This window comes from Rhamphochromis longiceps, linkage group LG12 (genome assembly GCF_057381845.1).
Source record: "Rhamphochromis longiceps isolate RC_006_pf linkage group LG12, R_longiceps_female_GT1.1, whole genome shotgun sequence".
In the NCBI taxonomy this organism is placed as follows: domain Eukaryota; kingdom Metazoa; phylum Chordata; class Actinopteri; order Cichliformes; family Cichlidae; genus Rhamphochromis; species Rhamphochromis longiceps.
Window position 1 is genome coordinate 13168943 of NC_140568.1, and position 66757 is coordinate 13235699.

Consider the following 66757-nt stretch of genomic DNA (forward strand, 5'->3'; position numbering starts at 1 on the left):
CATCAGGACAATAAATGAGGCTTTCAGCAGGCCGTAATAAGAGTTTGATAAATCATCGGGGCCAGAATTAACTAGACGTCAAAACAATGTGAGGGCTCTGACGGATGGCAGAGGAGGGGCCGATGGCACAGATTAGTCTAGCTAGGAGTGAAGGAGCACTGAAGGGATGAAGGGAGGGAGGGCGTGAAGAGAATGGGGGAGGCAAGGAAGGGGAGATAGGAGGAGAGGTGAGGTGAGGAGCACAAGGACAGAGGCAGGGAGACTGTTAAACAGAGGATTGAGATGGTGTCTGCTCTGTCACTTTGATGTCCATGAGAACGTTTGCATCATGCTATTGTGGATGTGTGATGTCAGCATTTTTCCTCCACCTGTGTGTGTTTATCTCTCCTCACCTCTAACCTCTGACCTAAGGAAAAAGCTATGCAATGTGTTGCTTTTTTATTCATCTGTGTGCATGTGCACGTTCTTTAGTATGTGTGTCATGCTTTCACCACCCCACAGCTAATCTTGTTGGTTATCATGATGAGTGGTTGGTACAGTGTTGCTACTGTCCTTGTTTCTCCCCCCTCCCCGCTGCCAAACCCCTATTCACACCCCCCAGTGGGTAGCTTTAATTGCCAGGCTCTGACCTTTGCCGAGCGGCGGTGACAAGGCCTGTCTGTTGCGGTGGGAGGTGGTAGCGGCTCGATTAGCTCTGACAGCAGAGCCGGGCAATCGGAGGGAGGGTAGGAGGAAAAGGGGGGCGCGAGGAGAGCCAGCGCCGACTAATTGGAGCCCCTCAACCTCGGAGCAGTGAGCTAGAGAGCAGTTGCACTTGTCCGGGGCATGGTGACGAATCGTGTGCATGTGTGTGTGCGTGCCTGCGTGTGTGTTGGGAGGGTAGTGGACTATGGGGAGAGTCACCTCTACTCTACTAAGCATGAGCCCAATGAGTGTACATGCGCACACATGGTTTGTGTGTGTTGTGTCCAGTCTGTAGCGTGTCTGTTTAACCAGTCCTTCTGTGATGTGTGTGTGTGTGTGTGTGTGTGTGTGTGTGTGTGTGTGTGTGTGTGTGTGTGTGTGTGTGTGCATGACTCGACTGCGCTGTCTACCACACTGTAGTCACTGAGCCTTTTGCTTTTGGGGGGGCTAGAGAGAGACTAAGTGGAATGGACAGTTAGATTGAACAGAACGAGGCACAATTACCAGGTGACGCTGAGAAGATAATGTTGTCCCAATCTAACTCGCCCCTCAGCCTCCTCTCCCTCGCTTACTCACACACACACACACGCACACACACACACACTGACATGCATATACTTTTTTCTCTCCCTCTCTCTGTTGCTGTGTCCTACAGGCTCGAATCGAACGATCTCTAAAGAATCACAGGCTGAGCAGCCCTGCAGGCAGAGACCACCCAGCCTTTATCAGCTGTCTTCCTCCTGCTGCATGCTGGGAGGAGTGAGCTTTCGGGCCTGCTTGTTGCACAGACCTACCGGGAAAGTGAGTCATATAGTTTGATCTTGGTGACTCTGCCTGTCAACAGCTTATTTTATGTTTTATCTGCTCTGTCCAAGAGACTTTCATAAGGTCAAATTCAGACTGACAATTTCCTAGGATATCAGTGTCTAACATGAATGCTGCATTTCTTTTATTTATCTAACAATTTCATGAGTTTAATAAAGTATGAAATCACATAAGTGAAAAATGAAGTCATTGTGAAGGCACTAAAAAAACCGCAGTTCCTTCAGTGGCCACTTGAGACTGGCTCCAAAAGTGAGTAAGTCTCATTCTATTTCCCCCTTCACAACAACTGTACAGGAGGTACCAGTTTAATGGTCAGGGTATAAAAGCTTTGAGAGCACAATGCAGTCCATGAACTTCTGCTTTTATAGAGGTGCTCATATTTACTGATGATAATATTTATTGACGAGTGTGGCATTGCTGACTGCTGAGTGTTTTATTGGTTGCTTCCTTGGCACTTACTAGCAGGTATCTGTCATGGCTAGTGCTGTGTGGACTCAGAAACAGGGAGTAACTTAGAGCGCAGCTTTATTGCTGGAAAACTCTTAAAACAATAACCGTTACAACAAATAAAGCTGGGAGTGAATGTGAGCGCGAATAGTTGTCTATGTCTATGTGTTAGCCCTGTGACGGACTGGCAACCTGTCCATGGTGTACTCTCCCTAAGACAGGGACTGGGAACAGGAAACTAGAAGCTAAGAAAAGTCATGCTAGGAAAACCAACAGGGACACAACGAGAGGACACAGCAAAATGAGGGTACAACGCGACAACAAGCAGGATATGACAGAGGACTAAAATACATGGCGGAATAATCAGGAAACGGGAGACAGAAGGGGAACACAGCTGGGACTTATTAGGAATTAATTACGAGACAAAGAAAGCAAAACCGAATACACTCACATAACACCCAGACTTTCAAAGTAAAACAGGAAACACACCGAGTAAACTTACACACTCAGACTCAAAGACACGGCTTCACATGACTGACTTGAAACCAGAGAGAACAAAGAGACAAAACATAAGGACTAGAAATCACATGAACCATGAACAAAAAGACTATTAATGATAAACCGTGATGAAATCCCGTCTGTGTAATAATAATACAAAAATCAAAACACTGGGTCACCGACGCAGGACCGCGGCATTATCTGTGTCTGTGGTATGCACTCGTACAGTTAGGTACAGCTTTCTAACCAGTCATAGTAGCATTAGGTGATCACTTAACATTCAGTTTTATTTTTTAGGGTTGATTCATATCAGTCACAACTAGTTGTCTCAACACATTCAATCTTTGGTTTGATTATGTTCCTTTTTGTCACCAAAATAGCCAAGCCCCCCAGAGAGCACCAACCATTTAGTTACTGTATCCAACTATATATAGTCTATGCATAAAACTTGGAAAAAACGTGTGCAGTGTTTGGGCACTTAATATACCTGTCAAATTTAATGCAATACAACACAAACCTTGGGGGAACCTTCACGGCAATGAAGAGACACAGTGCTGAACTAGATGCTAGCAGATCAGATCATATTTAATGTGTTAGCATGCTAAAATGTTCTGATGGGTGCAACCATAATGTATAGCTTTGAATGGTAGGAATCCCCCCAGTTTAGCAAATAGCTTCTAAGACCAAACTCCTCATAGATCAAAAAGGGGACTGATGGTTTTTAATCCTACTGCGTGCATGGGTAAACTAACAGCAGTTTTGGTATTTATTTATAATTTTATCACTGAGTCCCAATGAATAAACATTGATGCAGCTACTCTATTGGGCCACAGTCAGCATTTTTTAAATAGTTTTGTCTAGCCTACTTATTTAGTAATTCACTACAAAATCTGAAATTCAATTGCAGAAAGAAATCTAATCTGTGAGTCAAATATTTCACTGCTGATGAAATTACTCAGCAACTTGGGTTCAGTTTGGGAATCATCGCCCTGGAATCGCAGCTTATTGAAATGCACCAAAGATCCGGTGTATGACAAGACGGTGTGGGAAACCCCACGCCTGGTCGTGCCTCAGTCCCACAGTCAAAATCCTTTTCAGACTCAGCTCATTTACTCCAATTCTTCCTTAAATCATAAACATCATATATTAATGAGTGACACTAATATAGACGACAGACTGGGTCCAATCCCTGTGGATCCTGGACACCACTAACTAACTAATCTAATTTTACTGGAACAAAATATCTCAGTGCAATTTATGCACTGTACATGCGTGGCCACCCTCAACTGCTTCTAATATTGAACTTAGTACAAGCACATACTGAATCTCCCACTAAATGTATATTGCTTGACACAGACGTTGGGTTTGAAACATTGCCAATGTAAAGCTGCCTGGTTTAGAGTCCAGCTCTATTTAGGATGGGCATATGCCTCTTTTCTGTCTAACCCTGTTAAATGTGATACTGCTGTCAGTTCTTTTATTAGTGCATGTGATGATAGACGAGGAGTGAAAGGTCTAAATTGGTTTAAGTTGACCCAGGTGAGGCTCATGGGTTCACAGTAGGGACAGAGCCAGCCCTGCTGGGTGTGAAAGTTCAGTGTCTCGAGGCAACAACAGTTTTTTAGTTATTATACATGGGAACAAAGGACGTTCAGAGGTGAGGGGTGAATAGTGCTGCCCTAAGTATTGGGTACAAAAGTCAGACATGAGGAATCACGGTGGCCTGAGCTAGTAGAACATCATGCAAACTTCACATCTGATCTAATCTAACTTTGCTGCAGGGGTATTTAGGTCCCAAAACTAATTCCCACATGTACCAACTCCCCCAGCTCTGTTAGTAATATTAACTAGCCCTTGACGGTGTGGTGTCAAGTCTTTGACTGACAAACAGCAGTGTAATGACAACCATCTGGCGTAGTAATGAAGCCAGCAGTGGGAATGAGATGTTTTAATTAATGAAAGCCACTCCATTAACTCTGATGAGTGGCTTATCAGCTCCGGCTCATTATGCAAATGGAATTAAGATAGCTGAGCAGCCTGCATCGTTAATAACAGAGTTGTTAAGGCATTTTGTTCAAAGTGACTTCCTTTGACCAAGGCTTGCCAAGAAGTCAGCTGTTTCGACACATTATATGTCCTTATGTATATGTACAGTGTCGGTCAGGACTTTTCTTAGTGTGTCAGTCTTTTTTTTTCCCCAACCACAGTATTATATACCCTTAAGATTTTAAATATGTCGTCTAAGTTGCAGAGACAAGTGGGAGCAATTTGTCAGTCGCAAGTACCATGTGGAGGTAAAGCATTCGAGCAGATACCCACTGTTGCCAAAACATGAGTAGAAAACCTGGAGGGTTTTTGACCTGAAACATCAAAGCTGTGAGCAGGTGCAGCTTTGTCATGTTTATACGTTTTGGTCTATGAATAAGCTAAATGATCCATCCATCCATATCTCCATGCTCGTTAACAGGTTCTGCCAGAAGGTCTCCTCCTACTTGGGTATGCCTGAAACACCTTGTGGCTAGCTGAACTACAGCTAACTTTTGTTAGCCTGTGGACGTCAGTGCTAGAGTTTGACCATTTCCAAAGTCCCTGCAGCAGAATAATCTTAAGAGGAGTTTAGGCTAAATTTCTCTAATGACGTTTAAAAATTGTCATTAAATTTGAAAGTAAATGGGTAAAAAAATCTACAGACTGAATCCTTTTCATATTATAGCCTGTAATGCACACCATTCTATATTTGAACAGGAAAGATCATAGATCCTTTCGAGGTGCTCTTTTGAACACTATTGTGTGAAGTAAATTAGAAAAAATCCTTATAATAAATCTTCAAAAATAATGGGTCTTTTTATTAGCTGTTAAACAAACATATATGTTTGATCTATTGAATCAAAGACAACTGGTCAAATTCCAAATGTGCTATGATTAATATGTTGAATCCTATCCCCGTTTTACCTCAGATCTGCAGAGCATTTTAGCTCCTTTTAGCCATTTATGTTGATCTTCTGGCTCACTGTAATGACTGAATTATGCTTCAGCAGAAAATTTACATTATAACCTATGACGTAACCAGCCACTCCTCTTAACCTTATGCCATAACCTTCTATGAAACCTAGCGTGCACCTTTCAAGAAATGTGACTACACACTGGGTTGATCCTGCTGATGCACAATTCAGCCATAACTCCTGGCTGCTGGTAACTTTGAGTAACAAAAAAAGTTACTGAACTTTTGATGTTTGTCAAATCACCGCTAAATGCAGACAAAAAGCAGTCGCTGTTGTCCATAGTACTGTACAGCATTTACCAGATGTAAAGTCATGTACCAGAACCTGAAAAAAAGGAAAAAGAATGGCATTGGATTCAACATGTGGTCAGAAAAACAACATAAGAATGTGTCATGTTGGCTGCTGACAGATTCATTGTAACATAGATGAATGTGTTGTGTTATATGTGATATATTAAATTATTAAAGTATAACAAAAAGTCAAGAAGTAAATACTGTTTTATTTGAACTTTTTATCTTTCTTTACCTCTTTTTGCGCACTCTTGTGTCTAAAAATGTTCATGTACATCTGTGTGTTTGTGTGATCATATTTCTCTGTTCCTCTTGTGTGTGCGTGCATTCGCATGGAGGGAGATTGTGTGACTCTCTTTGACCCTGTGGTCATTAATCTCACTCGCTGTCAGGGTAATAGACACTGATGGACAGGATTGTGTTTGCTCACTCACAATCTCTCACACACAAGACACACACACACACTCACTCACCAGTGCTGACAGCCTCAAACAGACCCCTCCACACACACCCACACAATTCAGTCACTCATTGAAAGCAGCTGACATCCATTCACTGAATAGTCCAAAAACAGCCTGCCGCTGGTGCATGTGGGTGTGTGGGTGTTCTCAAGTCATCTGTAACTACCTCTGCTGGTCACTCGGAGCGCTCTGCTTTTATTTAAATTGGTCAAACCTATCATTGGCCTGGACCGATTCGCTGGCCCACAAGGTTGCAACAGTTCTCCGAAACATCTGCATGTTACATTTCCAGCAGCACCCTGCCACCGCCGCCACCATCGATGCTTTGTCCAGCCTGCTTGCTCACTTCCTCCACATTTCAAAGCAATTACTCCATGTTGATTTAGCTGTCATTTGGGGCATGTGTTAGAGCATGTGATTTATAGAGCACCCGCCCGGTGCCAGTTGACTCGCGATAAATTGCACAATATTCCAAAAGGCTCATTTGCTTAGCGCTACATTAGCAGGCCGATGATTGCTACACAAAGCCATGTAAATGAGTTCTGAGAGGGGCCCCATCACTCAACATGTCATGTAGCCAATCCCATTATTATTTATGACTGGAGCTGGGCCGCATTTCCTCAGAGGCCAGGCAAGACTCATATGTGTGCCGTGACAGCTCTGCTCTGCCTCTGTGTGCGCGCGCTTGTGTGTAGGAGAGAGACAGAGAGAGAGTTTGATATAGGTCATATCTGCATGCTGAGCAGGAAGGAGCCAGGCTGTCTGTGTTATCTGCTGGAGAGTGAAGATTAAAAGATGGTGATGATTGTACACAGGCAGATGGGAAGATGATGGAACAATGACCAACTAACTTATTAACCAGCTTCTTCTTTTTCCTTTTTTCTGCTTTGTCTGGTTTCTCCTCCTTCTGTAAACATAGATATACACAATCTGAACAAACCAATAAATCCAGAGATGTCTCCAAACAAAAGCCTCTTCAGTGCACCGACAATGGAGGAGACCACTGCGGCTCACTGTGTTTATTCACTCTTATCTTCTTCATGTCAGGGCCAGTGTGAAGAGCAGCCCGGTTCTGGGCCCTACAGTATTTGGCCTTTTTCATGGTCGCTCAGACATGTCATAACACTGCTACTTACATTCACTGCTGTCAAACATGTCAGCTCTCCAAACCATAACAAAGATAACAGAGGCTCTGCTCTCAGATCCATCGCTCAGCGAGTGGATATGTGCGTGTGCGCATGTTGACATTACAGCTGAGCTGTTATTTGATCAGAACCATGATCTAAGTGTCTGTGGTGATTAGGTGTAATCTTCTTTCCAGGGCTATGATCTATGGTCTGCAGCTGTATGGGGAGGGTGTGTGTTGCAAGCCTGGTTATTGGGGGCAGAAGCGACAGCTTTAGACAGCACAGGGATCTTCAAAAAGCATACATTTCATTACTGAACGTGTATGAATATACTGTAAATAACTCTAAACCTGCATGAGTCAGTCTAATGATGTCAGGGATGCATTTACCATAATGGTAAATAACTTTTAGCCTGTGGCTAAATGAATCACTGATGGTGTTCTATACAGTCTTTGTTGCTGTTCTCTCATTCAGTCATACCCAACAGTAAGCAATAAACTAAAGAAGCTACTGTCATCACTGATGGCATGCTGCTACTTTTGAGAGGATCATTAGTAAGGTTGCCCTTTATATTATGGCCCATGACCAAGGGCATAATTTCCCTGTGATTAAATCAAATGTTATAGGACTTTTATTGTGAAATTACAATGTAAATATGTGTATGTATAAATACTTAAAATTAGCCACATTAGAATGACGAGGTCATTTTTTAATTTCAAGCACTACGCAATTTCTGACAGTATTTCCTCATCTTACGTCGTAAACACACAGTATTTTTCAGGGCCATATTATGAAGTGAACTGAGTGAAAAGCACACTGTTCTAGCAATGTAAGATATATAGAAATATTGTTACACAAAATTACTTCTGCACTACTTATATTTATTGACAATGTAGTTAGTTATTTGCATACCTTCAGTTATTTTCATAACTGAAGGTATGCAAAGATCAGAATTATTCATGCTCTATCTAAAGTTACTTACACATAATACTTCAAATTAGTTGCAGTCTTCTTAAGTGTACGTATAGTGTAATTATTTTTTGTTTCCTGTAAAAACCTGATCTGGAACCCGCTTATTCTAGTGTACTCAATTTAAAGTATATGTAGATACATTTAATTCATTGTCATTTCAATAAAGATACATTAAAATTCCATTTAATTGTAGACTCGCAGGCCGTAATATAAAGTGCTACCATTGGAAAATTAGCACGCTCACTGGTGAATAGATATAATTTGTTAAAAGTGTAAAAGGAGTGATTGAAGATGTAGACAGTGTCTGTTTAGCAGTGGTTCCTGTGTGGTACAGAACATTCAAGTGGTAAGTGCTTTAGCTTTGGTGAGTGAAATACTGGCATGTTGTTATTGTGTTAGTAATAGCATTGATGCAGCTTGCTAATAAGCTAGCTTAAGACACCACCATCTTGTCTGAATATTGTAAATGAGCCCAAAACACTGACAATGAGCCCAGAAACCAACAGGTGATGGTATTTAACTTAACCATGATATTCCAAAGATTTTGTGCCACCGCTCGCAGTGCATCTGTTGCACACATTGCAAGCTAAAACATTCTGCTGTCAAACAGGGCACAACATTAAGTGTTCGGCCTTTTTTTTCTACATGCAGCTCCAAGATTTGCGATCGCATCCTTTCTCACCAAACTAGGGGGCAACAAATCTCTGCCTTTTTTCTGCCTGCAAATAAAAAAAGGGAGCAACACAAAGCTGCTGAGAAAAGACCGTGACATTCTGCTGTTGCGCTGCTGAGAGCAGTAAGTGAGCCTTGAATTAAGAAGCAAAGATCATGAAAGAGGTACTGTTTTCACTACAGTGAAATGAATTTACTGCCTTCAATCAGAGCGGGATTTCTAACAGTCAAAACATTTCTGGGTGCAGTTTCTAAGCGTGAGACAGAGTGTGTCATTCTGTCAACCAAAACACAGCGAAGTCTGCTATCAACCAGAAGGAGACAGATTGCCTAACAGATTTTGAAATGCATCCAAGATGCCCATCTTCATTCATGCACAACACGGTGCATACTCAGATTATGATACAACATATCAGGTGGCCTGGTGCTTCATATCTACAAATCCCCTGCCCTCCATCATTCAGACTTTGAGTCACTTCGAACACTGCCCATGGAGATAATATTTACAGCAGTGATCCAGATTGTTACATCAGCGCAGATAAGCCCAGACCTGCAAGAGTCATCACTTGCAGCTGTTTAACTGTTTCCATCAACAGTGGAATTACTGGATGTTAATAATAATCTCAGAGGAAACTTGAGACAAAATTCAACCTCCTCCAAATCAAAGAGAGGATGAACATTGTGCCCGTGCTGACGCCTGACGGCAGTAGCTTCAATGCCGTGCCTGCTGGAAGTTTGTGGCGTTGATTGACAGAACGTTCAGACACTTCTGACACTTTTTTGGTTTTTACAAGAGTCCGATGTCAGGGCGGAGAGGCCAAGCTTCCTTTAAAACCTCACATCAAACATTTGATACTCTGATACAAAATAAAATACATTTTGAGTGGCACGCAGGAATAACTAGTGAATAATTCCAGATGGAGCATTTTTAGCTCATCTCACTCCATTCATCTCCTCTGCTGTCTTTGTTTCTACTCCTTTTTTGCCTTTTTTTCACTTGCTTGCCTCTCTTGTGCCCTTCATTGCCTCTCCCTATCTCCTCCTCCTCCTCCTCTCCGCTGGAGCTTTTTGTTTTTTAACGGATGAGTTATTGACTTAAGCAGGGCCAATTAATCAGGGTGTAATGGGGCAGCAGGGAGGCCCAGGGAAGCCATGCATCATGGGCCAGAGATGAGCTCTGTCAGCCTGCTCATACAGCCCTCCTCAATCACTCCTACATTAACGCCAGGCAGAGATGATGAGGAGGAGGAAGAATTGGGAAAGAAAAACTGGCAGCCAAAAAGAGGCAAACAGATGAGAAAGGCAGCGGAGAGCAGTACACGTACGTGGTCACGCTGAGAGTCTGAGAGCTGGAGAAACCACACACACACAAAAAAAGCCCATGCCACCCAAGACCATCGGTTGTATTTGGCAGCTGTGTATCTGTATGTGCGTGTGTGTGGTGAGGGTTGTGTTGTGTTGCGTCTGGGTCTGATGAGATAAAACACTTGACTGCACTTTACACCCAAACACAGCATGCCAGAGATCAAACCTACTTCATAACATACAAACAGCCTGACATATCAGTGGTGTCTGCTTTGACAGAACGTACACATTTATACCCTCACGTACACACACGTGCAGCTATAAAAGGAAAGGGGCATTGTGGTGGACTTGACGAAAACTCGCAGTTTTATTTGTATAGCACCAAATCACAATCGCAGCTTATTTTAAAAAGAGGCACTTTTTTAAAACGAGTCTCTGCTGTGACAACAAATCTCAATGTGACTCCAGCGGCCTGTGTTCACAGTACAATATAAATAACCAATACGCAGTCCAGAAACGTAACATTCAAAAATAGGTTTGTTATGTGATCAGTAAAACAGTTACCAATCATCTTCAACAGGGGCGAGAGGGGTGATCAGTCAGCCCCCAGCTGGGCCTCCCATTCCTCCTCAACAACTTTCCTGCCTCTGGGCAAATGCAGCACTGCGGCATCGACTTCATGTAAAATTCATAACCGACAATGTCAGACACATGTTGTTTCACTCAGCCTGATTGACTTATCTGACACCCATTGGTAGAGCTTTTTACAAATATCACTGACGTGTGTCAATCAGTGGCTTTAGGCCTACCAAGCAGCTCTGTGTCACATCATAATCCTCGCTGTCACGACACACTTACACTGGAGTAAAATATCCACTTAACATGCCGTCCATCACTTTTATCTCCTTCGGCTAGTCCTCTTCTTCTTTTCTGTCTGTCTGTGTCTGTGATGATGGAACTTTAAATATACATTTTTCAAGTATCTCTTTTTTTTCTTTTCTTTTTTGGGGGGAGAAATCAACGCAGGCAAGATCTGAGAAAGAAACATCATTACCCATTTTTACCTCCATGAACCATTAATGCATGCGTCTTTAATACGACTGACCTAAGTGACAGCCGACTGCAGTCAATGTTAGTGGCACGTTCTGCCTATTGATATGCACTGAACCGCTTTACTCTGCAGGCTACACAAAAATACAACCCAGTTTACACGTTACCAAGGCTAACACATTTTACTCAGGCCCCTTATGAGATCTGGCAGCCTTGGAAAGAATACTAATTTTTATAATGACTGCTGCAAAGCAAGAACACAAGTTAGCTAGTTATAAGGAATATGCAGAGCGATGGCATCCTTCCCTTGGAGTTGTGGAAATCTGGCGCTTGGTGGTACACACTGTCTTTTTGCCTGGGGGGCTAAAATGTGTTGCCAAGCTAAACCTGAGACAGAAATGCAAAGACAAAGTGAAGGAGTTTGAGGCACCAGCAGCTGGCATAAATTGATTCTCAAACAATGTCCTCTGACAGTGTGTATCTGCAGTAAGCTACGATAATATCTTTTTCATTACTATGTGTAAAAACCCTGAACTATAATTGAACCTGCTACAATTCAGTGACAGCAAAGCCGTCTGATTATGACTCTACAGAAATCCAAAATACAATAAAAGTACAAAGTGCCAGTACAAACTTCATTATACAAAAAATGCTCAAATAAAGGTACAGGCTTGGTGTTCAGTGATTTCATATACTCTACTGATGTTATTATAAAACTTGACATTATATATAACATGACAAATGGTTAAAGGAGGACACAACACAAGATGTGTTGCATTAAATTCAAATTAGAGGAATGGGAGACCAATCATACAAAGTATACTGTATAAGCATCATCACCAGCTGGGTTTTTGGTTGTTTTTTTTGGACTACTTTACTACTTAAGCCCTCACTGCCTTTCTTTTTTAGTTTCTTGTTGCTTTTTGTTTGATTGTAAGCTAAAGCTAGCATTGGCTTGCTAGCTTGGTTAGCTAGCAAAATGTGTCCTTAAACCTGCATCCTATCTGAAGGCCACCAGATGGCAACAACTGCTGTTTCAAGCAGCTGACTTCAGTTCATGTAGAAGCCTATGGAGGACTCCTCCTTTGATCTCTGTTAACTTCTTGATGAGTTCATGGTCTCGGTCATTCGATTTGATTCTCATTAAGTAAAAAATAATATTTTACCATATTATGTGTCAAAAAGAAGGATAACCTAATATGTGTTAATTTGCTAACTACTTGTGATTGGCAAGACTGACAAGCAAGTGGTTTCACATCTTTTTTTTTCTTCTTCTTTTTTTCTTTAAGACCAAGATGTTGATGGCAGAAATGCAAATCTCAAAGCCTCAAAATGGCTCTGCACAAACTCAAACTATTGGCTGACATCACACTAGCTATGAAGGTCTTTCATACTTGCCAATCTTGAGACCTCAGAATTAGGGAGACAGGCTGTTGAGGGGGGGGTATACACATACCGTTATTATTGTCCTGCCGGAAACAGCGGGGGTGTCCAAATTCAGACGCTGCATCCTCCTGAGGACCCGACCTTCACAGTCTATGTGGGCCGTGTCACTACCCGATCGGTACCACGCATGTGCGAAAGGCCACTACTTCCGCTCAAAGCATTTTACGATAGTTACGGGTCAGAGTATCTGTTAAGATGTTAACAATAATAAGTGTCTCTTAAAATGTTTGCAGTAATGAAACATTTCAATATAATGTGGACAAAAACGGGAAAAAAAGATAGTTACGGATCAGGACTCCCCGATCCATGTGCAGATGTTTTCTTCTTCTTCTGTTTGTTTGTTTAATGGCAGTTTACTCCCCAGTGTACGAGGATACTGCCACTTGCTGACCAAGCGAATGAGCCCTATTGTAAACTGAACTAGGGTCATTACAAATCGTGTTTGTGTATGCGTTAAATTTAGTGATAGCTGAGTGTGTTTATGCTTGTCTGTGAGGAGAGGATTGATTGGAATAGTGATGATGATGTGCGCTATCACTGTCAATTGTCAGTAAACACTTAATTTGGCTGATGAATCTTCACGTGACATATTGCTAAGTCTGTATTATTAAGTCTGTAATTAGGTGTCATTCTTCTTATTTTACAGCGCTGTTGTTCAATCGGGGGATGCTCTCTGTTGAGGAGAAAAGCATGAATTTGTTTGTGTACGGATTGTCCATTGTTTAAATGTCCCAGGAAGTTGAAAAGGATGCAGAGCTGTTGAGAAATGCTAGGAGCTAACTGGGCGCTAACCGTGTCATTCAAATAAATTAACTGTCGCAAATGTTGGCAAAAAGGCATGCGGGGTACGGATCGGGTTTCCGGTACGGATCGGGTAGCGACAGGCCGGGTCCTCCGAAAGCCGGGTAGGCCGGAAGTGAGCAATTGTGAAATTGGACGGTCTAGCCTTTTACGTCACAATTACGTCACAAGCTCTCTCGGTGGAGTGAAACTCTGCCATCTGCTCCTTGCTATCTAAAATATAATCGGACGCTGGCGTAAATCCTCGACCATCTCAACCTTCTGTTTAATCAGTTTTCTGTTTGACGTTTATTCAGCTGTGTGAAAACCTCCCGAGGGATTAATGAAGTTCAAGTTCAAGGTTCTTTATTTGTCACATGCATAGTTATACAAGTATAACACACAGTGAAATGTAGCCTGACACGCTCCTCGACATGTGCAAAAAAATTGGGGGGGGGGGGTGTAGAGGAAGAACATTATATATATATGTAGTATATACATTGGGTGAATGTGCAGTAGTAGCAGCAAGCAGGTGAATTCTGTACATTAATATGAATAGACATCTGACTATTTTACAGGATAGACAATATAAACATATTTAAAATTAAAGGAATTGAAATGTACATTGTGCCTTGGTTTAGTGTCTGGAAGAGTCCTGTCTCAGTCAATTATAGATGATGTGAGAGGGCGGGTGTGTGTGTTTAGGGCCCGGATGGCTTGGGGATAGAAGCTCCTCTTGAGTCTTTCTGTCCTTGCCCGGATGATGCAGAACCTTCTACCAGATTGCAGAAGTTGGAACAGTTTGTTGCCAGGATGGGACGGGTCCTTCAGTATCTGCGCTGCTCTAGTCCGGCATCTCCTGGTGTAGGTGTCCTGAAGCGGGGGGAGAGCAATCCTGCAGCAGCGTTCTGCTGTACGGATCACTCTCTGGAGAGCTTTTTGGTCCTTCACACAGCTGTTCCCAAACCACGATGTCATGTTCTGTGTGAGGATGCTCTCCACAGCGCCTGTATAGAAAATCCTGAGGATCTTTGGAGAGACCCTGAACTTCCTCAGTTGTCGTAGGTGATACAGGCGCTGCCTAGCCTTGTGGACACCAAGATACTTGAAGGACTGCACCCTCTCCACTGGAGCTCCATTGATGATAATGGGCTTGTAGTCTCTGTGCTGACCCCTTCTGAAGTCCACCACCAGCTCCTTGGTCTTGCTGACGTTCAGCTGGAGGTGGTTGTCCTGGCACCACGATGCCAGATTCTTCACTTCATCCATGTAGGCCGTCTCATCGTTGTTGGAGATGGCACCCAACACCACTGTGTCGTCAGCAAACTTCACAATGGTGTTGGAGCCATGGGTGGCCACACAGTCTGAAGTGTAGAGGGAGTAGAGCAGTGGCGAGAGGACACATCCCTGAGGTGCTCCTGTGTTGATGGTGATGCTGTTGGAGAAGCACCTGCCCACCTGAAGTTTTATTTAATATAATATAATATAATAACTTTAATCTCAGCCAAACCAATTTACTCACGAACAAATAGAACACTGAAAAAAGCCAAACAATAACATTTTTAAGTTATCTATGACTTATATATCATGTCTGGAATTCGCTGGGCTGTGCTATGAATTCTGGGATATGGTTTTTCAATTATGTTGTCCGGGTGGAAAATTGGGAGAAATTTGGGAGAATGGTGGATTTTCGGGAGGAGCACTGAAATTCGGGTTGGCATGTATTCCGTCTATTATGCTGTCTATGTATGGTAAGACATAAAAGCAGAGTGCCATTGCCAGCACAACAAAAATATTTAGCTATTCGTTGAAGCTAGCATTTAGCATAGAGCCTACTGCATCCTTTGTGAAAAGGCCTTTATTTTCCTAGCAATATATACCAGGTATGTGTGCCCAAGTACTGCAAACATACAGATTATGAATAATCAGGCTTGCATATGGGGCGCCGTTTGTAAAGTGAAACATGCTGAAATTAACGGTAACATTTTTCCACATTTAGCTCAAAACCTTACAAAAACATGTTTTTTCGACTCATTTTTTACAACATTTAGTAAAATATTTGTGAGGGTGTGCTGGGAACGTCTAGCAGAGGCCCCAGTCCGCGAGATCTTCAACGCACACCTCCGGCAGAGCTTCGACAGCATTCCGAGGGAGACTGGGGACATTGAGTCCGAATGGACCATGTTCAGAGTCTCCATTGCCGAAGCTGCTGCATTGAGCTGCGGCCGCAAGGTGGTGGGTGCCTGCCGTGGTGGTAATCCCCGAACCAAATGGTGGACACCAGAGGTGAAGGGAGCCACCAGGCTGAAGAAGGAGTCCTATCGGGCTTGGTTAGCCTGTGGGACTCCGGAGGCAGCCGACAGGTATCGACAGGCCAAGCGGAATGCGGCTCGGGCAGTGGCTGAAGCAAAAACTCGGGTGTGGGAGGAGTTCGGAGAGGCCATGGAAAAAGACTTTCGGACTGCCTCGAAGAGATTCTGGCAAACCGTCAGACGTCTCAGGAGGGGAAAGCGGTGCTCTACCTGCACTGTGTATAGTGCTGGCGGAGCGCTGCTGACGTCGACTGAGAAAATTGTCAGGCGGTGGAAGGAATACTTCGAGGACCTCCTTAATCCCACTGACACGTCTTCCGAGGAGGAAGCAGAGTCTGGGGATGAGGGGAATGACCCGCCAATTTCCGGGGGCGAGGTCACTGAGGCAGTTAAACAACTCCTTGGTGGCAGAGCCCCTGGTGTTGATGAGGTCCGCCCCGAGTTCCTGAAGGCTCTGGACGTTGTAGGGCTGTCCTGGTTGACACGCCTCTGCAATGTTGCGTGGAGATCAGGGGCAGTACCTGTGGACTGGCAGACCGGGGTGGTGGTCCCCATCTTTAAGAAAGGGGACCGGAGGGTGTGTTCCAACTACAGGGGGATCACACTCCTCAGCCTCCCTGGGAAAGTCTATGCCAGGGTGCTGGAGGGGAGAGTTCGTCCGTTAGTCGAACCTCGGATACAGGAGGAACAATGCGGTTTTCGTCCTGGTCGCGGAACACTGGACCAGCTCTTTATCCTCTCCAGGATACTTGAGGGTGCATGGGAGTTTGCCCAACCAGTCTACATGTGTTTTGTGGACTTGGAGAAGGCATTCGACCGTGTCCCTCGGGGTGTCCTGTGGGAGGTGTTGCGGGAATATGGGGTGTCTGGCCCATTGCTACGGGCCATTCGATCCCTATACAACCGTTGCAAGAGCTTGGTTCGCATTGCCGGCAATAAGTCGGACTCGTTCCCGGTGGGTGATGGGCTTCGCCAGGGCTGCCCTTTGTCTCCGGTTCTGTTCATAATTTTTATGGACAGGATTTCTAGGCGCAGCCAAGTGGCGGAGGGCTTTCGCTTTGGTGGCCTCAGAATCTCATCTCTGATTTTTGCAGATGATGTGGTTCTGTTGGCTTCATCGGGTGAAGGCCTCCAGCTCGCACTGGAACGGTTCGCAGCCGAGTGTGAAGCAGCGGGAATGAGGATCAGCACCTCCAAATCTCAGGCCATGGTTCTCAGCCGGAAAAGGGTGGAGTGCCCACTCCGGGTCGGGGATGAGTTCCTGCCACAAGTGGAGGAGTTCAAGTATCTCGGGGTCTTGTTCGCGAGTGATGGGAGAAGGGAGCTGGAGATCGACAGACGGATTGGGGCTGCAGCTGCAGTAATGCGGACGCTGCACCGGTCCGTCGTGGTGAAGAGGGAGCTGAGTATAAAAGCGAAGCTCTCAATTTACCGGTCGATCTACGTCCCTACCCTCACCTATGGCCACGAGCTGTGGGTAGTGACCGAAAGAACGAGATCGCGGATACAAGCGGCAGAAATGAGCTTCCTCCGAAGGGTGGCTGGCCTCTCCCTTAGAGATAGGGTGAGAAGTTCGGCCATCCGGGAGGGGCTCAGAGTAGAGCAGCTGCTGCTCCACATCGAAAGGAGCCAGCTGAGGTGGTTCGGGCATCTGACAAGGATGCCCCCTGGGCGCCTCCTGGGTGAGGTGTTCCAGGCATGTCCCACCGGGAGGAGGCCCCAGGGCAGACCCAGGACACGCTGGAGAGATTATATCTCTCGGCTGGCCTGGGAACGCCTTGGTATTCCCCCGGACAAGCTGGAGGAGGTGGCTGGGGAGAGGGAGGTCTGGGCCTCTTTGCTTAGGCTGCTGCCCCCGCGACCCGGCCCCGGACAAAGCGGATGAAGATGGATGGATGGATGGATGGATGGATGGATAGTAAAATATTTGTAACTTTTCATATTTAAAACATGTTAAATTTAAATATAACTGTTAAATGTTAAATCTAAATAATATATTTAAATCTAAATGTTAAATCTAAATATTATATTTAAATCTAAATATTACATTTAAATGTTAAATCTAAATGTTAAATTTAGATTTAACATTTAGATCTAACATGTAACATTTAGATTTAACATTTAGATTTAATAGTTAACATTTAGATTTAATATTTAGCATTTAGATTTAACATTTGAAATTGTGTTTCTAATATGAAAAGTTACAAATATTTTACTAAATGTTGTGAAAAATGAGTCAAAAAAACATGTTTTTGTAAGGTTTTGAGCTAATTGTGGAAAAATGTTGCCGTTAATTTCAGCATGTTTCACTTTACAAATGGCGCCCCATATGCAAGCCTTAACCAACACCGCTACCCTGTCGTACAAATATGGTCATTAAAAAAAAAAAAACTAACATGAAATTGACCAAAACACTAATCTTGAAGCTTCACATTGTGAAGACATAAAACTACTGGTTGACATCACCATAGATACATTGTACAAATAAAGTAACCAGGACCTGAACATCAACCTAAATCTTTTATAAACAGTGCAGTTCATGGCAGGGACTTTAGGAGCTAACTTCAAAAACTACATTTAGTGAGTTTACTTGGGTTCATCACATGTATTTATATAATATAAATGCAAAAGCTTGCTAGATTTATGTATGAAGTATAAATGTCAGAAAACTCCTCTTATTTATGTGAAAAATTGGTCATACAAGCCATTATACCGACTCATAAAACCTGTTGCTGTATGTCTCCAAACAGAAGGAAGATTATCTTAACTGATTTACAGTTTTTAAAATTTACTGTCCTCCTGTTGACTGACACACACAAGTACAGCACATAATGCTATAACATTTCATGCTAGGGGCACTACGTGTAACTGATATCACCTTTTGTTGCTTGTGTGTTTGTGTGTGTGTGCGTGCTGTCAGTGTGCTCATTGGCAGGAAATGGAGCTGAGAGTGTTGATTGTGCCTTTGGATAGGGACTGAGTGACATGAGAAGAATGGTGGCGGCTGGATTTTCGAGGGATGGGGGCTGTTGTTATGGAGCCCTGGGGCAGACTGAAAGACGTGTTTTGACATGTGGCTCTTAACTCCTGTAATCCAGCTTGATCTGACCGCTTTACACAGCCAAACACCTACTGTATTTTTCAATTTATCATAACAAGCATAAACAGAGCAAGAAAGGAACCTTTCTAAGCCACAGTCTAGTTAGTCAGATTTACCAGTCTTAATACTTGGTATGCACCTGGTGTACTTGGCAGGCTACACCAGGTGCATGTTTATATGCTTGAAGCACAAATGTTGTTTTAGCATCATTTAGTGTTAAGGTGCCAGATGAAATTAGACCCTAAAACACATGCTCCAGAGCTGTAAAACATTTTTTTACATACAAATTATTGCTGTATTCATGTTAAAGAAATATTATAACTACCATGTGTAACCCAGGACCATGGCTGGACTTTAACATACAAAATTTTAATTAATTAATGAAAAAGAAACACATTGTTAAAAGAGACATTAAAGCTCCAAAAACAATCAAGAACAGCTTTTTATTTCAGCTTTTTATTTTATTTTTATTTCTATCTGGGCTAAAATTTCAGAGGTTCATGTAGTTTCAGAGTCTGTGTTTGCCCAACCTTGTTTGAAATACTTTTCATACAAAGTCAAAAAAAGAAAACCATGTTGAGGTGATGGGTCAAAAGAAATGATTGTGACATGCTCTTCCATCTTGTATGTCCGTGGGAGGGTCAGGATGTTCATGGTTTGGATCACTGCTGTTTGGTTCAGAAGGACAGTGTTCTCCTCTAATTGTGGCAATGTTGTGAAGAATCACACATGCCACAATAATGTCACATGCCCTTTCTGGGGTGACCCTGAGTCTTTGCAGGCACTGGAACCGGGCCTTAAGCATTCCGATAGTCATTTCAACTCTGGCTCTTGTCCTGCAATTAGCCAGATTATATCGCTGCTGTGGGCCCGGTTCAGGGTCAGAGTAAGGGGTAAGCAAATAGGGTAAACATGGATACCCCCTATCACCAAGCAAGTAGCCAGTGAACTCTCCTAAGACAGAAGGATACACTTCAGTTCAAATGTCCCTGAAGCAATTGGTCTTTATATATTTTAAAGTATTTTCAACTCACCATGTCCAAATTTTGTGCTCAGTGTACATTCACGGAATATTTGTGAGTCATGGACAGAGCCTGGCCACTTGGCTTCCACATTTGTGATAATGTTGGCAGCATCACATATGATCTTCACAGTGCAGAGAACACAAATTAGCATCCATTACTATGATGAAATAATTTGTTAGTTTGAAATGCTACAGGGAACTATGTATCTGTACATTAATGCTGTGGAAAGACTTCCTGTTCACATAGTCTCCTTCATTTACTGAAGGAGCAATGATTGGAATGTGAGTGCCATCTATACAGCCAATCACGCCTGGGAACCCTGAAAATAAATGTAAAATTTAAGTAGTAGTTCAAGTATCACCACATCATAAATTAAGTTTTGGTCATCCTGATACCTGCAATTTTGTGGCATCCCTCTTTGATGAATCTTGTGGGTCTGTGACCGGGGAACACCACAAACGAGTACAGGAGACGTTTCAGTGCAACTGTAACATTCCTGACTGCCCGACAGACGGTAGCCTTGGAAACGTGCTCAGCTTCACCAATATTATACAGAAAGCTCCCGTTTGCAAAAAACCGAAGTGCAATACAAATAATATGTACAGAACTGAGAGCATGTCCGCGATGTGTCACATGCGTAATATATGGCCTGAGGATGTTATCCAAATAAATTATAGATTGTGCTGAGAAACGGTAACGTTCGCACAGACAATCATCAGGATATGATAAAATGTCCAAACGCGCTCTGATCACTCTCTCCCGGCGGGGAGCTCTGCGGAGAATTTGGGCTTCACGATCTACTGGCTCTTCAAGGAAGGGACACGCCATGTCTGACACTTCCTACTGTCAGGTTTCCGACAAAGGGGCGGAGACAGTCAGGGTTAGTTGTAGTAAACCTGCTAGGGGGCAGGTTAGCTTCACGGCGTGTGTCGTCATAGTGACTCACTCAGGCTTCAGCTGAACTCGCTTTGTGAAACCGAAAACCCAGAGTTTTCGTTAACTCAGGGTATACTTACTCAGTTTTTCCACTAAACCGGCTTCCTGAAACAGGGCCCAGGAGTAAGAGCTGACGTTTTTCCCTTTATGTACACAGACCTGTGACTTTGACTCAGAGAACAGCAGTAAGAGCTGAGTACAGAACTGAGGTTCAAGTTACTTGAAAATAGTAATTAGTTACTAATTATTCCTCTAAGAATGCAACTGTTACTTTACTGATTACTTATTTTTCAAAAGTAATTAGTTACTTTTTAAAAACATGATATGCAACTGAATACATAATAAAGGAACAGACCTTCAGCTCAATTTTATTTTTGAGCTGACTACACCCACACATAAGTTACAAGTGCTACAAAACACTTGTTTTACTTTATTTGTTGTTTTCTATGTTATTTTCTATACTCAGAGTTAAGTATACTCGTATGGAGGCATGTGACACACGACACAGGAGCTCTAGTTTTACACTACAACTTTATTCACCTCCAAACATGAACTGAGCATATTGCGCCCAAACACAACAGAACCCTTCCTCCCAGCTTGGGTGTGAGTGGAGCCCTCTAGTGGGTCGCCACACACAACCCGACCGGTGAAACCGCTCGCACATCCTGTTAGCCTGCGGGTGGTATGCCGTGGTGCGGTGGACCGTGACCCCCAGGCCGTCAGCCATGGCGGACCAAAGTTCCAACACAAACTGAGGGCCTCTGTAAGAGGTATTGTCAGCAGGGGGACCAAAACGCGAAACCCACATGGACACAAACGCCCTGGCCACCACCTCAGCTGTCGTGGAAGCCAGGAGAACCACTTCCGGCCACCTGGTGGTGCGATCCACCACAGTAAAAAGGTGTGTGAAACCCTGCGACTGTGGGAGCGGTCCGACCAAATCGACGTGCACATGGTCGAAACGCCTACCAGGTACGCGGAAAGGTTCGAGGGGCGCCTGAGTGTACCTGTGGACCTTCGAGCATTGGCACGGAACACATGCAGCAGCCCAACCCGTAGACATTGCCATTTTACCTTTTAAAGCAGCATAGAGCGGTTGTAACAGGTGAGCAGCCCAGGGAAGGAAAGAATTATAAAAACTGACCATCCCCAGGTACTCCTGTAACGCTTTAACCGAGGCTGGACGCGGAAAAGCTGCGACAGCTTGAATCCTGTCCGGCAACGGGACCACACCGTCAGTGGAGATGCAGTGCCCCAGGAAATCCAGGACCGGCAAACCAAACTGGCACTTCGACGGGTTGATGATCAGACCATGCTCTGCTAAACGCTGGAAAACCTGGCGCAGATGAGATTTGTGCTGTCCCGCCGAGCCGCTGGCCACCAATATGTCATCCAGGTAGACAAAAACGTGAGGTAGTCCGCACAAAACAGAGTCCATAAGTCGCTGAAAGGTCTGGGCGGCACCTTTCGGTCGCCACCACCCGTCTGGCTTGGGCACCATGTGAAGTGTAGAGGCCCAGGCACTGTTCAAGTGCTGCACAATGCCCAGGCGCTCCATAGCCGCGAACTCCTCCCGAGCGACAGACAATTTTGCGGGGTCGAACACCGGGGGTCTGACCGCTCAACTCCGTGTTTTGCTGCCGCGCTGTAGAAATTAGGAGTTGACAGTGACGGAAACTCTAAAAGCGAATGCTGAAACACGTCTCCAGAGGCCACTAAATTGGCCTGGATGAGGGGGTCGGCGGCCTGGGTAAAACAGGGTAGTGAAAAGAATGACAGAGCGTCGTTGAAACGTCTGTGGGCAACATCGACTAACAGCCCATGGGCACAAAGGAAATCGGCGCCTAAGATAGGCACAGACAACAACAAAGTTCCACTAGAATTCCCTGCTGTGGAAACTAACAGTCACTAACCTTTCTCCATAAGTTGCAATAGGAGAACCGTTAGCCGCAATCAGCCTGCCACTAAACGGTCCGTGGCGGTGGGCGGGATGAGGCTCTTCTGGGAGCCACAGTCCACCAGAAAACAGCGCCCGGAGCGTGAGTCTTCAATGAAGAGCAGCCTTTCCATATGATCAGCGACTGCGGTCAGCGACTGCGGTCAGCGACTGCGGTCAGCGACTGCGGTCAGCGACTGCGGCCACCACAGCGCGGTGGCAGCCTCATTTCCCTGAGCCGGAAAAAGAGCAGGGTGGCAGGCAGCGACGTGCTCCGGCACCAAAACGCTGATGGTAGAAACAAAAATCTTCCCCGCCGTGCCGCTGCGTAGCGAATCCTGCCATCAGCACCAGCTCGTCCGCTCCGGAGAAGGTTGATGGGGGTGTCGCCGGCGGGGCGTGCACTCCGAACATGCGGGAGACCAGCAGGATGTGATCCGCCTCTTCAGCCAACATTTTTCTTGTAAAACAAAGGGGGGCCTAGCAAAAAAAGTTTGGGAACCACTGAATTAACCTAACCTAACTCTAATAACTGCATGCTTTTTAACTGTGGTCAACTCAAAGTGATGTCAGTACTTTCAAGCTTTAAACGCTGCTTGGTCGTACTCTCTCCCGCACTCCATATTATCCTTTTTTGATCTACACACATCTGTTGCTGCCACGGGCGTTGCACGCTCGTACATCATTATCATTAGATATTCTCACAAACAAAATCACGGTTTAGTAATGCAGTAAGACAGCGTGCCTACGGGAAAGTAACAGTAATCTAATTACGTTTTTGCAATAGTAATCCATTACTTTACTCGTTACTTGAAAAAAGTAATGGGACTGCCCATCTCTGCTGAGGAAACATCTGATGTGATGTTGACTAATTTGAAAACAGTATGAAAGGAGGAGATGGTGGGTTCCAAAGCAGCTTGCAGCTGTGCAGACGAGAGCAATTTATTTAGGGGGGCCCGTAATGACATTTGCCAATTAGATGTATATGAGGGCTTTGGCTGATTTTGGCTTCCATTGGAGCTGGACTTGATTTTATGGCCTGCAAACACTGTGTTTGATTTCTGTATAAATCAAATATTTGGTGGCTTTTCAGTGTAAGTGACATTATTAGTAGAGATGGCACGATACCATTTTTTTATGCCCGATACCGATACCGATATCATAAATTTGGATATCTGCCGATACCGATATGAATCCGATATAGTGTTTTTTAATCAACAAAACTGTTTTTTAAATATCTTGCTGCATTTTGTATAAGTTCATACTCAAGTTTAAAACAACAACTACACTAAAGCTATTCTGTTATACCTGTATGCAAAAAAAATGTTTCATAGTTCAGCAATACTGATCAATCTAATAAACTTAAACCTACACCATCCTCCCTATTCTGGTATTTTAAAGAGTACTTAGCATATATATTAAGCAACCTAACTAATAGGGTTCCAACTCCCAGCAACAATAAAAATAAATAAATAAAAAATAGGGAACCACCCCTCACGCTCCACCTCATGATGCTTAATCGACGTAATCAACCTTAATTTGATGCAGTGTGGAAAAAAAATGCACAGAAATCAATTATTTTTCAAGAAATATTAAATAGATTCAACATCATACTTCAACAAAATTGCAGACTGCACAGATGGTACCTTCACAAAGGAAAAAGTACTATAGCTTACTAGGGTATATATATATATATATATATATATATATATATTAGACTTAATAGTCACTATATACAGTAATGGACTTCTATTCATTTTGCATCAAATTAAAACTTTGGCTGTCAGATAATTATTTATTAAAAGCTAGACATTTTAAATGAGAATAAGAAAGAAAAGTATGTCTTTGTGCCCCCTTTTCCCTGTTAATGCCCTATCGGCCCCCCTGGCTAAACTTTGCTAGATCCGCCCCTGCACAGTTACCAGCCGTCAGCTACGTAGAAAAAGATCCTCGAGTAGAAAGTAATATTAAATAAATTCTAACAACAGCTTATCAAGCTTAAACGTTCTGCTGTTGTTCAGCCGCTGGTTTCCTCTTTCTGGTGCAAAGTGGGCCAAAAGCAAACAAGAGAGACGTACTCCCGACAGAAAAGCCAATCAGCTGATCGTTAAGCAGTTTCATGATTGAAGTAGCAGCAAGAAGAGGCAGTCGTTTGTTAAGCTTAACGCAGGAATGCTTTACAAACATTCAGAGATGGACTTACACACTTGCTTTACTTCTCTCGGGGATAACTTTGTCGGAGATGAAATGCCGAGTTGCTAGCGAAGCTCCACATGCTATCCAGACCACCGACAGGTCCCGCATGCCACAGCCGCTCTATCACGTGATGCATACTGCTCCGACGTGCTAACGTTCTGAGGTGAGTTACGGCGTGTTGCAAGTTTTGTGAGGTGCTTTCGTGATATTTAATGGATCGGATTACATTTTTTATTTTTCTCCGATATCCGATCCAGTAATTTAGGTCAGTATCGGACCGATACCGATACGTAATATCGGATCGGTCCATCTCTAATTATTAGTAGGGTTTCTTTACCCCACGAAAGGAACCAGCTTCTGTCAAGTGTCCTTGGGTGCCTCTAGCCCCCAGAGCTAAGAACCAGTGCACCTTACGAATCAGATCTGAGCAGGAGCATGTGGTTAATGGCTAAGAATACACATGGAAAAGTAACAAGGTGACAAACCATTGTGCCACTGTTTACTTGCAAGTGCCACACACACTCGCACACATATCTACAGCTCTATCCTCCACTCTACTCACACTTCCTCTCTCTCTCGGGTGCTTTCTGGGTAATGTCGAGTGACACGTTTTAAGCTGGAACTGTCAGCCCTGTGCATGTACCACTGAACGGCAGGGCCATTGAACGCCAGTGACAGATATATGCATACACATACACTTAATTTTACAATCCATACATACATACCCCCCCTCCCCCGTTACTGTCACTGGAATACTTCAGAGAGGCCTCAGTCCAATTTGTACTCAGATAGCATCTGCGCACACACACTAACCCAAACCATCCATAAGAAGTAAGCACGTGGTGTCATGTGCAGACAATCGCAAACACAGAGCTGACCTTGGTTGTTATAAGGCCCCCGTTTCTGTGCGTGCTTGCGTGTATTCGTTCATGAAACATTATCTACCATCACCCCACCACTTCTTCTCGTTTGCTCCTATCCTATCAGCACTCAGATCTTCTCTCTCTGTCAGCTGTGAAGCAGTCAGCAGCGCGTCCAGCCAGCCAAAAGTGGAGAGAAGAAGGAGGAGGAAAAAAAATCTGGAACATGATGCTCGGCGCTGTCAGGAATCTCTTCTTCGCTGACATTTGGATTTACACATCTCATTTTCTTGAGTGACAAAGTACATAAACACACGCTTCAAGTTGAGGAGCTTGGCAAGCTGCTCCCTTCCAGCGCACACACTCATGCAGACACACACACACGCATACATCCATACAGCCCTCACCATTTTTATTTTTTTTTGGGATGAATTTAAGAAAGGGGAGGGGGACAAGACATCTAGTCTTTGATCCATGCAGCTCGTGTAGTCTCGCTATGCTAGTGATGAGCGATGAGTCAAGTCAGATGGGGGATTTTTTTTTTCATTTGGAGCGTTACAGACGGTGGTAATAGGGAGGGGGAGTTAGCCGCAGGCTGCCTTTGTCCTACATAGGACTTCTCCAAGACTCCAACCAAACTGTGTGCGTACAGGAAGTGGCTCGGCCTGAGCCTCAACCAACCCGCTTCCTTCATCGTGTCCTCCTGCCTGCTGACAGCTTAAATGATGAGGTGACACACACCTGTCAACTGTGAGCCTGACACACCCTGACAGAAATACACAAACATCAGAGTGTGTGTGTGTGTGTGTGTGTGTGTGTGTGTGTGTGTGTGTGTGTGTGTGTGTGTGTGTGTGTGTGAACCAGAATTTAAGAACACAACTGCCCTGACCTGTATTTACACAGGAAGCAGCTGTGGCATACCTGAGAGCACAGTTTCATCTTCATTTTCCTGCAGGATTACTCAGCTTATGTTTGACACTCTGACTATAAATCAGTCATGACTGTCTGGCTAACACCCTAACAGCTACAAAATCACCTGTAAGTCTATTTGCGAATGCCAGGAATGTGACTTGCTGTTGAAGCTGTACACAAAGTGCACAATAAAGCTGTCAAAGTTATAAACAGTGTGGCAGGGCTCTGAACAAGACTTGGCCCTGTAAAGTTTGTGTAGCGTTGATATAATGGTTAGCTCAAATGTCAGGCAAGTGTTGTCACTTTGTGCAATTGGATGTCAGCTGGTCTGATGCTGTAAATGTTCTTTGTTTTATCTGGCCTACTTTCAACAGTCTCCATTCAGCTCAGTGCGGCTCAGTATGGTGGACAGGCAAAAACTGCTATGTTTTCCATTCATTTTATTATAATCTTTGCATGAAATCTTAACATCCCTTTTCACTTTGTGAGAGAAATTCAGATTGTTTGAATTAAGTGACCCTCTAAAATTACATTTTAAAATATCTAGTGTAGTGCAAAAGTTAAACTGTGATTCTTTGTAGTGACCTGCAGGGGGCGATTCTGGTAGTTGAAAATAAGTTTTTTTGTATTGAAGTGTTGGCCCTAGGCTCCCTTGATTTGTGGCTAAGGTGGTAATGGTTAAATCACCTAGCAACTCCACAAACCAGTGGGGGGTGACATCAGGACGGCTACATCCACTCATACAGTCTATGGTGTGGAGGAGCATTCTGGACCCTGGGAAAATGCCATATATATATATATATATATATATATATATATATAAAAACACCCAGCACGCCCCTGTGGGCGGTTTATCCTTCAAGCTCGGGTCCTCTACCAGAGGCCTGGGAGCTTGAGGGTCCTGCGCAGTATCTTAGCTGTTCCCAGGACTGCGCTCTTCTGGACAGAGATCTCCGATGTTGTTCCCGGGATCTGCTGGAGCCACTCGCCTAGCTTGGGAGTCACCGCACCTAGTGCTCCGATTACCACGGGGACCACCGTTACCTTCACCCTCCACATCCTCTCGAGCTCTTCTCTGAGCCCTTGGTATTTCTCCAGCTTCTCGTGTTCCTTCTTCCTGATATTGCTGTCATTCGGAACCGCTACATCGATCACTACGGCCATCTTCTTCTGTTTGTCTACCACCACTATGTCCGGTTGGTTAGCCACCACCATTTTGTCCGTCTGTATCTGGAAGTCCCACAGGATCTTAGCTCGGTCATTCTCCACCACCCTTGGGGGCATCTCCCATATATATATATATATATATAGTTTCACTCCAAGTCCAGCACCCTGAGGCTGTACGCTAAGGGGAAGGAAGGGGGCCAGGGACTGGTGAGTGTCAGCACCACAGTCCAGGATGAGACAACAAACATCCAAGAATACATTGGGAAGATGGCCCCAACTGACCGAGTGCTCAGTGAATACCTCAGGCAGCAGAAACCCAAGAAAGAGGAGGGAGACGAGGAACCATCATGGAAGGACAGGCCCCTGCACGGTATGTACCACCGGCAGATAGAGGAGGTGGCTGATATCCAGAAATCCTACCAGTGGCTGGACAAAGCTGGACTGAAAGACAGCACAGAGGCACTAATCATGGCAGCACAAGAACAAGCTCTGAGCACAAGATCCATAGAGGCTGGGGTCTATCACACCAGGCAAGACCCCAGGTGCAGGCTGTGTAAAGATGCCCCAGAGACAATCCAGCACATAACAGCAGGGTGCAAGATGCTAGCAGGCAAGGCATACATGGAACGCCATAACCAAGTGGCCGGCATAGTGTACAGGAACATCTGTGCCGAGTATAACCTGGAAGTCCCGAGGTCAAAATGGGAGATGCCCCCAAGGGTGGTGGAGAATGACCGAGCTAAGATCCTGTGGGACTTCCAGATACAGACGGACAAAATGGTGGTGGCTAACCAACTGGACATAGTGGTGGTAGACAAACAGAAGAAGACGGCCGTAGTGATCGATGTAGCGGTTCCGAATGACAGCAATATCAGGAAGAAGGAACACGAGAAGCTGGAGAAATACCAAGGGCTCAGAGAAGAGCTCGAGAGGATGTGGAGGATGAAGGTAACGGTGGTCCCCGTGGTAATCAGAGCACTAGGTGCGGTGACTCCCAAGCTAGGCCAGTGGCTCCAGCAGATCCCAGGAACAACATCCGAGATCTCTGTCCAGAAGAGTGCAGTCCTAGGAGCATCTAAGATACTGAGCAGGACCCTCAAGCTCCTAGGCCTCTGGTAGAGGACCCGAGCTTGAAGGATAAACCGCCTGCAGGGGCGAGATGGGAATTTTGTGTTTAGATATATATATATATATATAACTATGTGCTGCAAAAGCACACAACAAAAGTGCAAACACAATAGAAATAGAAAAAAAAGTTCAAAAAGCAACTGTTTTGGGGGAGACAATAACATGACAGCAGAGCTACAGAAGTGATGCTTACAGTAAACACTAATAACGTGCAGGTTTCTACAGTGTCATATGAATCATGTGATTAAAACACATATTTCTCATAGCACTGATGAATCATTTGCTTGTTTTGAGCATGGATCAGTGCAATCCTTCACGTTTTGATCATTTCCGTAGCTGTTCAGTCACGTTAACGTCCTCCCAAAAACTCTTCCATTGTGTTTTGTGAGTTAGTTTTTATTTTTACTTCCATTGTGGGGTTTTCTATTTCTGTTGGATTTAATTCAGCTACTGGTATGTTTTGTGTGTGTGTGTGTGTGTGTGTGTGTGTGTGTGTGTGTGTGTGTGTGTGTGTGTGTGTGTGTGTGTGTGTGTGTGTGTGTGTGTGTGTGTGTGTGTGTGCTTTTGCAGCATTTCTTTGTAGTTGTAGTGCATTTGAAATCTCACAGCCAGCGTACATTTTATTAAACATGAGTTACTACAATGTTGAATTCAGGGTACCTCTAAAAAAATATGAGAAATTGTAATGGTCTTCGGCTGAATGTCTGTAACAGGAAAACTTGGAAATTTATTTGCAAACCTACTTTTCTTTTTTCTTTTTTTAAGAAGTGAAGCGCGTTTTGTGGCACGCGTGTCATCTCCTTAGTTTATTTAAAGCTAGTAGCCCTTACCATCAAAGGTAAATATTGTTGTGTTGAACAATTTATGCTGACACATTAAACAAGGTTTTTTTGAATGGTAAAAACTCAACGAGGGCACAGTTATTGCCACTCCACTTCTGTTTATCATAAGCCTTTTAGATGTTCTCTGGTATTAAACAAGGCAACAACAGCTTCAAGGAAGCACTGGACATGAATGCTGACATGATGTGAATGTCTTCAGCAATAATTTCCCAGTAGATGCTTCTAGCATATGTAATTTGTATAAAAATAGTCTCAGTGGGCTGCGGTCTGTGTTCAGATCTTGCTATACCCTTAGGCTCCCATGAAATTGAGATCTGCTGGTTACTCAGCAGACTCGCTGCACCAGCACAGGGAGAGAAAATCCAGAATCTGATAAGTAAACAATGGAGCCAGAGAAACTGAGATAAACAGAAAATTCACTACAAAAATACGTGGCTTTTTCACATTTCTGCAGCTTCTTATTTTCTGGTTTAGCTTGGCTTGCACATACTAGCTCAAACTGGTCTTCTTAAGCAACATTACATTGAAGCAAAACATTGAGGCATGGTGCATGACTTTTTTCTGCATGACTGCAGTACAACTGGCTTCCTCAGTCCAACCAGTTTCATTCAACCATTTCCCCGTCTCATTCACTCAAGTGTGAAAATTGGCCTCGCAGTAGAAGCTAGGTGAACTGATAGCTTTTTTGTCTTTTACTGTTTTTTAGCACCATGAAGCAACTTGCATGAGAGTGAGTGAATGAGAGTTAATTCATCCAAGCCAGAGACCTTATCAAATCAGAGTTAGTAAGACGAATGCATGTTTGCATACAATAATATGAGAACATGAGAACTAAGTTAGTGACATGTGTAAGTCTGGACAGGGTTACAAATTCATTTCTAAGGCTTTGGGACTCCAGCGAACCACAGAGACAACCATTATCTACAAATGTTGGAAATTTTGAACAATGACGAACCTTCTCAGGAGCAGCCGGCCTACCAAAATTACTCCAAGAGCACATCAACAACTCATCCAGGAGGTTGCAATAGAATCCAGAACAATATCCAAAGAACTGCAGGCCTCACTTGCCTCAGTTAATGACAGAGTTCATGATTCAACAATAAGAAAGAGACTGGGCAAAAATGGCATCCGTGGGAGAGTTCTGAGGAGAAAGCGGCTGCTGACCAATGTTAATTTTAAAAAATCTACATGGAAGATCTACAAAGAAGAGTGAACCAAAATCTACTTTATAGTGACAGAAAGACTCATTGAGCATTATCACAAACACTTGATTACAATTCTTGCTGCCAAGAGTGGCACAGCCAGTTATTGGGTTTAGGCGGCAGCTGCTTTTTCACACTGTGTAGGTTTGGACAACTTTTTTCTCTTATTAAATGAAATCATCATTTAAAAATGTTTTATATTTACTAAGGTTATATTTTTGTAATATTAAATTTTGTTTGATGACATTTGATTTGAGGAAACTTATAAGTGTGACAAATAGCGGGGCAAATAGTTTCACAGCAATGGTTTTACCAGTCTGGACCCCTGCATTACTCTCACATGAAGACCATATGATTAAGTGGTATTAATGTTGTGTTTTTTTCTACTCAAGTGAGCCCTGAAAGTACTTTCTACCAAAAAATGTCATTCACACAATCACACAAACATTCATGTAGCCCAGGACAATACATCACAAATCTTCCACATGATAAAGAAATGCTGCTGCAGTAAATAAAAGGTATCTTTGGGTTTAAATTATACAAAGTAAATGAGTAAAATTATGGAACTTAAATAGTTTGGTGTATTATGAATAGCCATGTGGGAGGGCTTCATCAATAGGAAAAGGTGTAAAACTTATAAATACAAATACAATTAAAAGTCGAACATTTCTGTTCTCCATCACATTTTCCAAAGCTATCCAGTGGCCCAGATTAGAGTCTTTCCTGGGCTGATTCTGGCCCCCAGGCCTTATGTTTGACACCCTTGCTGCTGTAGGAGGAGTAGCAATTCATGTGACATGGACAGACAACAGATGCCATGCGATGGCTTGAGCTCGTTGGTTCTTTGGCGGGACGAGCCAAAATTTGCTGTAAACAGTTAATGCAATGTTTCTTTTTTTAACCACGTGAATTAAAGCTAAACATCTGCACTCCAAAAGCATCTTGACTGCGACGGTGTAAAAAAATGTTGGCACTGCCCAAATACTTATGAACTTAATTGTATGTATGATGCAGTTATAAACTTGTTATGAACCCCCTGTGCAAAAAAATCAGGGGACAAGAAAAGCAATTATTTCCCAGTAGCTTTGGGCTGGGTGGGGTCCAACCCTCAGCTGTGCAGTAAGTCTGCTGTTGCGTATATAACTGAATTAAACTTGAAGGCTCAGGGATGTGAGGCAATGAGGAATTCAGATGTGAGCGGTTAGTTTTTGATGTGCTGCCTTTTTAGATTTTTGAGAAACCTTCGAGGAACACCTCTCTGCTGCCAGTTTGTTCTGCGTATATTAGAACCCACACAGGCTGCGATAAAACCGTTGGAGGTGTTCAAGCAAATTCAATAAAACCTTCAAAAGAGAAAGGTCATCATTTGACCTGCAGAAGTTCATTATCTTCAGCATTCACTGTGGGACCTTTTCAAAGGCTGTACATATGTACTGATTACACACTGATTACATTTCTAAACCTTTGAGTCCTTTTATTTTGATCTTTTCTTACATTAAGGTTTAAGCAAAAGCAACAAATACAAGTTGCGTTAGCACAAGAGGAGCATTGCTCCCATCCTAGCATATACTGTATTTCCCTACCAGTCCTTCCAACACACACACACGATCATCACTGACTGTGGTGTGACAGAATGCCTTAATTATGGATTAATTGTGTCATTAGCAGGTTTCTGCTGTTGGCACCACATTGGGCCTGTCAAGGTTAATTACTGGAACATGTTTATTTGCTGTCAGCCACTGCAGCAAGCTGTCACTTGCATGGAAACACAGACAAACACACATGGACCCTGTTCACTCAAACAATTCACAGGGCACCTCTTGTCCCACAAGCCCTTGCCTCTTTCCTCTGAGATTTTTTTTCTGACTCGGCACACTTTGTACAGTGCTCAATCTGCACCTGGGAAAGAAGAGATATGCATTTTTAAAAATGAGATGAAGGCAGCATCCTTTTTGAACACATGGGTCTGTGTTCAAAGCGCTTGTTTCCAGTGCAGGGTTGCCCCATCCTCTACTTACTGCTGCAGGTGACCTACAGAAAGCCTGCAATGTTAGAGAATCTGTGAATCTTATACTGAAAGAACATATTCATCTGCAAGCAGTTGAATTTTGGCAAAATGGGCCGAATTTGTGGTGACTGACTTATATTTTTTCTTACAAGATATACACTCATGATCACCTGAAGTAGGCACACCTTGCTAGCAATGGCAACAGCATCACAGAGTTGCCAGGCAACTCTGACCGGACCGAGGCTTATATCTGCAGGAAATAAGGACTATGTAAAACATCCCCCATTATCCAGCGAAGGTCAAACTTTGAATTCAGTATAGACCACAAACAACGATAAGCCCAAACTATCAGAACAAACTGGCTATAAATGAAAATGCCAAAAAAACAGCGGTCCTTCTACACCAGGTGCACCAGGTTTTACTATGAGGGCAGATACAGTCTAGTATCGGTTTAAGCAGTGCTGGTGACATTTCCATGGTCAATTTATTTCCATTATTTGCACACTTTGCACACTCACCAAGTTTAATGTCAGTAAACAGTAAAGTTAAGCTGACATGCAGATGGGCAGTTCACCTCTTAGCCTGCCTTTGTCCAGTGTGTTCGCCAGGGTATACTTGGCAACATGGCTTGCACATAAAACCATCAATTATTATATTTTTCTTCAGTATATGTACTGTTAACTGTGCTGAAATAAACAATAATGTGTTTTGGTCTTTGTAAGAGATAGAAGTTAGACAGAAGGTGTTGTTACAGCACAGACTAAGTCCATTTAAATAACACAACAGTATTTTATAAACTGGAGTACTGCTCTCCTTTCAATCCTAGGGCCTGATAGACTCCTGCAGGTAGTCTTTGCAGTGCTTAACCTATGTAAGTGGCTAACATTGCTGCTGACATTTATGCTTGTGCTGGTGCGTTGTGTGTTCATTACCATGTGGTTGTGTCACTGGGTTTTATTTGTTGTTAAAACAAATAAAATGCTGGGACTTTTTTCCCACTTTGGGTGTTGCCTCACATCAGATCCAACAGTTTCAGCAATCTTCCTCCAGGAATTTCTGGCTTTTGTGAGTACTTAAATTGATGCTATGATTATATTTAAATATATAATTTGATACCCTGATTATTATTCTTTAACTGACACACTCAAAAACCGCAGTGGAAAATCGATGCTATTGAACAGATCAGTGACAATCGTCATGGGCTGCGTTGACCCGACGTGTAGTTGCCTTTCTCAGGAGGTGCACCCTAGATGACAAATTATGACATATGGTTGAAAGGGATTTCTGGTCACATTGTAAGTTGTGATGCAGATTCCCTGCAGAAGCAGAACTCAGGCAGAGAAAGGGTTGTGCCGTAGGTTATGGTGTAGGGTTTGGGAGGGGTTTGCAGCTACAGCATAGATTTTGTCATGGATTTCCCACTGAAGCCTAAATCCCCAGTAAGTCTGCTTTTGGGGTTTGGAAGAAACATTTTAATATCACAATATATTGAGGTCATCATAAAAAATGCATCATATGGATGTCTTGTGTTAAAATAATCCCATATGAGTCATGAAAAACATCGTCACCAAGTTTTTAAATATTGTGTTTTGCATCTCAAGGACATCATATTCTAATGATGGCCCAGTTTTGGCTCTTAAGCTAGTGATTAAAAGTAGCCTTTAAACTAAAAGAAATGTGTATATATAATATATCATGTTAGCGTTTTAAAAAATGAACATTTAACTGATGTAACTAGAGCTGAGACACTAAAGGTTAGAAGGCCTGAACGTGATAAAAGAACATTTACTCTGTCAGGGAGTGGATGTATTTCAGACCTGATGTAATACTTGATAAAAGGGCTGATAGCTATAAGCTGTTAGATCACAACAGCAGAAGTGTTTTTAAATGTTTAATTAGATCTGTATCCTCGCTCCCACACATTCTTCAGCTTTCTTTAACCAGTATGTGAGTATATTTCAGAGCAAAGAGTGAGCCTTTTGGAATTTTTTGGGTTTTGTTTCGTTCGAGTGCCGCAATAACAGCGGCAGAAAAAGCTGAGAGAAAGGAAGCGGGACAGACAAAAAGAGAAACCGAGCATGGCTGCTTTGATTGATTTCAGCTGTAATCTGCTCACTAAGTCATCTTCTGACATCTCTCTCTCCCCCTCCATCTCTAACAGACTCTCCGTCCATTAAAGCCCAGTCGGGTCCTGGCTGAGCAGCTGTGAAGAGACAAACCATTTATCAGCCTGTCAGCTCTTGCTGCCTGTTATTCCAGCCAGCCAGACTGCATGGCAGTCCAAGACCCAATAACTCAGACTGAGGAGAGCTGGCACCGATACCTGACAACACCCATATGAACATACACATTAGTATATGTACAGCGCTTACTGAAATCTAAAAGACACCTGTAACGTTTGGAGTTTTTTATTAAGAAAAAAAGAGATAAACTTTCTATGTGTGTGTGAGAGAGAGAGAGAGCATTAACAAGCTCTCACTCGCTCACTCTGATGTGACAGACAGCCATTTGACATGCTGACAGACTAACTGATGGTTCTAGTCACACTGTGCTAAATAACAGCAAAGCAAGCCAGCTGCTCCACAGCAACCTGTAGGAAACATGGACTGAGGGCGCCATCTAGTGCCCAGGCCTTCATTCACAGGCCTCAAGCAGAGAGCCTGCAAGAATTCCAGTTAACTCATTTTAACTATATCGTTTTAGGAATATAGATCACGTGAGTGCCAATACATAATGAGCATCTCAGAATTAAAGGCCTGCGAATTGCTTACTGCACAGTGGAGCTGGGGCTAGTTGAGCCTGCTACTACAGGTCTGTGACCCGTTTTGTTTTCTGATAATCTAGCTGCCATATCACACCGTTCTGCCAGTTAAGAATGCATATGAAGTCACTGGTACCAAAGTCCAAATTCAGTTCAATTATATTCATATAGCACCAAATCACAACAGTTGCCCCAAGGTGCTTTATATTCTAAGACCCTACAATAAGCTGTATAAACAGCTTACACAGACCCTTCAGGACCTGTGGTCCATTTGGTGTCTAAACTTGGATATAAGGAGCTTTAACCACAGACAGGCGGCACTGTTTATGCAGTATTAGCTTAAAGGTGTAGCCAGATCACTGTTGTGACGAGTGCAACTTACAGTATTAAATGTAGCATGAGTTTCTAAATGTGTATTTTTCTGTGATTTTGTTGTTTTTTTGGTAAACAGTCAACTCGCTCAGCAGCACCGTGGTGGAGTGAACAGTGCTGTAGCCTCATAGCAATAAAACATCAGGTTTTAAAATACCAGCTAAGAAGCATCAACAGGCAGCTTATACAGCATTTCTCTTCCTAATGAAAGATCAAGTTTCACTGGTATAAACTGTTGGTTGTGTTGATGAAACATTACTAAGGTGTGTAACCTGACAGTTACAGTGTGGCGACAGAGTAGGTTTCCCATTGAAACATAAATCCCCAGCAAGTCTTTGCATTGTGTTTTCAGGGTTTCGAACAAACATCACTTTCTGAGAAAACACATGGTTGTGCTTTAAAAAATAAAAATAAAAAAAATCACTTACAAGTCAAATGTCCTCTGACAAACTGTAAAAAGCTCCAGCCAGAAGGTGGTGGTAGAACTGTGGGAAATCCTTTTTGTGTTATGAACTGGAATAAATGAGATGCTTTAATGAACCGAATATTAAAAGTCTAACAGACAACCTGAATGCACAGTTTGTTTTTTTTAATTAAAATTCAAATGTATCTTCAACTTTTTTTGTGCTGAAGCCATCTTGGCTGCGGCTCTGAAGGTAGAGCAGGTTGTATACCAACTGGAACATCTCTGGTTTGATCCGTGGCTGTTCCAGTCTCAATGTGGAAGTTATTGTTAAGCAAGACAACTGCAACTCCAAGTTGCTCCTGATACATCCATCAGTGTGTGTTTAAAAAAAAAAAAAAGTGCTGAGGTAAATGAGGATTGTAGTAACAGAGCGTTGTACATGTAAAGTTCATTTTCTTTATGAACTGTAACATTTTATGCACGAAGTACAATAAAAATAAAGCTTTAAGTTCTTTTTTTTAAGCTCTAGTTTTAGCTGCAGTGACTGACTTACTGTAATATGATTCTAAAAACACTTATGTGCTTCATTTTCACCTTTGAAGCCATTAAGGGTTTTGCGATCACATGACCTGATTTATGTTTGACCACGTTTCTACATTTTGGTGAGATATCTGTTATCTGTGCGCTTTGGCACCAAATAAAGTTCCTCTGGTTCAGCCGGACAGAATCTAATGTCTTAAACACACAAGGCTGCAGATGTTAGAAGATTAAAGCGGCCGGTGGCTTAAAAAAAAAAAAAAAAAAAAAAAAAAAAGATTTGGCTGAACTGCGCCATGATACAGATCAGCAGGTTTTCTTCTTAACAAATATGGTCACGTACTGGCAGGCTATAAGCAGCAAGACTTTTACAGATGTTTCGTGTGATGTGCTTAGAGTTTTGGACACAGTTGCCAAGATGCAGTATTTCCATTTGATGCTCTAATATGACCGAATAAACAAAGGGGGGGAAACAAACACAAAGTGTGGTTTATGTGCATTAGCATTTTAATTGGACAAAGCAAGAAAACATTGATTACAGTAGCAGAGTCATCAGTTCTCAGGACTAACACCTTTCGAAACAAAAAGGTCTGAAAAGGTCTGTAGGCACTGCCTAATTAAAAAGAGTATCTTGTCAGCTAAAAGAAACCAGCTCTATAAGGCAACAGTTACACAATGTAGGCCTCTCCATCTCTCTGGCAAAAAGAGCAAGTGTAAAGCTGAATACACTCAGATTTGTCTGATATAAAATACTGGCGTTTCAATAGATATTTAAAAAAAAGAAAAGAAACATCAGAAGTGTCAAACATGTTCACACTTTAACGTTTGAATTGTGTTAAATTTTAAAGTATGCACTGCATAGCAATGCTGTCTTATCCCTGCATGGAAGAGTCGCGTGTTGCACTGTGCCAGTGTCACCTTTGATAGTGCCACTCTGCTACGTACAATGTTCGAGTTAACTGTCGAGTTATCAAAACAAAAAATGAAAAGCAAGCACCCACAGTTAACAGTAGCATTTTACTTACATCGTTTCAAATGAATGGATGGCTATTTACACGTGGCGAAAAAAGTTTTGAGGCTGTCAGAAAGATATGAAGGAGAAATGGAATGCAAAAAAAGAAAAGAAAAAAAGAAAAATGCTCTTGGTAGTCAAATTTTTCTGGGAAATCCAAGAGAGGAAAGAACTGTGCAATATTAATCTGCCCTTACAGAGAAACAGCAGTGGCAACAATCCCTGCAATTGTTTTTAATCCAAGAGAAAATTAGAACAAATTTCCATTCCTCAGATAATTAAGGATCATAACTTAGCATGACTCAGTTCCAAAAAAGAAAAAAGAAAAAGAAACCTCTCAGTGGTCGAGAGGAAAGAAGTGAAAATGGAGGCAATCTGTAAAACCCGGGAAAAAAAGAGATTCTCCTTTACAGTTTTATAATTCATTTACAGTTAACTTAAAAATGGTAAGAGCCCTGGTTCATGGACAGTCTTTCCTACCACAAATGGTGTAAATACCTGTGTGGGTCAAACTGCTGCTCCCTGGCTCCTGTTACCTCAGCCCACCCCAAGAAATCCCATTTACATCTCCACAGAAGTCACCCTTCTCATTAGATTCCACATCCCAGTAAAGTCTCAGTCCTGCCACAAAATGGAGGCAGTGTTACACAGCCCCGCAGGGCACCGTACAGCCAGCAAGAGGCTGATGGTTGACAAATCTCCCACCCTGCCCACTTATCAGTGTGTGGGGTATCCTGCGGCTCCCATACCGGGCTGGTTGGCTAGCATACTCCCATTCAATCCCTGTGTAGGCTCCATAACCCCACCGTTACTGATGGCGCTCATGCCAGTCCACCCAGCACTGGCCGGTAAGTGACTGCAAAACAAAAAAAACGAGGTAAAGAAAGACAGAGAGAGAGAGAAAAGACAAAATGCCAGCAGGTTAGAAGAGACAAGGCGAAAGGGAGCCAAAAGAATAGTCTGTATTAAAGCTACTGGAATCTGGACAGGCTAGAATGAGAACAAGAAGGCAAACAGAGTTATCAGAGGTTATAAGGGCGGGGGTGGGGATTCAAGCTAGATGAAAACAATAACAAAACAAAAGAAAAAAAAAAGTGGAGGGCTTTTGGTTGGGGTGGGGGGTATCAAAAGGAATTTGATTATACATGGGTGGATAAGCAGACAGAGAGCATACAGGCTAAGTCCAGCAAGCTAAAGATTCCTTGCTAAACCCCCGACCCCCCTCCCAACTGCTGGTAACTACAAACCCTGCTGTAAGCAGCCTACAGACTGATGACAGTGCAAGCACATTCATTTCTCTAAATTTGGCCACAAAGTATAACAAAGTAGCAAGTTCTCACCCGGTTTTCACAGGCTTTCTTTTTACTGCTTCTGTGGTTCAGGCAATAAAACTAAAGGTAAGTTCAGAGTGGAGATTCAGCGTGGAGACGCAGGTTAAAGTTCATCTTCAAATTTCAAGTCAAGAGGTGTAACCTCTGTCTGAACAAACTGCCCTGAACAGTCAAAACACACTGAGCCCACATCTGCCTGACACTTTAGTGCAGAGTATTTAGAGAGCTGTTCACCACACATGTTAGATTATCAGCAACTTGAGGCCCGTCCTTTATTAATCTTGGGTGCACAAAACATCACTGCACATAAACTGTCCAGATAAAAGCAAAAGAAGGTAACCTGCACATCATATTCGACATTTCCAACATAACAAACAACATCAGTGAGGGGGAAAAAAAAAAATCAGTGAAATCAAAAAGAAACATGTAAAAAGCTACAACAAAAGATCAAAACAAAAACAAAACATGCAACAACAAAAAAAGGAACAAGTGAAGAATATTGAAGATGTCCGTACACAGAAAGTGAAATGGATTCATCATCGGCGAGCTATCCCAAGAAGAGGATGGCAAGTAAAGAATAAGAAAAAACCCTCAGCTCTGAGCATGTGGGGTTTTTTTTTGCATTTAGTCAATTACATTTTAAAAAAAAAAAACTCAAAAATTTTACTTTAAGCAGTTTTTCGTATGTCCGATGCTCTGAGCCATTATGGGCTATAAATCAAGTGACAACACATTTTGGAACAAAAGCTTTCAGGTTTTACGATGAACTATGTGCACAGTAACTATACACTGAAACATGATTACCCTCAAATCTTGAGTTCAGATTCTTTTTTTTTTTTGGTGGTGGGGGTCTGTTTATTTCTCAATCTTCTGAAGTTGGCAGGCTCGTGAGGGAAGGAGGGAAGAGGTGGGGGGGGGGGGGGGGGGGGGGGGGGGGGGGGGGGGGCATTGGAAGGCAGAGGGAGGTCATAGCTCCCTCCTGTGGCCAAAGCTGGATCTCACTGGCCTGGTCTTGAACTGATGGTGTTGGAGTAGGAGGAGGCAGAGAAGAGGAGCCCTGTGCTACTTACTTGAAGCCCTGCTGGTTCCAAGCCTGCCCGTAGACACCGTAGGTGGGGACCTGCCACCCATTGGGGACATACTGGCCAATCTGGGGCCCGTTGCCGTACCACTGTCCCCACTGGCCATAAGGCTGGGCTGCAGCAAAGCCCATCTTGTTCTGCTGCAGGGTATAGCACAAAAAAGGATAACTTCAGAATGGTTTAACAGCAGCAGATCCCACAAAGAACCTTGCAAAATCTATTTAACAGTGGCATAGCTGGCATGGCTTTTTATTTGTTAAATTAACCACTTATTTGCATATCAGGTACAATATTAGATAAAGCTGTGAGGTCATTACTGGTGACTTTTTCTTCCTGCTTGGGACTCCTGCAGGTGACCATGTTGCAATAACACAAGCCAATGGGTCACTTGCCCGAGTACATCACAGTATCTTAAATATATCAATTTCATGTACAGGATACTCAATTATCCCCATACTTTTTGTAACACTCACATACCCTCATATAGCAAAAAAGCTGATACTTGAGCTGAACTAGAGCAAGACATACTGCAGCACTATTTGTTTGGTGTTCTTTGCCATACCAAGTCATTATGTAATGCTGTCCCTCTTACTACAGTTCATAGGACCCTTACTTGTGGCACAGGCATCTGCTGCATGGAGTTCATCATGTCTGGGGTCTCTTTACCCCAGTAACATTTGACTATGTGCCCCTCTATAGACGAGCCATTCACAGACACAATGGCATGGGCTGCTGACTCATGGGAGTTAAACCTGGACAAACAGAGGGAGAGAGAGAGAGACTAAGGAAACGCTGAACATCATTTCATAAATATCCACTCAGCAATGATGACCACAATGCATGTGTTTGTTAGCAAACTGAGAGGGGGATAAACCATTAGATTCCTTGGCTATTAATGGCTAAACTACTAATAGTACAGTAGACATCTAACATTCATCATGGACTAGAACTGATACAAATGTGTTGCAGCACAGACCTGTAAACAAAATCTGTAGGTGTATGTGATGCATATACGTAACCCCTAACCCTGGACACAGCAGTATGTCCACTGCTGTGGACATACTCAGTGTCCACAGCAGTGCTGCTTTTTGCTTCCATTTAGTGCTACTGCTCTTGCAGTACAGTTTATGAACCCACTGGAACAACCCGTTTTATATTTTCTCTTTATGTTAAGTGTTTTGGTGTTTTCCTTCTTAATCATGCTAACTGGTGCACATCAAGTTCCCCTGTTCAGGGCAATAAAGTGAACAGAACAAAGTAAAAATCTGTACTCCAGGCTGCAAAAAGTAATCACAATTACACTTGTCTATCATTATGACCAGGGCCGGGGGATCAAGCTCATTCCAAAGAGTTCATTAACCTTTTCTTTCAGCTGTAAACCTTAGCATCACCGTTTGATCAAGCAAAGAAATGAAGAAGAAAACAGAAAACATCCACATACCTGACAAATGAATATCCTTTGTCAGGAAAAACTCTGACTTCCATGATTTGTCCAAAGGGGGAGAAGGTCTGTCTCATTAGTTGCTCTAAAAGACATAAATAATGAGACTCTTAGAGACCGTTTCTGTAAGGGCTGTGTCCTGATAAAGTAACTGCTACCCAGGATACATGTGGATATGCCACATACAGGTGGTCAGCACATTTATAATCAACAAGCAGAAACTAATAAACAGACTGGGCTATGTAGCTATACTTTACCTTTTCCAGCAGTGAAAAGGTAAAGTATAGTATTTCTATACCTACAGTGTAGTTATAGAGTACATCACATGTCTCTTTCATTGAGGTAAACACGATCTGAAAAGTTTATTTTGGGACAAACTGATGCTTTTCTTTTTTTGTTAAATCTCTGCATTTAAAATGAAGCATGTATGACTATGTTAAACTCACTATGAACTCTAGCAGATGCACTGATGCTTGAGCAGCTTCTTTGAATCTCTCTGCGCTTACTAATAAATATATACTCATTTTAATAATAAAGATTTGACAACCAACAGCAAAAAGCTTTGGCTACCATGGGTAAAGACATTTATGTATTAATTCATAAACTAAATTATGCTTAAAAATTTCCACAAATCAGTAGGACTCCTGAGCAAAACAGTTAAACTCTGAGGTCTATTTATATCAACATATTTGCACTATAGGATTGGGAAAATAAAGAAAGAAATAATTGAAGAGCTCAAGAGCTCACTTTGGCAGCAGACCAGTTCTTGTCTATCACCTACATGATGCTAGCAGCGTTAGCTTGAAAGCTGGGCAGACATTATGCAAGCTTTATTTTACATGTTGGCTCCAAATAAATGTTGAGTTTTAAATTGCCTTCCTCCACAACCAGTGTCTCCTTTGCTCACACAGTGATGGGTTTAATTAGCCTGACACTGAGGAAATCACACTGATCATAACTACTAACTAATTTAATGGCTCATTCGGTTTTGGATAAGGTAAAAATATGCCCTTTTTCAATCTTCTTGCAGTACTGAACATGATGTAAAACCAAAGTTCATACCGAGCAGTGACATTTGTGTATCGTTAAACTCGTATAGGGGTGAGGCGTTTTGGGTTTTTTCCTGCTTTGTTTGAAAGATCATTGACTAATAACGAAAAGCTTAAATATGAGCAGTCATATCCATCTGAATAGCAACAGATCTGCTGTAATTATCATAGTTATGTTGTCAATGGTACTCATATATTTCATTACCCGTCAGTCCTGTGCTGACTCCACCACAATACACAGTGCAGTTACTGGGGCTGGACTGATTCACTACCTCATCAAAAGAGAGATGCTTGGAGTTATCTGGTGAGAAAAGACAAGCTTCTGTTAATGAATCCATCCATCCGTACATATAAGGACACCTGTAAATCTGCATATCTTACAAATCCTGTATAACATACTTTCATGGGTGGTCTTTGGGGCAGGAGGCTTTCTTGTGGCCCAGTTAGTTCGAATCTGTCTGCCTCCTAACCACTGCCCCCCCATGTGCTGAATGGCATTCTCTGCATCCTGGAATGAAGAAAAATAATCTTATTTCATCCACTGGGAGTCTTAACATGAAATCTAAAGTGCACCTCTGCAGAAGCACTGCAAACAAAGCAACAAGCAATCTATGTGAAAATGTTAATATACAGAGAGAGAGAGAGAATTCGTAGACACAAAGTGTTTCCGAGCCTCATTAACAGCAATATTAAACTCACATGACGCCTACTTACCCATTTGTTAAAGAAAGACACGAAGCCATAGCCTTTAGATTTCCCTGTAGCCATGTCTTTCACAACACGAGCATCTCTGCAGACAAAAATCACCAAACAGCAGCTTGTCACAAACATTCAGCACAACCAGAAGTCTCTGCTGTAAGAGGACTAGCAGGTCTCTAAATAAGACAATGGGCCCTCTCCTCTGCCTGAGATTTATTTCATTCTTTTCTCAATATATCTAAATGGCAATATGTGTTAACCCAGACTTGATCTTTGATAGTAAACAGTTTGAAACTTACGATATCCTGCCAAATGGACCAAAGGCAGCTTTGACGTCTTCTGTGGTTATTTCTGGGCTGAGGTCGCCAACAAAAACATGAAAATGATCTATTTGGGAGGAAAAATGTGGTTTAGACCCGCTGTGCATTAGGGCTGAACGATATATCGCATTTGCGATAATATCGCGACATGATCAAGTGCAATTTTCTAACCGCAAAGGCTGCGATTATACTGCGATTATATTATACAATTCATGGGCTGCATCCTCCTGAGGCCGCATTTGTAGACCGATTACGTCACAGCGACGCGCCGAAGGCTGTCCAAATTACTACCATATCCCAGAATTCATAGCGCGGCCCAGCCAAACTCCAGTTTCCAGCAATGGCGGCCGCTACTAAGTTTTAAAATTACTCATACTAATCTTTCTGGGTCACAAAATAAACTTTTAACATATTTTCAGGCGAGAAAGTAGTTGTGTAAACATCAAATATCTGCTCGGTTTATCAAGATATCCCATATTTGCAAAAGTGCTTCGACGTTTTCAGAGGCGTCTGCTACCCACCAGCTCGACAGCTAGCCGGGAGCTCGAGGGTTACTGATGCGGCCGAGAACGGCACAACTCCCGGCACATCATTTTCAGATCACCGCGGAGTTTCGCTGCTCGGGTTAAACGTAATATATAAGTCACTTAGACAACCTAAAAATGTTATTGTTGGGCTTTTTTCAGTGTTTTGTTTGTTCGTGAGTAAATCGGTTTGGCTGAGATTAAAGTTATTAGATTAGATAAAATAAAACTTTATTAATCCCCCGGGTGGGTTCCTCCTTGGTTTTCACACAGCTGACTAAACGTCAAACAGAAAACTTATTAAACAGAAATATGAGACAGTCGAGAATTTACACCAGTGTCTGGTTATATTTTAGATAGCAAGAAGCAGACGGCCGAGTTTATTAAACTCCACCGAGACAGCGGTGACGCTAATCAGAACTAGCCTTCTGATTAGCTAATCAGAAGGCTAGACCGTCCAATTTCACGCCTTTAAACTTTAAAGGCGTGTTTGTGTGTGTGTTTATACAATTGCTATTATGTTTGCACTTTATGTGTAATGTTACTGACTGCAGAGATCAGTAAGATGTGTGTATTTTTTATTTATTAGTTTTATTTATTTAATATTATTTTTTAATTGAATGACTGTCTAGTAGTTCACAGATGTCGAAAAACTGAGTGTGGTAAAGCCACTGATTTTTTTTATGTATATTTCTGCAATCTGCACATTGTACTGACTTTCATTTTAATCATTTAATGTTTACACCAGGGTTCCTTGTCAGCACTTTATGCTCAGATGTTTGTAAGCTAAAAATAAACTATTGTGTATGTTCAAATATACTGTTGTGATTGAAGAAGTTAAATAAAAATGTCAGTCATCAATTCATGCATCACCTCATGTCATCATAACAGAGGTCTGTCTTCCAGGAAAGAACAGTTTAAAATTAATGTAATATAGTATTGGCCATACTATATGATGTATTGCTTGTCTTTGTTTAATAATACAGAAGACAAATACCTTAAAAAATAATCGCATATCGCATCGCAATCGCAATATTGGGGCAAAAAATCGCAATTAGATTATTTTCCATAATCGTTCAGCCCTACTGTGCATTAGAGTACACACTCTGTTTCAAGCTTTATACTTTCCAAGAACCTTAGTTCTTATTAGAGACCGCTGATTGCTATCAGTTTGTTAACAGAGGAAGGACAAAATAAGCATAAAATCAATCAAAAATGAAATGCTTACGTTCTGCAGTACTTATTCAGCAATATTATCACAGGGACTCTTTTAGTGTGTTCAAGTTCAAAACTTCACTTCTTCATATACAAATAGTTTTACTTACTACTTGTGTCTTTTTTCTGGCTGGTTGGTGTCGTGGCCCAGTTGACTTTAACTTCCTGTGAGAAGAGCGGAGAAAAAAAGAAGGCAGGTGGAGTATGTTTACAATATACAGTAAAACCTGGTAATCTCCAATACACAAGTTAATTAAAAGCCAATTTTAAATTAATTGTTTGTTTTTTTTATTTTAAAGCTGATCTTGACTCCAAATAGGCTTTCAATAACCTTAAGGAAAGCTATGCATTTTTATAAAGCCCGCAATATAACAATGAATGATTAAATGAATGATTTAATATAATATGTTAAATATAAATAAAAATTCAAATAGAATATAATGCATACATCTCATCTAAGCAGACTGGTCGCTCAGCACATCTATTTGACTTCTAGGTTAAAGTCCCAGCACTGAACTCATTACTACACCATTCCTGCACCACTTTAATATTCTTTTATCAGCCCCTGGGGTCTCTTAAATGTTGCCGTTTACAATGTTAATTATTTCCTCTATTGTTCTAGATTGTAGGGCTTTATCAAGTTCCTCTGTTTTAGAACACTGTATTAAATTACTGCACTCTGCTTAAAATATTGAAAGCAGAGAGCTCACACTTAACAAAAGAACTATGTAGATTTCCTCAACATAAAGACTGAGTGGCCTGGTGGAACCAGTTTTCATCATATAAAGAAACTGTCATCAGTTGATCAAGTAGCCACCCCTTGTCATTTAGAATATCTAATCAATATTATATGGAATACAGAAATCCACTAGTTTTTCTTTCATGTTAAAAATAACTTTTTTTTCCTCACATTTTCCACAGCAGCCCACCCATCCCCACTCACCCTGTAGATACGATAGCTTACCTTACCCATTATTTTCCTTCCATTCATAGCTGCCAATGAGGCAGCAGCATGCCTGTGGTCATAGAACTCCACGAAGCAGTACGGATCATTTCCAGCTGTCTGTTAATGGGAAATCAAGACTGATTTTAAGTCAAATATTTAACCACTAGAGAAAATAAAAATCACCTAGTATAGATGGATGTGAAAGGTCCGATATAATGGATTACAAGAAGAAGAAAAAAATGACACACTGGCCGAGACTTCCACAAGCAGCGCCATAACCGCTCACGCCACTGCTGAAAGACAGCCACACCACACTGTATACAGCAGAGACAATAGCACTCACATCGACTATCATTTTACAGCTCTTGCAGGGGCCTATCTGTGTGAAGACCTGCAGAATGAGGGGCTCGGTGACATCCCTGGACAGATTCCCCACATACCTGCAAAAGGAGAGAGATGGGGGAGTTGAGCTTTAGTCAAACAGGAAGTAGCATGCAAACAAAGGCTAGTTAACCAGGCTAGCTTACAACCCACAACAATGAATTATAGCAACATAAAAGCCATAAATGAATTGGAACGAAACATTGTCGGGGACAGTGTGTGCTTTACAAAAACAGTCAGTGATTTCACCCCCTCACTGGAGATGTCCCACGCCGTCTCCACGAGCGTTGACGTGGCTTGTCCGCCAGCTAGCTAAAGATACCGCTAACCGGTTTACGGGCCTCGAGCTAAGTGTCTTGGCAGCTAGACACTTTATAAAATACTATCCTTGTTGTTACATTTTCGCTAAAGTGTTTACACTATCAATAAAACAAAGCGTTTTATTTTAGCTATCATTGCACGCAAAAGGGAGTACTTTCGAAGAACTGACTTGCTAGATGTGTTCGAATGTTTAGGAGGTGCTAGCTAGCATTAGCTAACAATTCACTTTCGTTTGCAAGGAAATTAAGGTTCCGTCTATTTATCCAAATAAACCCAACAAACAAGGAGCTACGTGTGTTGTATTACATCCATGAATTGTAGTATATAATAATAGAAATGAAACACCCTTAATGACGAGGTTTAAAGGCTTTTAATTGAAACAACAACGTGGAAATATTTCGGACGCGCAGCAGTTAGACGAAGCCTTCCCGTTCCAGGGCATAGACAAGGCCGCTGATACTCACAAGGTTCTGGGTTGATCGTCCTCCATCATCAAGGTTCAGTGGTTTCGTCCTGAGATAGCTTTAATCCAGTGACATACAAATGGTTTGTGCTGAACTTAGCGACCCGAACGTAAAGACTAAATCTACTATTTAATAATATATCTGCGGTCGACTCTGCTCTCTCTGGCACACACCGCAGACAGCCTCAGTCTGATGCAAACAATAGGAAGTTGAAGATGGCGGAGGAGCAGCGTCAGCAGCGTCAACCTGCGCGCTGAAATTAAGCCAAAATCAAGCGCTCCTGCTCCCACACACAAAGATGCGCCCCCGCATTTTTATTCTATACGTATGGTTAATACAGGCTTTGAGGAACACATTTTTATTTCTCAGTTCCTGATCATTGCTCAATCCGCTAAAATAAATAGAGCCATCTGGAAATCATATTATGTGAGTAGTAGTCACGATGAAACGTCTAAATATTTTAAAGGGTACATTTGACTGTCAAACATTTTGATCACATTAAAAATGTCTTGAGATTTAATCGCCGTTGTAAAAGAGGCGTGCGCCGCCCGGGAATCGAACCCGGGTCGCAAGAATGGGAATCTTGCATGATACCACTACACCAGCGGCGCTGCTGAAGAGAGGTCCGGGAACGGGATATATGAAGGCTGCTGAATCAGTTGATGTTTATTGAAGGGAGAGGTAAATGTCGTCAATATGATTGAAGACGTTTCGGTAAGTTTGCTTGTCCAAAAAGCAAAAAAAATAGATTAAACCAAGATTGAACAACAGTCAGAATTAGCAGAGTGAGCAGAGCTACTGTAGCTCAGTTTATGGACTTGAATTAGGAGGGATAAGAAAAGTGACAGCAATTGACTGCAATCTGCAATCTACTGACATCTAATGGTGAGATTTTACATGCTGTAACTTTAATAAAAATAGAAAATAATAAGTCACCTCCTCTACAAAGATGACATCAAGGTGTATGCCAAGAGTGAACAAGACATCGATTCACTGATACACACCACCAAGATATACACCAACGACATCAGAATATTGTTCGGACTGGAGAAGTGTAGTCCGATGATAACAAATAGAGGGAAGGTATAGAACTGAGGGGATCGAACTACCAGAAGGCAACATTGCAGACACTGAGGACAGTTACAAGTACCTGGGGATCCCACAGGCAAATGGAAACCACGAAGAGGCCGCTAGGAAGGCTGCAACCACCAAGTACCTGCAGAGGGTCAGGCAAGTCCTGAGGAGTCAGCTGAACAGTAAGAACAAGATCTGGTCTATCAACACCTACGCCCTACCCATGATCAGGTACTCTGCTGGGATAATAAGTTTGCCAAAGGAGGAGATAGAAGCCACTGACATCAAGACAAGGAAAATCCTTACCATGCATGGAGGGTTTCACCCCAAGTCCACCACCCTGAGGCTGTACGCCAAGCGGAAGGAAGGAGGCCGGGGATTAGTGAGTGTCAGCACCACGGTCCAGGAGAGACAATGAACATCCATGAATACATCCGGAAGATGGCCCCAACTGACCGCATGCAGACAGCAGAAACCCAAGAAAGAGGACAAAGAGGAGGAAACATCATGGAAGGACAGGCCCCTGCACAGTGTGTACCACCGGCAGATAGAGAAGGTGGCTTACATCCAGAAATCCTATCAGTGGCTGGACAAAGCTGGACTGAAAGACAGCACAGAGGCACTAATCACGGCAGCACAGGAACAAGCTCTGAGCACAAGATCCATAGAGGCTGGGGACTATCACACCAGGCAAGACCCCAGGTGCAGGCTGTGTAAAAATGCCCCTGAGACAATCCAGCACATAAAAGCAGGGTGAAAGATGCTAGCAGGCAGGGCATACATGGAACGCCATAACCAAGTGGCTGACATCTGTGCCGATTGCCAAATATGGCCTGGAAGTCCCGAGGTCAAAATGGGAGACGCCCCCAAGGGTGGTGGAGAATGACCGAGCTAAGATCCTGTGGGACTTCCAGATACAAACAGACAAAATTGTGGTGGCTAACCAACTTAGTCCATACAAATGTGGATTCCATAGAGGTAGGTGGGGTAAAGATGAGTGAGAGTGTAAATGGTGTGAAAGTGATGGGAGTTGTATACACTAACAAGCCAGATTCCCTGACTGCCACTTGAAATCTTATTGAAGAAAACACATTCAGCTGATCCCACCTAAAATCAGTTCAGTTACCCTTCAGGTAGCCTTCTTCTTTTCAATACTAAGATACTACATTTATGGATGAAGATAGTAAATACTGATGGTAGGCCTTCTTGAAATGAAATATTTACTACGTGAGTCCAAAATCTTTAAATTAATACTTTAAAAATGCCTGGAAAAAAGGTGTCAGAATAAAGAAAATTCCAAATTGTGTGGTATTCTAGGCTGTATCCATATAGAGGTCAGGTAGAATAAATCAGAAACCCTCTAAATCTGCTCTGTTTCTGTTCATAAAGTCTAAAATCCTTGCATCTTATTTATAAGCACAGTCCCAGCTCATTTACCATGGCATGCTTATTGGGTTTATGTGGTCATGGGTCTAAAGCAGAATGAAGAGGCTTGGAAATTAGGCTTAGACACTCATAAGCAAATCAAAGGCCACAGAAAAAGTCTGGTGCACAGCAATGTGGTGAGGGAAATGGAACACTAAAGCAAAGGGGAGGATTCTATATTATAAACAATAAGATTATTTCAGAAATAAGAAATGTAGATAAAGCAGGGAAACAATACAAAAAAAGAATATTTTAACTTAGAATGAATCTTACTGGTCTGTGTGAACACTGTTAGGCTGAAAATGAGATCGCTATTTAGGCTAAAATGAACCTTAACCTCCAAAGACCTGAACTCTTCCACAGCATGCATTTTTAATTTCTCTTTGATATTTGGGCTGATTGGGACCTGATGAATGTAAAAACAAAGAATTATCAGCGTTTTGTTTTGTTTTTTTTACCTAATTTTTGTTTCTAAGAAAAATGAGAGCCACATATGAGGATATTCGCCCTCATATCCACATATGAGGATATGAGGATATTCGTTTAAAATTTTGATAGAACAGTACCAGTATAATGTCCTCATAAGTGGATATCAGGCCCTTGTAGAGCAAAATTGAGTATTTTGGTCTAAATAACCCAAAATGTGATGTCCACATATGTGGACGCCAGGTCCTAGGAGGTTGAAGTTGTGTGGACATGTTTAATGTTCTTTAAGAGACAGTATTTATGGGCGCAATAAAATACTGTATAAAATAGTTTCTTTTGTTTTGTATTAATTTTGTGTCTGTTTGTTTTTCCGTTTTTGTGTTTTGAGTCATTGGGTAGGATTTGTACAGACTGCGATCCACATTCCGAAGCAGAGGTGGCGCTAATGCAACCTCAACGATGACATAATCAACAACACAGGAGCCAACAGTGCAACGCTCTAGAGCGGAGGGAGAAGAAGAAGCATTCCATTTCGGGGTAAGCATGGCTGCTTCTGCTGGTTGTGATCATTACATTCGAAGCTGCTTATTGAAAGTGAGTAAAATGCTTTAAAAAATGTTCATACATTTGTCTTAAATATACGGTGCCAAGTTATAACTGTGCTATAACGATTATGTCGTCGGTATATCTCTGCTAGAGACGGTCATAGTTAGCTAGCTAGCTAGTTATTTAGTCTTCAGCCGGCAAACGTCGCTGTAACAGGGTTAAATAATAATAAATGTTTCAGACGGACGGCATGATTTTGCATAATATCTGCACGGCGTTGTTGAAGCGAGGGGCTTGAGAGTTTCTGGAGCTTTTCTCGCCTCCTTCCCTCCGGTCTTAGTCCTTCCCATCATAATTACGCGCGGAGGAGACAAGGAAGCCTGCTCCCTCTCACATTTGACAAATAGGAAAAATGAGAGTTTATGTATTTAGCGCAAAAGAGCACAAAACTGAATAGAATTTAAAATTGTTGCCTTCCTAATCGGTTGTACTTGGCCTTGACAGAAAACGTCAGGGGGGGTCAAGGAAAGGCGTGGGGAATTTATCATTTATTTTATATACGTTTTAATTACGTAACCTTTACACACTGTTTATATTTAAATCTTTTACATTGTGTCCAAATTTGATGTACAGATCTATTAAAAGTGTGTAAACAGCCTATCTGACGTTTGATAAGTTGATGACTCATCTTTATATTTTCAAACAGCAGGGAGAATGTACTTTTTTTTTTTTTTAGGTCTTGGAGCCAAAACGTCTGATGCCACACGATATCATGTCCTGTTTTACCTAACACGTGACGTGACAAATATATTTTATCCTCATGTCCTCATTGCCAATTTTTAATTAATTACTTAAGGGGCGGTCAGGCTGTGTCCTTAGTATGGAAGCTCTTCACTGTGAGCCAAGACCTTTATAACAGCACGCCTAATCAGACACTTGATTAGTAGCTGAACATGGACATGTTGGCTAAAGCTGTTCAGAGTTCAGTCAGCCAGCAGCCTGGGTATGAGAATCCAAACAGCTCCAGTTATCAGGGGAATTTATAAATGTTGTTTTGTTATATATCACTGGCTTTTGTTTGATAAGGTCAAATATGTCAAATAAAGGTGGGTGTACTGCAGCAAATTGTTATTTAATTATTTGTACTTCTTTCCAGTAGCAGAGCATTTTTTCAGTTGTTTAAGAGAGAGGGGCTTCTTGACTTACTGCTGTTCGGGAGAAATTTAAAGTTTATTCATATATACACATGCATATCATATTTTCAGACACACACATAATTTCCATGACAGTGCCAAGCTCCCTCTTGAACTTTGTCAGCACTGTTTAATAAAGAATTTTCAGAATAAGGATTACATTTAGGCACGTGCACACACACACACACACACACACGCACGCACGCACGCTTAGTGACTTATTGCTACAGCTACACAAACTGTGATAGGACTACTATATGGGCTCAAATTGTAGTCATAAATATTTTGTACTTGTAAATCAGGATTTTTATGTGTAAAAAGAATTTGTGTGTGTGTAAAACAGATTTGTGTGTGGACTTAGCCAAAAAATACGTGTGAAACTCTGCACTCAAGTTTCAAGTTACAAGTATGAATTTTGACCCGTTTTTGTTTTTTGTTCCTTTCATCTGATTGGCCAATGTCATGTCAATCACAAATTTAACTATCCAATCAGAGAACAGGTGGGTTTGGCTATTGGAGGGGTGCTTTATGGAGCTTTAGGTCCTTGAAGGGAATAAATGCCCTTTTATTGAATATTTGAAGAACCAGCAAAGAAACCAGAAACTCTTTTAGAGGACATAAAGTCAGAGATAGAAAAGACAAGGAGCAGGTGCATCTAGTACAGGTAGAGCTGCTGCAAAAACACACAGAGCTCAGCAGCCAGCGCAACAAGTTCTGGATCCTTGGCTTTTAGTTAGCAGTTAGCATTAGCAGCACATCCTGCGTCCGATGTGAAAGGACCTTTATGCTGCGCACTGTGACTCACAGCCATGGTCCCGGGTCAGCCCTGACTTTGTGTTAAACTAATCCTAAAGTAATAATGGTATTTCTAACCACTGATATACCACAACTTTATCCTTTCAACAGCTACTGAAAGTTTGGGGACCTAGCTTGTATAGGATATTTATATAGAGATCCTCCAGCTTCAAACTGTATTACCCTTCAAGGACCTGCAGTTCAAAAAAGCGCCCCTCCGACAGCCAAACCCACCTGTTCTCTGATTGGATAGTTAAATTTGTGATTGACATGACATTGGCCAATCAGATGAAAGAAAGAAATACGGTTCAAAATTCGTACTTGTAACTTGAAACTTGAGTGCAGAGTTTCACACGTATTTTTTGGCTAAGTCCACACACAAATCTTTTTTATGCACACACAAATTCTTTTTACAGTAACAAATCTGTTTTACACACACACAAATTCTTTTTACACATACAAATCCGGATTTGCAAGTACAAAATATTTATGACCACAATTTGAGCTCATACTACTATACCCATCCCTGTCTGTGCCCTGTGTAATCGCGTTTCTGCTGTACTGCAGGCACCTTGCTGCGGTAAACTGTACGTGTGTCGGCTGTGCCACGATGCAGAGGAGAACCACCAGATGGATCGATTCAAAGTCAGAGAGGTGCAGTGCTCAGCGTGTCTGACGGTGCAGCAGGTAACTGAGGAAAAGCTAGTTAACGTGTTTGAGCTCCACCGTCGGTTACAGCAGGACGTCTCGATGTCACCTTAGTGCTTGAGTTGTACTTTTGATTATGGTTAGCTCGGATGAAGGGAAAAAGCTGTACAAATGTTATACTTTTGTAGACACAGCAGACTTGTCAGCAATGTCATTTGCTGTTTGGGGAGTATTACTGCGACATTTGCCACTTGTTCGACAAAGACAAGAAGCAGTACCACTGTCAGCCCTGTGGAATCTGCAGGTAAGAAACTGATTCAATATATTTCATGTTTATAGTGTCTAAATATTTCTATGTGTAACTTTAGTAGTAATAATAGGGCTGCTCGATTATGGCAAAAATGATAATCACGATTATTTTCACTGAAATTGAGATCACGATTATTTGACGATATTTATTTCGTCCGCCAGAGCTTATATTATTTTTTTTTACATGCTGTAGTGCCATTTGTGGGAGCATTTCACGTTGCTATACATCAATACAACTGTTATAGCCCATATTTTTAAAATGTGTATGTATTAAGTCCATAGTAACTACATTAATTGCAAAAAAGTGCAATAAACTACAAAAAAAAATTGAAAATCGTTTTTGTTTTGTTTTTTTACATATATTTCTACTTGGAGAAATTTAAGAGGTTTATCCCTCAAAACTTTAAATACAAAAAAGTTGCAAAAAATAGTTTACAACAACAGGAAATTTATTTTGAGTGTCTTCATAGTTTTATTTTTGGAGATACAGCAATTTTTATATACTGCAGGAAAAACAAAAAAACAATCCTATGATGCAAATTTGCAAAGAATGTGCATGTGCATCAAAATAAACTATTTCCAGCAGTGCAATTCGAGTTCTAAGGCCTACAAGTAAAAAAACTACATTTTCCGCGAAAATGACGTCACTTGCGATAGTTCGCGTTGACGTCTTTTTCAATGTGGGAAGTGTTATGAACAGCTGATCGGATCGGCAAAGCGTGTTTCTGGAATATTATGTTTTTGTTCCTGCAAGCGCTTTTTATGCAATTTTTGCAAAGCTATATGTGGAAGGAAACCGTGACCTAGGACAAGCTGATGGCATAAGATGTAACTCCTCTGGTTTCATATGGAAAAAAATTTATTGTGCTAGCTTAGCGGTTCAGGTTCTACAGGGATTTAAAAATAGTTATACAAAACGAGCATGCTGCTCTGACCGGCTTTAAAGGGTTAAGAATAACAATGTATTGAATAATGACTTTAAAAAATAATATAAAATAGTGTGCAAATACTGATAACAGTGCAAATGTTTGCAATATAAGAAATAAATGAAAAATGTGAACTTTGCAGTGTTGCTCTGTGGTGCAGCTACGACACCATAGCAAAGTTTACACACTGTGTCTACTTGATCCACATCTGACTCCGCGAACCCATAATGTTTCCACACCACTGAAGTTTTTTTTCTTTACCTTTCTTTTCAACCAACGGCAGTCACTCTCCTCTCCAAATAACTTCTGCTTAGCTTTCCGAGCTTCCCTCGGGTCCTCTTAATTGTTGTGACGGGTGTTCGAAATGCAGAGCAGTGCGCTTGATTTGCCACACGGAGCAGCGCGAGAGTAAAGCATGAGGGAGGGGCTAATAATCGGCTCAGTCATTTTTAATGATCGTTGAAAGCCCAGATCGTAATCGTGATTAAAATTCGATTAATTGAGCAGCCCTAAGTAATAATGATACGGGTACTGGGGAAATGTCTTCTTAACGTTCCCCACAAAATTTTCCCATTTTTCTTAATTCATTAAGAAACTGTCAGAGATAAAAAATCACAGTGTTGTGTTATCATGCTGATATTTCACTGTTCCCGAAACACGTGATGGCAAAATTTGTCATTTAGTGAGTTTTCAAATGTGCCTCTACAGGATTGGGCCCAGAGAGAAGTACTTTCACTGCGAGAAGTGCAATTTGTGTTTAGCTCAGGATCTGCAAGGAAACCACAAGGTGACTATCGCTGTGTTCCTGACTCGCCTACATCTATCTGTATGTTGAGCCCTCACAGTTTTAATTTCCCTTTCTTTTCTATGTTTCAGTGTGTTGAAAATGTTTCAAGGCAGAACTGTCCTGTCTGCATGGAGGTAACAGCATTAATAGGATAGAAGGCGAGGAGAATGGTGGCTCTTTTTTTAATCTGTTTTCTCCAGAGTTTAATATATATTTCTTTCTTTTTTTTAATGTTTTTTAATGCAGGATATTCACACATCCAGGATTGGAGCTCACGTTCTTCCATGTGGCCATCTTCTACACAAGTAGGATTCCTTACTCTCTGGATACTGTCAGTTCAGGGTTATGGGGTTTAATAGTGTATTTTTTAATTTCTACCAGTGGCACAAAATGATATTTAAAAAAACACACTGGGCATTTTTCCCACTTCCAACACAAAAAGTCTTTCACATCTTAATCTTTAATAATGACTGATTTTACTTTACTGGAATTAGTCCTGTTAGACTGATTTGGTGACTTATCCAGTTTTTTTTCTGTGTGAAATATCTCACCTACACGACTATGCTGGTGGAAAAATAGTTACAGTCTAATATCAAAATCAGGTCAACACTCCTGTTTCTCCTATTTGCTGCTGCTGATAGTTCAGTGTCGCTGCTCACACACACACACGCACAAATTAACTTGAAAGCATCCAGAAGTCTCTGGAAAATTTGTGACAGAAAACTATAGTGAAGCACACTCCATTTATTATTGTGACTCTTTTAATAATATGAATGTTTAATGCATGTGTAGGGAAATGAATCACAGATATTTGAGTAGGATCAGGCACCTATCTGACCAAAATGTCAAATAGGTGCCTGATTGCAACACTGTCAGTTTGACAGTATCTGTTCACAGACAAACACATAGTACTCAAAACTACCTTTGTAGTATATCCTGCTGCCACAGTCTCCAAGAACACAATTTTGCAGTAATGACAAAACAGACTCAGCACTGACAAACTGACTGCAGATTAAAATATCTTCACGATCTATTGTGACATAATAGTAACAATGCGTTTGTTCACCCTCTTCTACAGGACCTGCTTTGATGACATGATCAGAACAGGGTATGTTTAATGAACTCCTTTTTCTGGTAAAATAAGATGTTGTTGTAATTAAGGGACCGGGTTATAGTCTGCTTTTTGCCCCTCAGCCGTAAAAGGCTGACGGAGTATTGTTGTCGCCCTGCTAAGCATGCAGGATGTGTCGACACAAGTTTGTAAACGAGACCATGTAAGATTTTGAAATTGATACAGTAGTTCCATCTACTAAAAAATCTCAGATAAGTTTGAATCTCAGTGACCTTGACGTCAAGGTCAGAGGTCAGGTTTTTGTGCAGGCTTCTGTAATTTGTAAAAGCTTGTCCAATCTACCTGGTATAGAGCAAAAACGGTTTCTGATCAGCTTTTTAAAGGCTACATTGTGGCAATGTAGGGATTTTTGTGTCCTCTTATTTGATTGCTGGTGGCCTTCCATATGATTGTTTTTTTCCCTCCCCTGTGTTTGTTTCAGAGCTTATCGCTGCCCACTGTGCATGCACAGTGCTTGTGACATGCAGAACCACTGGAAGGAGATAGATAAAGAGATCGCTCAGTCACCAATGCCCACTGAGTACCAAGGAGCAATGGTCAAAGTAGGCCTTCGATAACACAATAAAATGCTGGTGCATTTATCTAAATGTGAATATGAAACCGATATTTGTTCTGTTTGATGATTTATTTTTATTTTTTTAATGTCCTTACTGCAGATTATGTGTAACGACTGCCAAGCTCACTGTACGGTGCCTTTCCATGTGCTGGGAATGAAGTGCACCAGCTGCGGCTCGTACAACACAGCGCAGGATGGAGGACTCATCCAGCTGCAGCAGCCCGAGCAGAACATGGAGCCACAGCAGCACGATCAACAGTAGCTTCCACACAACATTAAGAGTACATGCTTGACCAAAACCGAAGGCATGTGATGTAGTAACGAGCATCTAGGGTAAAGCTAGACTGAGCCGGCTTCTCCAGTTTGTACATACAAAAATGTATTTATCTATTTTCCCTACCTGCTAACGTTCATCGTGGATGGAATTTTTCCCAGGATCCACTTGGTGGGAATCACTGGATAGGATCACCATACTTACAAAGAAAGACAATTTAGAAGCATAGTCCGTATGACCTGCATGTTTATAGGAGGCGGCACGATTGAATCATTCAAAGCCACGCAGGTGATGGTGACAGTGGTGTGCAGTTGTGGTTAGTTAGCCTGATACATCTGGTGTATGTGCCATAAATCTTATTTAAATGATCTGAGTAAGATAAAGTGTTAACTAATGTGTGTTTGTCATTGGCATTGGTCAGCCTGTGCTGTTACTTGCATAGTCTCCCTGTTAGTCAGATATTTAACAGATGGCATTGTTTCTTCATTAGAGTTCTAAATACATATTTTAGTTTATCATTGTGGATCCCTCTCTCTATGATTTTTAGTTGGAACTTGCTACAAGGGTTGAAAATGGTTTATTGTATAAAATTCTAGTTCAATTCATGCATATCTTAAAAAAAGGCTCATTATATATAAACTTGATGATCTATCTTTAAAGCTTTGTCTTTAAAGCTGTCATCAAACCCCACTTATAATTGTAAAATACTATATGTGCAATCTGAAATTTAAAAAACTAAATTACATACAAATGGAAATATATGTGAATTAAATTTAGATGGCTTTGCAATGCTCCACAGCTAGCCAACATCCTGTATAATTTCTGTCGTGCCCACAGACTGTATATTAAAGAAAGATGCATGTAACCTCAAAGATTTCAAAAGCGGAGTCTGTGAGGAAGTGCCTTGAATTTGCTTTCTTTCTACTGACCAGCAGGGGGCGACGTCTGTTTGCAAAAAGAAGTCAGACTGCAAAAACATCAAGACAGCAGCTGCCAAAATGCTGAGGATGAGACTTCGGTCTTTTATATACAGTCTGTGGTTGTGGCTGCTGTGATAAATGGCCCTTGATTATTTTTGCATGTTTTCCCCTTGCAGGTATCAGGTTTGCTGAACTGTACTCTGACTGTACCACTGTTCAAAAGTTGAATAAAGAAACGAACTAATTTTTGCCTCTTTTTTTATTAAAACCACCTTATAGAACATCACATCAGTTTTTTTTTTATCACACTGTTCACCAAAACGCAGCAAACCTTCACCATCTTATCCAGGAGGGTCACCTCTTCACCCTCACATGGAAGAAGTAATCTGATTGGCATGGTGGTATGTGATTCAGCAACACTGTAAAATAATATTCATTTCTTCAGTAAGAAGTGTGTGTTTCTAAAAAAAGCTAAAAAATTCTCAGTTATCGACTGGGAATGAAGAGATTATAAATATATTCGAGAATGCATAGCTCCCCCTCGTGGAGGGAATTCAGCTGGAAGAATGTATTTCGTTATTTTATTACCCCAGCCCAAAAATCCAATTATTCTCAGAACACAACATGCTGGAGGCATTGTGGACATGCAACAGCAAATCATTTTCACATTTTTTGGGAAGGTCCCCGTGTGGTTCCATTTTGGAAGGAAATACATAAGGTCATGGAAACAATCTTCCAAAAGAAAATACAATTTCATTTTGCATTATTGTACCTAGGCAACCTAGAGAGTCTTAATCTATGCAAACCGGATAAGTATTTGTTCAGTGTGCTGTCGGTAGCTTGCAAAAAGGCCATAACTCGCCTTTGGATTAAAGAGGATATTCCTACCATAGATGACTGGATTGATGTGATATATAATATTTTTGTTATGGAAAGAATAACTTTTAGGCTAAAGTGCCAGGCGGACTCTTTTGAAGAATATTGGTTGAAATGGTTGAAATATGTACAAAATGGGAGGCCCGATTTTGTATAATGTCATTGTATTTCTTGGTTTGTTTATTCTTGTGTTTTGTTTGGTCTTGTTTTGGTCCGTTTGTCTCTTCTGTTGTTGTTCGGTTTGGTTTTGCTTCCCCCCTCACGGTGATTAAATTGAATTTGTTGTATATGTCGTATAAATAAGAAAACTAATAAAACATAAACTAAAAAAAAAAAAAAAAGAAGTGTGTGTTTCTGTCGTCATTATTTTGCGCGTCGGGAGTGAGAACGGGTTGATTTCACTCACATGTGCTGTACCAGTGTACCTGCACATGTGATGTGCAGGTACACATCACATGTGTACCTGTGATGAGTTTGAACTCTCAAATCAAATCACTTATTGTCACTCACATGTGCTGTACCAGTGTACCTGCACATGTGATGTGACAATAAGTGATTTGATTTGAGAGTTCAAACTCACTGCTGTAATAACTTATAATGATTAATATAATAACTAGAATATTGGCCACATATATTTACACTGACTTTAGTCTCATGAACAATATTAACTAATTGTTCAGGGCCCTAGAGTGCGACCAATTTGGTCTTGTGATAATAACAGAAACAGATGCATCTATGTCATTATCTTTGAGCTTTTAAACTTAACATAATTATAAAAATATGAGTATAAAAGGTGTTAAAACTCTGATGCCATCTTGGAATACTGCACTTTGTTCATGTCAATACACGTCTTCATTGAAGTAAACACACAGAGCAATTAATATATATTTTTAAATATAATTTTTCTTTATTTTAATTAGCAAATTACAAGGTGGACAGGTAAGCTGCACCGAGGATGGTGCCCGTTATGGCAAGACCTATGCCTACACCTAGACGTAGGTTGTCAAGGGCACTCTGTGGTGCTTTCTCACGCCTCCTTTCAGTCGCATTCTCTTCAATTAGTGCACTCAACTCCCATTCAAGTTTTTCCATCCTAGCATTAATCCTTCTATTTTGCTCTATGAGGAGCTCTAGGCGCTGAGCTATTCTCTCCATTGGCTCACTTTGGGGCTGCTGCAGGGACAAGGTCCAAAACGGCGGTACCTGCTCCACGTCACGGGTTCTATTTATGGACTCACCTGGCAACTTTAGTGATGTCACTGCTGATGTTGTCACTGTTGGTGTGACCTCATGACTCATTCATGCTATCTGAACTGTGGTGTAATTATGAGGTCACAGGGGGACGTGAATTTATTCACAAAGTTGATAGAGAGTTTGGGTCATAACTCAAAGACGCAATGATGCAGTCAAATAATTTGGAATTAAATATCTCTGTCAGGGCGCCCCAGGGTGGCTGTGGCTACAATGTAGCTTGCCGTCACCGGTGTGTGAATGGGTGGATGACTGGATATGTAAGGTGCTTTGGGGTCCTTAGGGACTAGTAAAGCGCTATACAACTACAGGCCATTTACCATCTGTAAATTACAACATTTAGAGGGTTCTGACATCACAGTCATCTTTCTGACATCACATCCAGTCTCTCTGCTGTGATGTCAAATATCAATGCCAGATTCGTCTCTCTGCTGTGATTCAAAATATCAAATAATAAAAACTAAACTAAACTAGCAAATAGTTTAGTTTAACTCCACTGTGGATGAGTTGGTGTGTTTTTAGGTAACCCTTCAAGGAAAAAGACTTTCCACACAAGTCACAGCTGAACGGTCTCTCTCCAGTGTGGATAGGGTTGCCAACTCCCTGAAAAATAAATAAGGGACACCTCGTGGCCAGGGCCGGGCGACCCAGTTGTCTTCACCCTTCCCAGTGTGGTGAATTTTCTAGCTCTTTTTTTGTGTGTGAAATTATTTTTTTTAACCCTTTGACTTGAATTTGATTTAAGTAGATGTGTATTCTTTGTGATATGAACACATGTGAAACAAATGATCATTTAGCCATTTATTTTTAGCTCAAAATGACAACATTAACACATAAAACAGGTCTCTTTCTTAAACAGAAGCCTGTCATGCTTAACTTTTGAGAATATAAGTAAATCTTTCTTTAAAAGAACTCTGTCCTGCTTAACTTAAAATAATAGAAAACAATAGAAAGAAAAATATTCTTGTAACAGTGCACATTTAGTGCATTTAGTACAATTGGCTTCAGCTGAGGTATTATTTCAGCTTTTCTAATGCTAATCAGCTGCTCCCGTTTGAAAACCCGCTTGTTCCCATGATTACGCATCTTAACTCATCATCATTATTCATCTATGTATTACTTTTATGTATTAGTCATCTATTTGTTGTAATCATCTATCCTTGCAGTCGTTTATTACACAAAATAAATTATATTATCACACTTCTGGCCACATAGCGCTGATATTCACTGCACATGCCCATATTAACTTTTTCCAGCCAGGTGTTTTCCTTTTCCCATTCTTCCCTTTCTCTGAGGGGAACAAACATTGCTGCTCTAACGCTGGGCTCACACTGTGCGGTTTTAGGCCCATTTTGAGCCGATTTTTGAGTGATCGGACCGATTTTGGCCTTCATCGTGCGTCGTGTAGTATACGTGGGGTAACGAGAAGTGATTAACACCTCACGACCAGCTCCCGATCATCAATCGCTCGTGAGCCACTCACACTGCTCGCGTGCAAACACGTAAACGCCGTGAAAAAGATGGAGCAGCACGGCTGTGCAGCGTGTGATCTGGACACAAGCGATGGAGGCACAACTTGTAGAACTTTGAAAAGCTCATCCGAGCCTTTTCGATGTGGCCTCACAAAATTATCACGACCACAACAACCGTGAAAATAGTTGGATCTACATCGCTGCTAAATCACAGCTACCTGATCATGTTTTTCATTAGCAATTTAGCAAAGTTGATGGTGGTGGTGTGTCTGTGTGAGTGAGAGACAGAGAGAGCGAGCGACAGATTTTCTGTTATAACCTTAATTTTATGGACGCACAGTGTGAGCACTAGTGATGGGTCGTTCGCGAACGAAATGGCTCTTAGAGCCGGCTCTTTGACGTGAACGACGCGAGCCGGCTCCTTATCGCGAGCCGTCACGTGGGTTTTTTTTTTTTTTTTTTCTTTCTCTCAGCCTCTCTCTCGCACTTTTTTCCCGCTTCACTCTGCACGCGGGCCTTGTGCTTTACGCTGGGCAGAGGGGGGAGGGGCGGTAGTTACACTCAGTAGCACAGGAACAGAGCCAGAGAGAGAGAAAGAGAGGCAGGGACAACAACATTAGAAAGGTATAGTAATCATCCACAACTATTTTCGGTTGCAGATGATAAAGGATTGAGAAAGTTTATTCATGCAGGTCCATATGACAGAGAATATGCATGTTCTTTTAGTTTTCATATTATAATTTATATTTAATTGTGTTGTGGTTTGCAGTGTTTTGTGTTCTTTTCACTTTAAATTTGTGAAAGGAAAAAGCTGAAAATTTAAATAGTTAAAACTTGAAATGTGAATAGTTGATTTTTGTATTATATGATTTATTTATTACATTTTATGTGGAGTGAATAAATAAAAGTATATTTACGGTGGCCCCTAGAGACAAAGCACATACAAACTTCAAATCACGTACGAACTCTGAAGCATGTACAAACTCCAAAACACGTAAAAACACGTACAAACTCCAAAACACGTAAAAACTCCAAAACATGTAAAAACACGTACAAACTCCGAAGCACGTAAAAACTCAGAAGCATATAAAAACTCAGAAGCACATAAAAACTCAAAACACGTACAAAAGAGAACAGAAGTGCTCCAGGATGCTGGGCGCAGTGTTGAGCCTTTGTTATCTTGTGGCTACACAAGCCAGCAAGTACCAACGACCGGATTTGGTGTGTGGTAATAACAGGTAAATGAACTTTTTTTTTAAATTATTTGAATATATATATGAGTGCCTGTGTATAAATACACAAACAATACACACATGCTTTCAATTGTGTAATTTAAGTGATCTAGTAGCTCTGCTTTGGAAGTTCAGTTCATGCTAGAAATGTGTTTTGGAGTTTGTACGTGTTTTGTCTCTAGGGGCCACCGCATATATTTATATATAAACATATATAAATAAAACCACTTGTTTTTACGTTAGTAATTCCTTTTGTGCATAATTTTATATTATTGTTAATAATAAATTAATTAAAGCAACAAAACAACCTGAAGAGCCGGTTCAGAGCCGAAAGAGCCGGCTCTTTTTAGTGAGCCGAACCGAAAGAGCCGGTTCTCTAAAAAGAGCCGGAAATCCCATCACTAGTGAGCACTCAGGTCGCATCAGAGCATCGGGCGGTATCCGGTTGTTCAGTGATGACGCGACGAATCCTACTTCCGGGTCTAAAGTAGTCTGCGTTTAATATGGCTTTTGTGTTGTTAACATGTTTAATGTTTTGTATTTTCTTCTATTTGATCTCAAAAAGCTCCTAAAACAGTCAGTGATCCCTGTTGACCTCCCTCGGCTTTTATTGCCACTAATCATTTATTTAAGCTCAGTTTTTAAAACCTTAGGATGTAACTACAGCCCAGCCCATGCAACAGTATATGAATGACTAACCTCGTATTGTGGATGGATTATCTCAGTTGTTCTCCTGGCTGAAGTTTGGTCCTTTTACAGCATCCTGCCATGCGATTACATTTGTTTCTGACCACCGAGAACACTCACGTTAACTTTTATCGAGTGGAAAAAAAGTTAGCTTGTTTATATTATGCTAACATAGCTGTGTCGCTAGCGGTCACGTAGCACATCATTATATACCAGCTAGCCCAACTTCAGTAACCCTACAAACGTCACTGCTGTTTAGTTTTCTGTCTTCATTTATGCTGGAAGTGATAACAGAGCTGTACGTTTGAATTTGTTTCCAAAACCCCGCAGTCAGGACATGCTATATTGTATTTAGATAGAAGCTAGCGAGCTAACTCCCTGCTAACTTCTAACTCCGTTAAATGTCATAAATTCCGTTTTCATGGATGCCTGGATGTTAAACTCAATTGTTACACCTGGTAGAGCAGAACGCTGATCATTTTATTAAAGATGAAAGACTTTAGACAGTTTTTCAACTCTCAGTAATGCCATAGTGATCATTTGATATATGGCATTATATATCACTGCCAGATTCATCTCTCTGTTGTGATGTCAAATATCAATGCCAGATTCATCTCTCTGTTGTGATGTCAAATATCAATGCCAGATTCATCTCTCTGTTGTGTCACATCCCCCTGTGACCTCATAATTACACCACAGTTCAGATAGCATGAATGAGTCATGAGGTCACACCAACAGTGACAACATCAGCAGTGACATCACTAAAGTTGCCAGGTGAGTCCATAAATAGAACCCGTGACGTGGAGCAGGTACCGCCGTTTTGGACCTTGTCCCTGCAGCAGCCCCAAAGTGATCCAATGGAGAGAATAGCTCAGCGCCTAGAGCTCCTCATAGAGGAAAGTACAGTGATTAATGATAGGATAGACAACCTTGAAAGAGAGTTCAGGAAGGAACAGAGGCGTGTAAGGTGTGAGAAAGCAATGAGTGACATTACCAACCTAACAAGGAACGTAGGTCTAGTTCTAGGTGTAGGTCTAGGTCTAAGTCTTCCCATAACGGCCACCATCCTCGGTGCCGTTTACCTGCTATGGTAAGGGGCTAGGGGCTAGGGGGCTAGGGCTAGGGTTAGTAGGGTTAGGGTTAGCACCACTGTTCAAAAGTTAGGGTTAGGGTTAGCACCACTGTTCAAAAGTTTAATAAACAAACGAACTAATTTTTTCCTCTTTTGCCTCTTTTTTTATTAAAACCACCTTATAGAACATCACATCAGTTTTTTTTATCACACTGTTCACCAAAACGCAGCAAACCTTCACCATCTTATCCAGGAGGGTCACCTCCTCACCCTCACATGGAATAAGTAATCTGATTGGCATGGTGGTATGTGATTCAGCAACACTGTAAAATAATATTCATTTCTTTGGTAAGAAGTGTGTGCTTCTAAAAGAAGCTAAAAAATTCTCAGTTATCGACTGGGAATGAAGAGATTATAAATATATTCGAGAATGCATATAGAGATGGACCCTATCAAAAAGTCATTTACAAATTATATTGTTCACTGATCAATCTACGGGGTCATGATACAAGATATGTTAAAGGAAGATGGGAAACAGAGAGCAATCTATTCTTAACAGGAGAGGAATGGGATGGGATTTGTAGGCAGCAGTGATCAGTAACAAGCTCCCCCTCGTGGAGGGAATTCAGCTGGAAGAATGTATTTCGTTATTTTATTACCCCAGCCCAAAAATCCATTGGCATTGTGGACATGCAACAGCAAATCATTTTCACATTTTTTGGGAAGGTCCCCGTGTGGTTCCATTTTGGAAGGAAATACATAAGGTCATGGAAACAATCTTCCAAAAGAAAATACAATTTCATTTTGCATTATTGTACCTAGGCAACCTAGAGAGTCTTAATCTATGCAAACCGGATAAGTATTTGTTCAGTGTGCTGTCGGTAGCTTGCAAAAAGGCCATAACTCGCCTTTGGATTAAAGAGGATATTCCTACCATAGATGAATGGATTGATGTGATATATAATATTTTTGTTATGGAAAGAATAACTTTTAGGCTAAAGTGCCAGGCGGACTCTTTTGAAGAATATTGGTTGAAATGGTTGAAATATGTACAAAATGGGAGGCCCGATTTTGTATAATGTCATTGTATTTCTTGGTTTGTTTATTCTTGT

General features: G+C 41.7%; 2 protein-coding genes and 1 non-coding gene across 7 annotated transcripts; 1 reads left to right on the forward strand and 2 right to left on the reverse strand.

Moving 5' to 3' along the window:
- Positions 1-37743: 37743 nt before the first annotated feature.
- LOC146657009 (cytotoxic granule associated RNA binding protein TIA1-like) lies at positions 37744-48257 on the reverse strand. 2 transcript variants are annotated; one of them, XM_085424808.1, is made up of 12 exons: positions 48045-48257; positions 47222-47318; positions 46897-46995; positions 46043-46097; positions 44173-44260; positions 43889-43964; positions 43574-43682; positions 43380-43475; positions 42126-42210; positions 41298-41436; positions 40673-40821; positions 37744-39127 (listed from the first exon to the last, which is right to left on the reverse strand). In XM_085424808.1, the coding sequence occupies exons 1-12, from the start codon at positions 48071-48073 to the stop codon at positions 38989-38991; spliced, it is 1161 nt and encodes a 386-aa protein (XP_085280934.1). In that variant the 5' UTR covers positions 48074-48257; the 3' UTR covers positions 37744-38988. The 2 variants fall into 2 exon arrangements, with proteins under 2 accessions (XP_085280934.1, XP_085280932.1); XM_085424806.1 differs by having other exon boundaries at positions 40673-40824; positions 48045-48255.
- Positions 48258-48584: 327 nt separating this feature from the next.
- On the reverse strand, positions 48585-48655 carry trnag-ccc (transfer RNA glycine (anticodon CCC)). The gene has a single exon. It is a non-coding gene; the product is annotated as a tRNA-Gly (tRNA).
- Positions 48656-51370: 2715 nt separating this feature from the next.
- rchy1 (ring finger and CHY zinc finger domain containing 1) lies at positions 51371-59299 on the forward strand. Of its 4 annotated transcripts, none has more exons than XM_085424812.1 (9): positions 51371-51506; positions 54071-54190; positions 54340-54455; positions 56095-56173; positions 56263-56307; positions 56420-56478; positions 57252-57281; positions 57727-57847; positions 57962-59299. In XM_085424812.1, the coding sequence occupies exons 2-9, from the start codon at positions 54134-54136 to the stop codon at positions 58121-58123; spliced, it is 669 nt and encodes a 222-aa protein (XP_085280938.1). In that variant the 5' UTR covers positions 51371-51506; positions 54071-54133; the 3' UTR covers positions 58124-59299. The 4 variants fall into 4 exon arrangements, with proteins under 4 accessions (XP_085280938.1, XP_085280935.1, XP_085280936.1 ...); XM_085424809.1 differs by having other exon boundaries at positions 51441-51563; XM_085424810.1 differs by having other exon boundaries at positions 51468-51563; positions 52252-54190.
- The last annotated feature ends 7458 nt before the right edge of the window (positions 59300-66757 follow it).

Bases quoted from the DNA above. Each gene is read 5' to 3' on its own strand.
- LOC146657009 (XM_085424806.1), bottom strand. From the start codon at position 48,073: ATGATGGAGGACGATCAACCCAGAACCTT. The intron at 47,319-48,044 runs GTGAGTATCAGC...CTCCTTTTGCAG, and splicing joins GACGATCAACCCAGAACCTT to GTATGTGGGGAATCTGTCCA. The intron at 43,965-44,172 runs GTAAGTTTCAAA...TTTTGTCTGCAG, and splicing joins GGTCCATTTGGCAGGATATC to AGATGCTCGTGTTGTGAAAG.
- rchy1 (XM_085424809.1), top strand. From the start codon at position 51,513: ATGGCTGCTTCTGCTGGTTGTGATCATTACATTCGAAGCTGCTTATTG. The intron at 54,191-54,339 runs GTAACTGAGGAA...ATACTTTTGTAG, and splicing joins CGTGTCTGACGGTGCAGCAG to ACACAGCAGACTTGTCAGCA. The intron at 56,174-56,262 runs GTGACTATCGCT...TCTATGTTTCAG, and splicing joins ATCTGCAAGGAAACCACAAG to TGTGTTGAAAATGTTTCAAG.